The following is a 72089-nucleotide window of genomic DNA, read 5'->3' on the forward strand; positions in this document are numbered from 1 at the left end:
ATTTACAGCATTCATGATCTCTGGGGCATGATTAAGGGACCAAATCTGTGAATCTATGGTAGAGATGAAGGAATACAGACTAAAGGTGTGAAAGCTAATTCAACAAACTTTAGCAGAAAATTCTTTATATCTAAAGAAGGAAATGGACCACCATGAACAGGGGGAACTTAAAACTCCATGTGATCTTGAGCAGGAAAGAATGTCTCCAGGGGCCCATGGTATGGAACAAAGAAAGAGCAATGAAAGTTGTAAGGAAGAATTCCAAGTTGGTTACATAATAGCAGCAGTCTTGACAGAGGCAGCAAAGAACAGGAATATGTGATCTGATACATTTGAAGGGGGGGGGACTACCAATCAAAGTTACTATATCCAGCAAGATTATCCTTTAAAAATCAAAGAAGAAATGGAGACCTTAACTAGCTGTCATAAACCAAAGGAATTTATGGTCAAGAACCAGCACTGCAAAGGATACTTAAAGGTATACTATCCCTGAAAGAAGAAAGATACAAATGAGTACCAGTGCTCAGGAAAGAAAAGCTCTCACTAGAAAATTAGACAAATGATAAGAAAGTCAAATGTTACTAACTTGGTAAACTCAGTAATCAAAAAAAGTAATGAAAAAAGGCTTGGCACACCATTTACAAAACATGGACTAGTTGAATGGACTATGAAATGGTGCTCAATTTTTGCTGTCTGCAAGAAACTCATACCCCTGCCTGGAAAAAAACACCAACAGGCTAAGATGAAAGACATAAAAAGATTAAGTCCAAACCGAATCTAAAACCAGGAACACCTGACAGAGTAGACTTCAGAAAAATATTAGCCATAAGGGATAAGGAGAACCATTACAGTTAATAATTTAGAATTCTTCTCTCAAAACATGCTAAGAAAAAGCTATCAAGAAAATAAAATGATTGTGAATTTACATTTATTGAATGTAAGTGCACCCAGTTTCATAAAACAAACCCTAGAGGACATAAAGGAAATGGGGTCCATAACGAGGGCAACCTTAATATTCTGCTCTAATCAACAGACTGCTCATTAAAACAAACGAACAAACTAAAGGTCAACGATAGAACCTCAGCATATGATCTAACCCATCTCAAAACCACTAAAATAACTATAATTAATAAACTAAGTAAAGCATAAATAAAAATGTATATATAGTAGATAAGCCATTTAAGCAAAATACACAGTACTCTTTATAATAATAAGACAAATTAATACAAAATAAACCAAAGATGTATTTTCAGAAATAAGTTTTTATGAGTGGCTGCTCTGTACCATCCAGTATCCCTATGAGAATTTCTATGCTAGCCTGTTTTTATGTATTTTTAATACAGTTTATCCATTCATCTTGTGTGCATGCATGGGTGCATGTGTTTGTGTGCACACGCACAAGCCATAGTGGTACTCAGAGGATAACTTAAGGTAGTCAGTTTTCTCTTTCCACCACGTGGGTTCTGAGCATTGAACTCAGGTCATCAGACATTGCAGTAAGTGCCTTTGTCTACTGAACCCAATGCTGAGCCCCTTCCTTGTGTTTTTTAAATGATGAATCCCTTGGTTAATATAACTGCATCAATATCATGCTTATATGGATATTGGCTAAACATCCTTGAGCGGTTCCCATGTGAAGATGCTTGTTCAAATGTAAAACAATAAAGTTTGATGAAATAATATCACATGGAGACTCACCTCAGCTTTGGTAAAGAGTCCCTCAGAGACAACAATCTGAACGGAATGCAGGATTTGACAGTAGGTCATGGCTGGAGATGCCGTGTATTATGAGTCTTCAGACTACACCAGAAAAGCAACAAAAGAAATGTGTAAGTTACTATTTGAGTGAGTCACTGTGACCAAACAGCCAATAAGAAGTAACTCTAGGGAAGAAAGGTCTACTGAGCTTGTGGCTTGAAGATATTTGGTCCGGCATGATGGGAAAAATGCTTTGTGGCATGAGCAGAGGCTGTCTGCTCCCATTTGGGTGGTTCAGCAAGCAGAAAAGGGAGTTCCAATACTCAACTGGCCTTTTCCCTTTTCTGTTTTAATTCAGCCTTGGACCTAGCGGGTAAGGTAGATCTTCTCCCCCCTCAGTTAAAACTCTCTGGAACACAACCCCACAGACAAACCTTAGATGTTCCACACTGATACACTAGGTGGTTTTTGTTGTTGTTGTTGTTGTTTTTAACCAAAGTGAGAAATCAAAATTAATCATCACAATCAAGAAAAACCTTGTCTTTAAGCATATGAGAATGAATCAGAGCACAGTATAATGGCATAAATGCACAGAAACACCATGATGGGTAAAGTCTATTTCTTTATATACTGAAAAAGAATCGGAGTGGTCATAGAAAATGCAAGGACTTTTGCACTGAAATTCCAGAGCACACAACTGGCTGCCCCATTTCCCCCTTGAACTCTTGACAATTTTTAATACAAGATGATAAATCAGCTTGGGACATGTATGAGGCCAATGATATTTATATCCAACAAATCTTTTAAGGTTAAATATTTCTGAAGATTCAAATATTTGGCCTACCAGAGGTTATGAGCAGGTTGAAAAAAGTAACAAACAGGGTCAAGAGAGATGTCTCAGTGGTTAAGAGCAAACACCAGGCAAGTACAATCACTTGTTCCCAGTTCCCACAAACAAAGCCAGGCATTACCACATACACACCTGTAAGCCCAGCAGACCACTGGCCTAGACACGGGGTCCATGGAAGGCCTTTCTCTAATTACTAAGCTGAAAAATGAGAGCACCATGCTTAGTGTCCTCCTATGCCTAAGCACATGTAACCCTCCCACATATACACATACATCCATGTACATACACATGCAGCTCTGCATACAAATCCATGCATACAACACACACTCATTATATACCATAAACCACATACACACCCACCACCACGACCACCACCACTGCCATCACCGCTGCCACTGCAGCCACCACTGCCACCACAACATATACCACGAACCACACACACAACATCACCACCACTACACCATAAACCACACATACACACACATACATATGCACACATATGTATACCACACCATATACCACAATCCCCCCACATATACCATACCATACACCACAACATCCCCACACGTACACACACATATACACACACATACACACACATATACACACCACACACCACACACACATACACACACATGCACACACCATACCATACACTACAACCCACACACATACTCACACACATACATCATATACTATAAACCACACACACACACACACACACACCACCACAACCACCACCACCACCCTATACACTACAAACCATACGCACACCCACATACCACACACCTACTAATCAGACAACAAAAAAGATCTGACAGGCAGAACAACATTCCTCGAAGTGCCTAAGAAACAGCTGAAAAAGTCAGAAGAAGAAAATCATAGTTATTCATGTATTTTGAAGAATAAGAATGAAAACCAGTTCTTGTGTTTTGTGGAAGAGAAATGAACACAAGGGAAGACATGGATCCCAGGAGAAAACGGAGACTGGCAAAGAGACGAGCGAGTATTTACTACAGTAAGTATCACTGTGTACTTGAGATATACACAGAGCTCAGAATACATGCAAGTAATAAGAAGAGCAGCAGACAGAAGGCTTTATGGCCAAGTCAGCACGAAGCCCAGCAGTGAGGTGCTGGCAGAGCTGAAGGCCCTTTCCTGCAAACCAGCTCCGTGCAAGATAAATAGACAGTTAGACTAGAGAAGCAGCTGCGGGAGGCCTTCTTCATAGTGGGGCTCTACCCAGAGCAATTCTATCTCCGTAGGAAATAGTCCAGCATTTGGGAGAAGAGGCAGTAAGGACAATTTATGTTGGCCTTAAGGAAATGTCCAATGATGCTCCTTGCAGACAGAAACAAGCCAGGAACCCAAGGAGTAGGTACATGGTTATATGGCTGGCAGAGAACTATACCATTTTAAAAAAATTTGTTGTTGTTGTTAGTGAGACAAGAGTTTCTCTGCATAGCCCTGGCTGTCCCTTTACACACTTGGTTGGCCTCAAACTCACAGAGATCCTCCTGCCTCTGCCTCCCGAGTGCTAGCACTAAAGGTGTGTGCCACCAGACCCAGCCGAACCACACTTTTTATACATGCTAATGACGAGCTCCCACTCTGGAGTCATTATGCCTACAGAGTGAGATTCAGCCAGAAATACAAGAACTCCCTCCCTGCCCTGTTTGCTGCCTTCCTCTCACAGAGAAGAGGAAGCCATGGGTTACTCAGGGAGAGCTGAGACAGAGCCTCAGCCCTAGTGTGAAGACAGTGGGTGGCTGTTACCAAACAGATACAAGTTACCACAGGGGAAGTGAAGCCTGGCTCATGCTGGGTGCAAGAAAAGCGCTAGTAAGACCAGTTCATCAATTAATGTTGAACACTACTTCACAGGTCAAATAGAGAGATGCACCTACTCCCAAGTTAGCTTTGGCTCTATGTCTTATACAAAGCATCGAGCTTAAAAACAAACAAATGAAACACACACACACACACACACACACACACACACACACACACACACACGCATGCATGAGGAAAACAACCAGATGTGACCAGGATCAGGTGCTGGAACCACCTCACAGAGAATTCTAAACAACCACGATCGGTGCGGTAAAGACTCAACGGTAAAGCCAGCAAATGGTAAAAAGATGAGAAGATTATTCTAAGCGATGGATGAAGACAAGAGCCTCAACATGGAAACAGCAGAAATGGAAATAGGACATACAGGAACGTGCCCTCCAGGGTTTCTAAGCACTAAGGGGAGACTAGTGAGTGATAAAGGAGAAAGGAAGACGATGCTTCAAGAAGTAGCAGCTTTTTCCAAAATGAATCAAAGACAGAAGCTCAGAGGATGCTAAATAGGTGTTCAAAGATATGCATACACTTGTCACTGTCATAGCAACAGCACACACCTGGAGCTCTTAGGGAGATTTCTGTGAAAAACACCAGGACAAAAAAAAAAGCATGGGAGGAAAGGATGGGTTTTATCTCACACTTTCAAGTAAGAGTCCTTGAAAGGAGTCTGGGCAGGAACGCCAACAGTTACTCAAGAGAATGGTCTCAGCCTTGCTCACAGGCCAATCTGATGGAGCCAATCTCTAAACGGAGCTTTTCTCTTCCCAGGTACGACTAGGTTTGTATCAGACTGACAAAAATCCAACCAGCAAACACACTGTAGTCAGTTAGATATAAACAAGACATATTGATTGTATCTACCTATATCTCTACGGCAAAATAACAGTAGCAAGTATTGTCAAACCAATCAACCAATCCAATAAAGGAAACCAGGGAAGCCACCTCAAATCCCTGTTTTAACATTTTTAAATTTTCTATGTCTGTGTGTTATGTCTAGGTGGCATTGTGTGCACTTGTGCATATGGGTGTCTATGAAGGACAGAGGGGGATATCAGATCCTCTTAAACTGTAGTTACAGGAGGTTTGTGAGCAGCCCTGTGGGTGCTGACAAACCAATCTTGGATCCTCTGTGAGAGCAACAAACACTCTTAACCACCGAGCCAACCATCCAACCACCTCTCTCTTGGGGTTATTATTGATGAGATGAAACTCCAGGACCAAAAGTAACTTGGGAAGGAAAGGGTGTGTATTGCTCACAGCCTCTCATAATAGCTCATGATCAAAAGCTGGAGGGCAGGAAGTCAGGCAGGGCAGGAACCTGGAGGGAGGAGCCAGAGAGGGGTGCTGCTTACTGGTTACTCCCTGTGGCTTGCTCTGCCTGCTTTCTTGTATTTCCCAGGACCACCAGCCCAGGGGTAGCACCACCCACAATGGGCTGGGCCCTCCCCCATCAATCACTAATTGAGAAAATGCCCTACAGGCTTGCCTACGACTGGATCCTAAGAGCTAAAGAGGCATTTTCTCTGTTGAGGCTCCCCTTCTCTGATTAATGGTAACTTGCATCAAGCTGACATAAAACTAGCCGGCACAACTGACCCCTTGAGAAACTGACACATAAACATCACTTTTCAGTTACAACTGCTTTTTTTCCTCCTCATTTATCCCCAGGATGCCACCAATATTAATAAAACAAATATAAAACATAAACAAAAGGCCCACGGATTTTTACAAATCCTCTTTCATTAAATTAACAAGTTAAAGGTTCATTCTCATTGAAATATCAACCCTTTAAAAATCCAAATTTTCTTCTAAAGGTTCAAAATCTCTCAATTGTAGAGAGGCCCATAAAGTCAAAAGGAAGTTAAATAGCTTCTAAGTTCAGGAGGAAAGAATCAGGGAACACCCACAGTCTGAGCAAAGCAGAACCAAGGTCCAGTAGAGTACGTAACTCAATGCCTGATGCTGAGATTCACTCATAATCCGAACTCCATTAAAGGGCTCTTCTGGCTCTGCCATTCGCAGCACACACAGCTCTGACAGCCTCCACCCCCCACCCCCCACTGCTGTTCTTGCTGGTCATCCCCAGGGAATTAGTATCTCCAAAATGGCGAGGTGAGGTCTTTGGTGCAAGTGGGCTGCACTTTCACCAACAGCTTCCCCTGGGCTCCCTGTTGCCAAGCCTTAGCTTCTTTCCATGACCCCTTCAATCCTAGAGCTTCAACTGCTAGAGTCTGTACCTCCTACAGAGGTGTATGCGGCCGGCCAGCACCCCACAGTGTCAGCCCTCAGTGGCTTTTAATGACACTGTCTTGCCTTCAAAACCAACACCGCCTGGGTGACTTACACATGAACAAGTTCGGGTGCAAGCACAAAGTACGACCTTGGCCATCTCTGAACACAGCTTGAGTGTGCTAACCCTGAGGAAACACTTCCCAGAAGCTTTCACCTCAGTGATGCGGGCTCCTCTTAATCACAGCTGATTCTTCAGCCCCATCAGCCCCAGCTGACCAGCATCCATTGTCCCAGCAGCAGCAACAACAACAAAATTACTTTAGTGATTCTGGTTTCTTGTTAATCACAGCTGATTCTTCAGGCCCACTAACCAGAACCACAGATGCTTCACATAAAAAGGCCTGAGAGGGTTTTGGCTTCCTTCTGAAACTTCACAAGCCAGGCCTCCGTTGTCTGCACTGATTTCAACATTCTTGTCTTCCAAGATCCTATAGAACAGCTCACTAGGCTCTCAACACGTAATGGCTTTTCTAGCCCAAAGATCCAAAGTCCTTCTACATTCCTTTTCAAAACAATATGGTCAGGTCTGTCACAGCAATGAATTTTCACATATCATAGCAAATGTATCCTACGTGCAACCAACAGTGACGGTTGGATAGTATCCAATGTGGAAACTCTGGATTTGAGTGCATGAGAAGATAGTCAGTCACCAGATTGGAAAAAAAAAAAATTTTTTTTGCAGATCATTTTTGACAAAGATCTGATATAAACAATTTTCAAAACTAAAAAAAAAAAAAGAGACAATTGATAACAAATTCTTTAAAAATGGTCAAAAGATTTAAAGACGTATTTTATAAACAAAGACAAAATAAACAAATACAAGACTGCCCACACCAGAGCTGGTGGCACAAATTTGTAACCCCAGCTACTCAGGAGACTGAGGCAGGAGGAGAGCAAATTCAAGGCTTGTTCAGGGTACAGGGTACAGGCACAGGCCGGTCAAAGCAACTGTCCTAATATAAAACCAAAGCGGAAGCCCGGGTTTATACACCAGTATAAAGCGTTTGTTCAGCACGTGCAAAGTCCCAGGTTCCATGCCTGTAACACAAAGTAAATACGTGAATAAATAAATTTTTTTAGCCACAGAGGGGAAAACTTTAACTTCATAATAGAGAAACTAAGAAAATGTCACTTTAATGAAGCAATCGAGGTCACTTTATCACTAGGAACAGAACATAAGCACCATGGATTCTGACCCGGTGCATTAAGCCGGTGGAACACTCATCTGGTCTCTATGTCAGCTCACCTGTTAGAAAGCATCTCGGGAACTCAAACGGGCAAGTGGCAGCTGGTTTAATTAGCAACTGGGAAGTGAATCTCAGTGAGGGACCATCTACGTCTGGTTGGCCCGTGAGTTGATGGGGTTGAGGTTGGAAGGCTCATCCTGCAAGCGGGCTGCACCGTGTTGTCATGGGCTGGATTCCGGACTGAATGATGCGGGGTGTAAGAGCTAAATACTATCGCCCGCGTGTTACTGCTCTGGGTCCTTGTTATGGACTTGACACGAGCAACTCCCCCCAAGCTCCTGCTGCTCTGATGTTCCTGCTACAATGGACTGCAGCCTGGAACTGAGAGCTAATAGAAACCGTCTCGTCCCTACGTTGCTTTTGTCAGACTCTTACAGCAGCAACAGGAAGCACAAATAAGGGGAGGAGCCTCCTACAAGATGATTGGCAGGTGTTCTCTTCGCCAAGCTCTCGGTGGCAAAGACTGAGTGTTTCTCCTAGGCAGAACAGACTTAGGAGCCTTGACGATGATGCTTGGTGACAAAGGCAGTGTGATGCCAGGCTTTGGATACTGGAGTTTGGTTGTGCCATCTTTGGCAAACTGTGCTATAGCAACTGCAAAGTGTGGTGGACCTGTAAGACTCCTAAAGTCTTAGCCTAGGTGCACCGCCCCACAGAACACAATTTGACGATAGATCGCTGCAACCGCAAGAGGTTTATTTTTGATCCGACGCATGTGGGGTTGCTCAGCCTCACTGGGAGAGTCAACCCCGAGCTCAAAAAGCTTACATCTTTTATACCTTTTTGTGAGTGGGGTGAACTACTATGTTGTGTTGACAATTTGTAGTTCTCCTTGGAATTCAATACAGGGAGGGGCAGGGGAACTATTCCTAAAGCAGGTTTTTTTTGTTTGTCTGTTTTGTTTTGTCTTGACTCAGCTTGGTCAGCATAGCCTAGTCATTCTGACCTGTCCACTAAAACTTTGTTTTTACATTTTTAAAATCTTGTTTATACATTCTCAAAAACTTTGAGGGGTTTAGGTTGATGATGATGTCTATTTGAACTTTTCTTATGAGACCTTGTGGCTGTCAGCCAGTAAATTCTGTCCTTATTTGCTTTCTCAAAAATGGGTGTTTTGGAAAAGTCTCAGAGGCTCTAAAAACTTCGTTTTCTACAGACCAGGTGCCTTTCTGCATCTTTTCTGTAAGGCTAAAATCATTTGAGATGAGAAGCCAGAGACCTTGATTCCTGGTACAATTAGCACTGGAAAGGAATCTTTAACAGCACGAGAGACAGATGTAAAAGAACAGCTAAATAATAATGATAATAATAATAATAGTAATAATCTGGAAGGATTTCTTGAGGCAAAGATTTTTTTTCCTTCCCTAATTCAGAGAAGTCAACTCTACAGGAATGTATCCAGATTTCAAATCTATAGGTACTCAATAACATGTGAAATATGAATAAATCTATCTATATGTTGAGAGCCGTTTGTGCTGCACCCAAAGATGGCGCTGGCTTCCCGCCGATGACGCAGCAAACAGAGCTGTTGCCCAGCCCGAGAGACGTAGTGCACATGTACCACGCACGTCACAGCCCGCTCTCGGGGCATGATAATGAAATACTGGAGGGCGCACCAATCAGGTAGCAACACGAGTCTCCTGGGCATATAAGCAGTGCATTTTTCTTCCACGTGGTCCCCTGATCAGAGGGCTGTACAATAAAGGTTATTCGCAGAAGAATCCTGTTGTCGCATGTCGTTCCTGCTGGTGGGACATGGGGCGCGCGTCATCTATATACCAGTATATGAATGCACACCAATATTTGTATATATAAATGTATACACCTATAGATATGTGTTGTCTATATGTGCATATATGCATCCTGTAGCTATTGAACAGCTAATAGCACAATGCCATGGATTTAGAATTGACAACTTACAGCACTTTTACCATGAAAAAAAAAAAAAGAAAGCTAAAGAAAAAAAAACATTAAATAATAAAACTCTGTATGCCTTTTGCTTATAAAGGCAATACCTTAAATCAGCAATATAAGGTATGCATTTCAAATCGTATTGCAAGTAATTATCATTGGTGTGTGGTGAGCTATTTTCCTTTGTTTTGGTTTTATTCAAGGCAGTGTCTCATTATGTAGCCCTGGCTAGCCTAGGATTCTTTTATGTGGCTAGGGTGGCCTCAGATTCATGGTAATCCCTTTGCTTTGGACTCTCAAGTGCCATTTTCATGAATTGCTACATTTGAGAATCATATAAGCATTTTCAGAGACTTTTTCAAATTTTTATATTCATATATACATACATGTACTGGCTGGGTTTGTGTCAACTTGACACAAGCTGGAGTGATCACAGAGAAAGGAGTCTCAGTTGAGGAAATGCCTCCATGAAATCCAGCTGTGAGGCATTTTCTCAACTAGTGATCAAGAGGGGAGGGCCCAGCCCATTGTGGGTGGAGCCATCCCTAAGCTGGGAGACCTGGTTCTATAAGAAAGAAGGCTGAGCAAGCCAGGGGAACAAGTCAGTAAGTAACATTCCTCCATGGCCTCTGCATCGCTCCTTCCTGACCTGCTTGAGTTCCAGTCCTGACTTCCTTTGGTGATGAACAGCAATGTGGAAGTGTAAGCTGAATAAACCCTTTCCTCCCCAACTTGCTTCTTGGTCATGATGTTTGTACAGGAATAGAGACCCTGGCTAAGACAATACATAATTCATACATAAACACATGTGTGTGTGTGTGTGTGTGTGTGTCTATGTGTAGGGCTATGTGCTTGAGAGCAGAAATACAGAGCCCAGAAGGAGATGTTAGATCCCTTGGACCTAGAGTTATAGGAACTTGTGAACTCCCTGACATAGCTGATAAGGACTGAAGCTGAGTCTCTTAACCACTAAACCATCTCTCCAGTGCCTACACAAGCATCTTTAGAGCCCAGCTCTCTGGACTATTACTGTAACACTGAATTCAGGCTAGAAATGTTAAGAGCTTTCTGAGTAACAACCACATTTGGGGACATCCTGTCTATGTCACCTCCCATTTGGGGAAACCAGCTCTATTGCTGACATGACGGTTGGCTATGGCTCACTTCTGTCCTTCTGCATTTCTTAGGCTAGACTTCCTGGTTGCCCATAGTCCCCCTCAGTGCACCAGGATTGAAGATGTGGAGAAATGGGGAATCTAGGGTGGTGGGTTCTCTGGAGCTTCCACTTCCCCCCTGCTGCCTAGGCTATGCTGCCTTCGCTTATACTGATTTAATGTGGCTTGGACTTCAGGCAGGCATGCTTCTTGGAAGGCTAAATATAGAATGTAAAGTATCCTATGTTTAATTTAGAAGATCATTAAACAGAACTTCATTTGAATATGTCCCCATGACTTCTAAGTTAATGAGGTCAAGTTCTCCTTCGAGCACCTTTCTGGAAGGCTGTGGGCAGACTTCTCTCCAGTAAGGGAGATTTTATTGACCCAACCTTCTGATGGTGGTGAGGCAGTTCTTCCAGTAGTGAGTTTTGTAATTTGTTCACTAGCTGGTTCATAAGGAAAAATTTTTTTCTTTGAAAAATTAGAGCAGTAAGAGCCATATGTTGGTAGGCACAGAAACCACCCAACTGTAAAGAAATAAAAATAAAGATTCACAACTTCTTAGCCTCAGAGACTGTATAAAATTGACTTTAGGTGACTCTGTACAAATCTATTTATCCATCTGTCTATCTATGTATCTATCTATGTATCTATGTATCTATCTATCTATCTATCTATCTATCTATGTGTATGCTTATATAAAATATTGTGATATATATCCCAAATATATATATCATGAATATATATCACAAGTGCATGTGTGTGTGTAAGCTGGTCTCACTACAGGAGATGATCATGAACCTGCAATGTCTCTCTTGCCTCTGTCTTGGGCGTGTACAACCTCACTCAGGTCAAAAATAAGTATTTTTCTTTTACCCTAATTCAAGTAGGGCATTAGAACATCCCTTAAAAACTTAGTTAGGAAGATTATGTATGGGGATTTTATATGTTCTAGAGTGCCCTGTAGCTGATAATTAGTAAGAACATTGAACTTCACAGTAGACATTCTGACAGAAAATAGAGCTTGCTAAGAAACGTAAGAGAAGAGAAATTATCTAACTCCGAAACGAGGCTTCTTTTCATTGCCTGTCTAAAGGACAAGTTCTGTGGAATGACTCGCTGGAGAATTATCAGGGGCTGAGTGTGATAGCATCATTAATATTCTGGCCACAAATGCAATTCATTTCGTAAACACCAGGCTCTGTGAGTCGTGAAGTGCCTGATGTAATTGCATTCTGTAGTGTGCTTGTGTGATGGACCCCTGGGTGGCCATGTGGCGGTCTCCTGCCAAGTGCTGAAGAGAAACTGTAATGTCTGTCAGAGAGAGACAGAGACAGACAGAAAAAGACAGAGACACACAGAGAGACAGAGAAACAGAGTGGCAGAGAGAAGAGAGACAGAAATAGAGACAGGAAGTAGAGATCCTACCATGTCCCTCTTCCTTTTGTCCTATTTTATCAGACCCAGTTCCATCCAAGATCAAAGAGGAAGGATCATCCGGGTGGATTCCTTCTTGTTTCCTGTTTCACTTACCATCCTAATATTCTGAGCAATTCGGTGTGACAACACACTCTCTCTCTCTCTCTCTCTCTCTCTCTCTCTCTCTCTCTCTCTCTCTCTCACACACATATGAGGAAAAGGGGAAAGTGACTGGATAAACTGTGGGTGGGTACCTGTGGTGGGCTGTGCCAAGGTGTGCTGCTAAGAAATCAGGCAAGCGATCTAGTGTAAAAGGCTCTCAGGGTGGGGAAGAGAGAGAAACAGAGACAGAGAGACAGAGAACAAACAAGAGAGAGGGGGCGGGAACTAGACAGATCTGGTGTGGTGGCTGAGGCCTTTTATGTGCTGAACTTGGTGCACCTCGTTGTGACAGTGATGACTAGCACTCGTGGCTAGCAGGTGGAAATGCAAGACTGCTAACAGAAGGCTTGTGAGCAACCTGCACCTGACTATCGCCTCTTTGTTGCCTTTTGCATGTTCAGCAAACTTTACCCTTTGCTTTGATGGAAGACCTGATACATTGACCATTGTACCCGCCAAAGGAAGGCTCATTCCGCCAAGCGCACTTTCTGTTTTAATTTCATTCACTGCTTAGCTTTTGCTAAACACAAATGGGAGTAGCTATGGTCCTGGGTAATAGAATACAAACGGAAAAGCTGCCTTGCCTGCCTTCCTAGCAGGGCATGGACTGCTTGTCATGTATGAGCCTGACTTGGACACAGGGGTGACTCCAAGGCCCTATCGTGGGTTTGGGAGCCCTGGCAAGCCGCTCAACTGCTATTTCCTAGGCATCCTGCTCTTTGCATGTGTTAAAGTGTATTGCTCATTAGAGACTTGCTGATAGCACTTGCAACAAGCCAGAGGGAAGTAGGCCTTGTTGCTGCTTAATTTTGAGAAATTGGTTAAGATGAATCCAAGATTATGCCCATCCTAGAGAAAAATGAAATAGCTCATTATGAAGAGAATGGACTGTTTACTGTCACTCAGATGTGGAGCAATTGAACGAGCCAACCTATGTGCTCATTACATTTTTGATGTATGTGTCTCCAGGTGGTTCTCTCTCCCTCCCTCCCTCCTCCCCTCTCCCTTCTTCCCTCCCTCTTTCCCTACCTCCCTCCCCCCCCCGAGTGTGTGTGTGTGTGTGTGTGTGTGTGTGTGTGTGTGTGTGCGTGTGAGATGTTTTTGGTGGTATATTTTGTTGGTATAATGCTCTGAGTACATCCTCTTTTTCATTACAAGGAAAACATATATACATATAAGTTGAATGTTTGCATAATGCAACTTGCATGCACTGTACTTGAACCTGTCTTTTGTAGTTGGATAATGAGTTTATTTATAATGCCCTAATAATTTTTGTCTACCACTGAAGGTTATTAATATATTTGTGGAAAATTCTGCATCTCCATAGTTAAATGAAAACACTAACTTACTTCTTCCCAAGAGTTGGCTGTTGGGCAAGAGCACAGGCCAAGGAGCTGTTTGTCTGGGAAGGCTTCTTGGCTACGTTGGGGATGACCAATTCTTTCCAAAGTTGCTTCCACATTTTAGGTCAGGGGATGAGAGCCCGAGCCTCAGTGTTTTCTTCAGGGAGTGTAGAAGAAATGTAGGGTGGGATTGGCCTGAAGCTCCAAATCTGGCACTCTGTGTGGATGCACACTGTTGGGACTCAGCTGGGTGTAGGACTATTATTATCACCGTTACTCATAGCTATGCCTAAGTAATGACACAAGGAAAGAAAGAACCCATGGGAAACACATAGGGCTATGAAACAATGGTTTGACCTAAAAATGCTTTGGAGAAAGAAGCAGCACTGTCAGCCTCTTATCCGGTTAGACATCTTCTGATTACAGAGTTTGGTTGGGAGAGTGAGACGTGAATTTTGGGTAGAGGGAAGGCCAGAGAATCCAAATGAAAGTCTACTGTGAATAAATGAATGAATGTTTCATTTTGATTCTTCAACTCTCTGAACTCTCTGGCCCAACTGTTGTCTATCAGTTCTACTCAACCGGAGGTTCAGTCTCACAAGATGGTGGTGACTTTAGAAGTGGGCACCAGGGAACTGCCATGGCTGCTCATGCTCTGTCCAGCTTGGCCGTAAGCCTGGGAGTCTCGCCAACACTGGCCCTTTCACAATAAATAGACGTACTGGAACAAGAGTCAAGAAGTGCAGTATATTCAAACCGATAGAAGCAATGAAAAGGGGGGGGGGACTATTTAAGATTTCCATATCAAAGACACTCTCCTTCGAAGCCAAGATCTGCAGCTGCCTTTTCAACCAAAATGACAAATGCTGAAATTTAAAAGGACGATTAATATCTCTAAAGTGCTGGAAGGCTATGACTATAGAGATATACAGAAAGACAAAGAGGTGGTTTGGTAGGCAAGCAAACAAGCGTGACGGCCTGGGTTTGAAACCCAGCACTCTCGGAGAAGCTGTGAGAGGCAGCATGTGTCTGTAGCCCCAGTGCTGTGGGGACAGAGCAGGCGGTCCATTTGAGCTTACTAACTAACCAGTCTAGACAAATTGGTGAACGAGCTCGAAGTTCAATCAGAGGCTCAATCTCAAAAAATTGGGTGGAGAGCAACTGAGAAAGACATCTGACCCTTACGTCTGGACTCCACAGGGATATACACACATGTACATACACACCCCTAAACAAAGGCACATACAGACACATAAATAGACACACAGACATGCAGATAGACAGACAGACAGACAGGCACACACACACACACACACACACACACACACACACAGACAAATACCAGAGACACAGACAAACACACACAGGAAATAGATACAGCTTTGCTCTTCTTTATGTAGTGGAAATACCCCCCATGAAGCAACATAATGGTAGGAGAGACAACGCAAGTGGGAGAACTCATTTGCTGAGCTCTCTGCCAAAAGGAAGCCTTGAAATAATATTTCATGAAGAAAGGTATCAGTAAATGACCCCCCCCCCCAGATGAAAACAAAACAATGAAGACAAAAGAAAGAAGAGAAGGAAAGAAAAGAAAATCACTTCCAGTGGACATAGTGGGAGAATCCCACTAAGTCACATGATAAAACCTTGTGTTGTTTGCAAACATGGAGGAAGCCATGATCCATGGTTGCAGAACGGGGAAGGCAGCACTGTTTGAGAAATTGTGAAAGAGTGATTCATCTCAAAAACACCTGAGATGAGAATACACCCTTATTAAGGGAGAAAGCATACAGGCAACTTAAAATATAGAACTGCCCGCCCCTGGGGGTGTGGCTCAGTTGGTAGAGGGATGCCTGCCTAGCATTAATTGAGCGCTGGGTCTGGGTTGAGTCCCCATCTAGGAATTAGGTGGATGTGATGCCTGTAAACCCAGCACGGGAGATACACAAAGGATGGTCAGGAGGAGTTCATGGTCATCTGAAGCAACATAGCAATTCAAAAGTCAGCCTGGGCTCTGTGAGATCCTGTCTTGTTGTGGTAAATATTAAAAAGAATCTGTTACTACCGGTCCTGCACAGTAGAGTATCACTCCGCGTGGAGTTCTCACTCCGCAGGAGCCGCTCCAGTGTGGAACCAGGCGCCCCGTCTCTTTCTTTACCACTAGGTCCCCACCCCGCCCTCTCCCAGCTGTCTCTCTTTTAGTCTGGAACTTTGGCTACTGGTTCTCATGCGGAGCCTCAGGCCACTGCGCTCACCCGGGTGCTTCTCTACCAGCCAAGAACTTAGCTTACATTCTCCACAGCCTTGTAAAATCGTTACTCAATAATCAATAATTTAGCAATCAGATTTATATGTTAAATTCTCAATCCATAATACCTCCACACAATAAGCTTACAACCACTTGACAAAGATGTAAACCACCTCCCTTCATAAAACAAACTGGCCCACAGAAACCCTTAGAAATAATCATGTCTACCTATCTCCAATTAAAACCACCTGGATCTAAAACCTTCTCCTTTGACTCCATCTTGAACCTCCTCCTTTCCTTCTCTCTCACCTTTCCAAAACTTTGTCCCACCCCACTCTCTATGGTCTAATCATGTATCACCCTGACCTAACTAGTGCCAGCCCTCACCTGCGTATAGACATCAACCTATACTGTCTCAAGAACAAGAGAAACATAAATAGAAGGAAACAGAGTCAGAATTAATTAAAAGAAGGCAAAAATACAACATGAAGGTTATCTGAAGTTATATTTAATACAAAATGTTTCAGTAATGACAGGAGGCATAAATGAACTCAGTGGTCCAATTAAAATAACAAATTATTACTGTATATATAGATAAAAATCAGGATCCTGTGATATGCTTCTTATAAAACCCAAACAGCCAGGAAAAGTATGGAAAAAGATGCATCGAAGCAAGTATAATCCAAAGATAGCTGATCTAACTATTGGAAGGCACAAGTAAAGAGGTACTTCATCCTGAGGTAAATACAATATGTAAAGCACGCACTAACACAGACATAGACACACACACACACACACACACAAAGCATTGCCTGATTTCTATTACAACCTTTGTGATAAAAACAGGCTAAAAAACGAACACAAATGTAGACAACTTGAGAAACATACTAAGAAAATTAGCCCTATTGCCTCCCGTAGACCCATCCCATCAGTAAAATAAACAAAAGCACTCCTTTCAAACACTTGCCAGGTGTGATGGATAACTGTGTCCAGTTGATGTAATCTAGAATCACTTCGGGGATGGACCTCCATCTGTAACAGTGCCTAGACTGGGTTAATTGAGGTGGGAAGACCCACTCTGAGTAAGGGCAGCATTTCATGGGCTGGGGTTTGAGCTGAAAGAAAAGGAGGGGTGGGCCAATCATCAGAGCCAGGCTCCCAGCATTTGCATCTGAGCTCTGCTGTCCAGCCCACCTGTCTCTTTCCTGTGAGGCCTCACCCCTGATGTGTGCTCTACATGTCTTCTGTTCTTCTCATGTTCACTCTCCTGAAAACAAAACAAAACAAAACAAAAAAAAAAGCCTTCTTCTTGGGTCAGGGCTATAACTGAAATGTTATTGCACAAATTGTTAGGATGACAACAAACTGTTTACCCTGAAGGCTCTGTCTGACAGTAAACTTGCTAGAGAGACCAGGGTATTCATGATGAAAAGACAAAAAGCGGTAGCCTGCAATTATGCTATTATATGGTGACCACTTGTCTTAGGTTCTTTTGCCACTGCTGGGATAAGACATTCTGAGAAAAGGAACATCATGGTCAAAGCATTTATTCATGCTCACAACTCAGGGGACATTCCACCATGATGGAGAAGTCACAGTGGGGGGAATCTTGAAGCATAATACAGTGCATCTGCATGCCAAAAGGCAAAGGTAACAAATGCCAACTGGTCAACCCATTTTCTCTATTTTATACAGCATGGGATTTACCCATCCCCTAAGGTCCCCCCCTACCCACAATAGAGATAGTTCTGTCTACATCAATCCATATAGTCGAGGTAATTCCCTGAAAGCCAGCCCAGAAGCCCCTCACTCAGGTGGTTCTGTATTCTGTCCAGCTGACAATATCTTTCACATCAGCAGGAACACAGAACACAAAGATTTGAAAGATTTGGTGAAAGATTTCAAGTGGTCACTTTGCAAAGGGTAGCTCTTATTAAAGAAATACACTCAGAAAATGGGAGAAATGCTGAGGGAAGAAACTACGTGTATCTTTTAAGTTGTGTTTAAAAGAAGATGAAGGGCTGAAGAGATGGCTCAGCAGTTAAGAGCACTTAATGCTTTTCCAGAAAATCGAGTTTGGTTCTTAGTACTCACACTGGCGGGGCTCACAACTACCTGTAACTCCATTTCCAGGGAATCCAGCACATCCACTTCTGGTCACTGCTGATATTTGAACTTGTATAGCATGCATACAGATGCACACAAGTGCGTGTGCGTGAGTGCGCTCGTGTGTGCACACACACACACACAAATGCACATACAAACAAATAAAAACAAAACATGAAACAAAACAAGGCACACTGTCCAGTTGATGCAGAAAAAGAGGCAGTCACGATGAAAGATGGTGTTAGATAGTTGTCACTTCACAGATTTCACTGATATTCTACTTTTGAAAAAATTGAATTAGTCCAATAGTTATTCAACATGGACTAGGCTCAAATAAATAGTTTTAAAATCCCAGAAGTAAGGAGAGGAGAGCCAAAGAACTTGGATGCTCTTTAGAGCTCCCTGTGGTCAGCTGACTTCAGTCAGCCTTCTCTTATGTTCTGTCTAGGGTTCTTGTGGAAGACAATTGCTCTTAGCCAATGGCAAACCTGGCTCTTTTGAATGGCTGTGGGGTTTCTAACTAGAATCTCCTCAAATTCCTTCTGTTTAAAATGTTCTTTCTCTTCGAGAAGAAAATAGCCAGCCAGTTAGAAATGTCAAAAGTGTTGAATAAATTATGCATGAGGAAGTGCTCGGCCTCTCTTCAGATGGCTGGCACTGAGCTCTGGGTGGAAGACGCTGGTCCACCACCTGCAAATGTTTTTTTGCTGACCTGAGGAGTTTGCTGACTCAGGAAGATCATGGTTAATAGAGTCCATTTGCTTTTCCTGATGGAGAAACTTGGTAGACTTGAGTCAGTCATCATGAAAATTCCACTGCTCACTAAGGAGTCAAATGTCTATCCAAAATCTATTATACTTCAGGTATGATGTGATTTGTGGCAATGGTTAGAGAAATTTCCAGCCTGAATAGCAAGATCTTATAAGATTAACTCCTACCTCTGAATCATAGGGCATGGGAGAAAACCCAAACACATAGATCTTATAACAAATAAATCTGTTTGATTTTGCTTTGCTTGGCCCAATATGTCCTTTTTTCCCCCCCTGACAGTAAAACCTATTATTCTGGAATATTAATTGTAACACATGGGCCAGTAGAAAGAATGTTCTCCATGTGTGTGTTTGTGTGTGTGTGTGTGTGTGTGTGTGTGTATGTTCTAGTCTTTGGGGGTCCATGTTACCCACATTCCTTGACTAACAGAACCCCCTACCTGTTTCAAAGCCAGCACTATAGTATCTCTGTAACCCACTTCTACTGCACATCTTTGTCTGACCAAAGCCAGAAAAGGTTCATAGCTGGAGCCTACCTGGATAATTCGAGATACCCAAAGCACCCCTACTTACATTTGGTAAATCTCGTTGCCCTCAAAGATGCTGCACGGTAGTTCCAGTTGTCTTTATGGAGTCATTTGTAGCTGCTTGTATTCTAATACTATTTATAACTCTGCTTTTTAAAAAGGGTCTGAGAGTAGCTTCTGGGAACCTGCCCCAGTTGGTTCTGATTAGGAAATAAAGATGACAACAGCCAATAGTTAGAGAGGACAGACAGAGGTGGGAGTTAAGGTTTCCCCCTCTCACCCTACCCTTCTGCTTGGGATTGGGAGGAGAGAGGAGAGGAAGATCCACCATGCTTGGAGGAAAGTGTAGAGAGAAGAAAGACACAGAGTCTGGTTCAGTAGATAAGCAAAGAGGGTACCCTGGGTTCTGGGCTAAGAAAACATGACCCAGAGGGCTGTGCAAATGGGTCCAGGATGGCCAAGATGGAACACAGAATTAGTAAGTTATAACTCAGGATTAACATCATGGACGCTAGGCAGTGGACCAGCTACTGTGCTGAATAAGGTGTATTAAAATATAAAACCTGTGTGTGTGTGTGTGTGTGTGTCTTTCATTCGGGAACATAAACCATTGAGGTGGGTAACAAACCACTCCGATGAGATTTATTAATTAAACATTTATTTCTACACTCATTGTCTTTCCTATCACCTTCAGTGAAGACTCTGAGGAGGACTCCTACCCTTCAAGGCTTGGAAGCAAGGTCCAGACTTCTCCACCATTCATTGCTTCCTAGGCTAGCTACTGATGGGATGAAGCTAGTTTTCTCCTCTGCAGCTCCTGGTCAAGATGCTGATTGAGGACTGGCTGCTTTCGGCACTTACCCCTAGGTGATTCAACCTTTTCCACAGCTATTAAAAAGCCACTTTCCTCCTCTTTACTATTTATCTGAAGATGTGTGTTGACATAAAGGAGCAAACTTCCTAGAGCATCCTCCAAGAATGGAGCTATTACCATCCTTTGCTTAACACTTGATTTTAAGTTAAGTGCACATAAAACTATATGCTACAATTTTGAATCAAATACTAAACCTTATCCTTTATGCCCACAGTTAAGCATAGCCACCATCCTTGACCAAAGGAGTGTCTCTCTACTGAATGAAGTTGGAGATGATCACACACACACACACACACACACACACACAACCACAACTAGACACAATGCAGAGATCAACAGATTGTGGGGCACCTAGCCCTGACAGACACATCTACATCACAACTCCTGCACTTATGGTTCAGAGACCATTGCAGGAGAGGAGTCAGAAAGACTGGAAGAGCTAGAACACCAGGAAGTGTGCCGTGAGGCAGCTTCTCCTAGAAATGACTGTGAAACAAACAGAGGGAGAATGATAACATCAACAGACATACTTGTGGGGTCCTATCCAAAGACAAAGACCTGTAGACAGCTATTAGTCCTGGGAGAGGGAGAATTAGGCTCCTCAGGGATGAAGCCCTTTATTGGTTGTCCAACACAAAGTGGTTATCCCTGAACTGATGCATATGTGAACAACAAAAAGGGACTCAGCAGATTGTATTTATATATTTATGCTCATATGCATATATGTCTATAACAATAATAAGCAAATAAAAAGCTTATCATTTGAGGAGGCAGGCATGGGAGAGCTAGAAGGGGAAAAGGATTGGAGAGATATGTAATTCTATTTTAGCAAGACTTTATGATTTTAAAAATTTGCCATATTCCTCACCTCTTCTCTCAACTTCCCTGATTCTGTAATATAAATGGCTCCCAACTACATTCTTTTGTCAACTTACTCTGTGTTTTTTAGAAGTCATTGAGAAGGCTCATCACTTCTCAGAACATCTCTGTCCTCTTTCAAAGCTATTCCTGTGTGTCAGCCCATCTCCCAGGGAACCTCTCCCATTGAAGTAACAGTTTCCTAATGAAATATAACCCAAAGTTTGAGAATAAATATCCAATATCCATAATTCCATGAATAAGGAAACCGATGCCTTCACAAAGCACGAACCACTTCTGTAACCTTGCTAGCCATACCACTTCTGTAACCTTGCTAGCTGCACCACTTCTGTAACCTTGCTAGCTGCACCACTTCTGTAACCTTGCTAGCTGCACCACTTCTGTAACCTTGCTAGCTGCACCACTTCTGTAACCTTGCTAGCTGCACCACTTCTCTAACTTTGCTAGCCTCACCACTTCTGTAACCTTGCTAGCTGATTCACCCCACATCCAAAAGTTGATGAGTTGAGTTTCAAATTGAATTTTGTCTCAATATTTTCAATTACTTCTTTGTTTAAAATGTAACAAAAGCAAAATAACTTTTGAATGTCTGTCTTTTGGGTGTTTTGTTTCTATTTACCTTAACTCTGTGTTGCTATTTTTGGGGGTGGGGGAAGGGTCAGGACTAAGCACTGATGTAATGTATCCACATCACTCTTTTTTTGACAAGCAGAGAACAGCTTCTCTTTGTCTTTCTTATAAGGCTGCCTCTCCTCTCACTTCCTCTCCTTCTCCAGTTCTCTTTCCTGTCACAACATCTAATACCTGGTGCTTTCCTGTGTGGGACTCCTTAGTTTCATCGCTGAAGTTTGGTATGGCTGGGTCAGTGGAGAGGTAGAATCCAGGGATGTTGGTGTTTGTGATGTAGGGAGTTAATACAGATGGAGAAGTCACCCAGGACCAGGGAATGCCAACCAAGGCTTGATATAAAGTGATAGATAACAAAGGAAGTCAAGAAAGGTAGAGCCAAGCAGTGGTGGCACTCCGCTTTGATCCTGACCAAAGGCCTTTGGGTCTTTGAGTGGGAAGCCAGCCTGGTCTACAGAAGGAGTTCCAGGATAGCGAGGGGTACACAGACAAACCCTGTGTTGAAAAACCAAAACACAAAAAATGAAACAAAGAAAGGCAGAATCAGAAGCTTGAGCCTCAGTGGAGGTTTGGGTTTTTGTTTGTTTATTTGTTTGTTTGTTTGTTTGGTTGGTTTTGCTTTGTTTTATTTTGTTTTAATGAGAGTATCAGGAGCTGAGTTATGGCAAGGAAGGCAAAACATTTCCTCTGCTTCCAGACCTTGGGAGGTGTCTTCAGGTGTCTCTCTTCAAAATGGGGATAGTCCTACCTACGCTTTACAGTAATCATGACTTAGCAAGCTAGTATGTGTGGAATTGCCTGCCAGGCATATAAAAAAATGACTGTATATTTGGGGAACAATATAATTGAGCATGCACCAGACACTGGTAAATGAGCTTTGTGTATTGCCTTCTTCCTTCCCACTGTGGGGTGTGAGTTGAACCCAGGCTGTGTGTAATACAGACAACAGCTAACCGCCACCCCTGAGTTAGCGCAATCTGATAGGCAGGTCTGTTACTTACCATCTGTGTTGGTCTTCCCGCCTGAAAGTCACAGAGGCAAACACAGTTAGTCTGAAGTCAGAGCCCTCACATTTAAGTCTTCCTGGGAACTAGGTTTATATGGCCTTATTTTGAATCTGTTATAGATAATCATTGTGAATGAATACGAGGAGAGACGAGGAGAGACTTTTTTTTTTTAAATCATTTGAACTGAGGATAAATTAAGTCTGGATTAAGCAAAACAATTCGGGGTGCATGCATAGATCTGTAAATATGTAGTATTTACGTGTTTCCCAGCATGGTAATTTCACCCCCATGCACAGCTCACCTGTAGGACCAGGGATGGATGACAGTAATCAATAACTTCTTGGAGTCGGCTGTCTCGGGTAAAATCCACGTGTTTAGTTTGATGTTTTATTCTGACGGATGGATAGCAAGATAACACCATGAGCCACAGAATGATAAAAATGAATCTGGGGTCAACTCATCTTGCAGCGGGCCTAAGTGGAAATGAAAGAGAACTATGCTGGCAGATGTAGAAATAGGAGAAGGCTTGTGGGAGATGAAACCAGATCCTCCAATCCTGCTTAGTGTAGACAGGAGGGCAAGGAGCAGAAAGGCTGAATGCTCTTATGTCCTTCTTTCAGCATTTAGCATTGTCTCTGGCCTATCCAAGACATCCAAGGTTAATTTAATTTACAGTCTCAAATTTCTGAGAACTCCGAGCTCTTCTCTAATAGGGGAAGAGGAAGAGAAGTAATGTCCATAAAAGATCTGTTTATTCTTATTTTCTGTGCATTCATGGTTTTGCCTGCATTCATGCCAGGAACAGTAGTTACAGACAGTTGTGAGCCACCATGTGGGTGCTGGGAATTGAACTCAGGACCTCTGGGAAAGCAGCCATAGCTCCCAGCCACCGAGCCATCTCTCCAGCCCTTGTGATGGCCAAATCTTAAAAATCTCCCTCTGCTGAGGAATGATTCACCCAGATGTCTGGGCTCTCATTTAAAGGAGGCACAGAAGTTCGGAGTAAAAGGTCTCTGTCTCTCTGTCTCTGTCTCAGTCTCTCTGGTATCTAATAATCGGTCTTCTAGAGTTCTGATATCTAGAAACAGCCATTTTTCATGACCACAGGGATTCAGGCTCAACAGGGACCTCTCTGGGGATGGAGGTGCAGATGGGGTGCACAATCATCATGAGGAGAGATTATTGAATGAATATTCAAATCTCTCCAATCTGCTCCCCCAACACATTCACATACACAGAGAACTTTCCCTTGTTCTAACCTTTTAGGACCGGATAGCATTTATCTGCCTCAGGTTTCTCAGGACAACAATTGCCTCAGGGATAAGCCTTAGGGAAAGTTGCTTCTTTTCCAAGTTTCAGACCCAAATGTCTATCTTGAATGTCCTTGTTAGTCATTCCACAGGTTCAAAGCCCTTGGTTCAGAGAATTGTTTCTGGAGGATTCTATGGGCAGATCCATCTCCCTTTCTTTATTTTCGAAAACATTGTACTTTTGAGAATCACAGGCCAAGACTCTTGCCAGCAGGTATCGAGATGTTTGATTTGATTTGACTCTGCAATGCTCCCGGGAATGTTAAATGGCATTTTCCAGACAACCCACACAATAAAAGGATGACTGGCTTAAACCAGTCTCAAGAGGTAGCTATAAAATTAAAACGTGTGCCTGTTGCAAAACTTGACATTCCCACAGTCGATTCTGCCAGGCTCACTTCTGAGATCTTCCTGGAATGCGTTTCCCAGGCCTGGCTATTCCGACGAGCATTCTGGCTCCTGGCTCTTTCAAATATGGCTCGTCAGTTTTTCCGTGTGAGACCATAGCATTTTGAAATAGGAACGGCTGTTATGTTTGATGATGCTTTGAGCGCTCATGGCACACGGCACACATTCCACACATCTTAGCCAAAATTTTTGGTGCAAATTCCAATTCTTGTCTCCTCTTGGGATCTTTTGACAGCTGTTTTCTGATCCAGAAAAATCCTTGGACAAAATAACAGATCCGCTTTCTGGGATACGAGGCGCTTTATGGAGGAGTAAGAGATTCCTGGCGTGTAACCGGGAACAAGGCTCAGTCTCACCATTCCCCTCGGAACTGTTGACGTCGGCACCATTCTCCAGATGTGCGTCCATTGGCATCGGAGTTATTGAGACCAGAAACACAGCCTGCTCCGTCAGTTAGAAACACAAACTTTTACAATCATTGGCACTCCACAGGAAATGGCTTGAAAATGAAATGGTTGGGCCTGTTGGAATCTAAGCGCCTCTTGGCTTCAACAACTCAGAAAATTCCGGAGAAAATGGACATGCAGATAAAAGGAGAAGGAGATCTTGCAGTCCTATCATTACAACCAGTAGATGGCAGACATGGATTAGAGTCGGAACCGGATACTGTATGGTGATACTGTAGCCTCCAGTGGTTAATGAGCTTTTCAAGGTTTGCCCGCAAAACTATGCTTTAAGGGGAAATGTATCCACTGAGGCAAACCATACTTGCTCAGTCAGCCAACCAATGATTTATTCGGCAGCTATTTGTTTTGTTTTGTTTTTTTTTTTTGTTTTTGTTTTTGTTTTTGCCCCCCCCCCACAGTATTCCAGGTACTGGGCTCAATCCTCAGCCTACTGACTGAAATGGAAAAAAAAAACAAAAAAAAAAAAAAAAAACAAAACAAAAACCAAAAAAATGTGTACCTGAAGACAGTGCCAGGACTCGGGGAAGCTGTCCCAAAGCAAGAAGAAGGTTTGAAGGAGTGGCTGTCATGTGGTAGGAAAGTACTGAAATTCCCATGTAACCTCACTGCTGGCTGCCAAAGTGGCAGGTTAGGTTAACTGAATGTGTAAGAATTAACCAGGACTTTCTTAGCAAATCTGCAATGAGTCCAGCTGATCTGATAGTAAAAATGAGAGTTGGGGCTGGAGAGATGGCTCAGTGGTTAAGAGCACTGACTGCTCTTCCAGAGGTCCTGAGTTCAATTCCCAGCAACCACATGGTGGCTCACAAACACGTGTCATGGGATCTGAGGCCCTCTTCTGGCCTGCAGATGTATGCACAAATCAAGCACTCATAAACACAAAATAAATAAATAAATCTTTAAAAGAAGAGAGACTAGGCCCAGGCCATTTTCGACTAGGAACCTATGAGTATTAGTGAACCTAAAATGGGATACCTTCTTTTACATATCAAGAAAAGCCACAGCCAACTCCTGCAAGGAAAAATTAATAAGACAAAAAAAAAAAAAAAAAAAAAAAAAAAAACCAAAATAAATGAACTTAAAGCTTTGTGCATTTTAGAGATGAAAACCCAAGTGCCTGGTGAAAATTGTCTCTTTGCTTAACTTCCACGAAGAACAGCTGTGCGGGAATGACAGGATGAAGGAATGGATGTAGTGGTGGAGTCAGAGGGTGAGCCTAACAAGCCCTGTGTGTACAGCATCCCCGAATTCTTGCCTGGGGAAAAAGAAAGGGATGAGCTGTTGGGGTCTTTTGGCTTATTCTCTGGAAGATGAAGTCTTTATTTATTTTTTTAAAGATTTATTTATTTAATATATAGGAGTACAATGTTGCTGTCTTCAGACACACCAGAAGAGGGCATCAGATCCCATTACAGGTGGTTGTGAGCCACCATATGGGTGTTGGGAATTGAACTCAGGACCTCCAGAACAGCAGTCAGTGCTCTTAGCCACTGAGCCATCTCTCTAGCCCAGAAAATGTCTTGTTTCTATCATTTAGGAAAGAAGGATTCTGATCTCTGTGCCTGCCCTAGTTGCCATGGATTGTCAACTTGACACAGCCTGAAAAAGCTAAAAAAAAGGGGGGTGGGGTCTCCACTGAGTACTTGTTCTTATAAGGTGGATCTGTGGACATTTCTGTGAGAGGTTGTCTTGGTGGCTGTGGTTGATGATTTAGGTTCCTGTTGAGTACGGATGGGAATGATGTCATTTCCCAGGGAGATGGCCTGAATGTAAGGTCTGGAGATCTGGCTAGCAACCAGCATCCTCCCTAGCTCCTGCTGTCCTTCCTCAGCTGTGCATGTATTCTCCGACCAGAAGTCATTGTAGGCATATATATTTTTTCTCAACTTACTTTACTAAGGGTTCAACCTCCCCTCTAGACTACCACCTACAGAAAATAGTGGAAAAGAAAGATTATCAGGATATGGGGTGGGGTGAGTGGACCTGTTTAGAAAGAGTTCTTTGTGGGTGATTCTGATCTTTGTTGTTCTCAGTCCAGTTCACTAGCAAACACCAAACATGAGCCAGCAGCTGTAGTCCAGTGCACACTGCAGGCACCACACATGAATCAGCAAGGGCAGTTCAATCCAGACGAAACCGTGAGGCTCTCCAACTGGCCCGAGTCAGCAGAAGAGGCAAGAAGCTGTAGGAACCTCATGAGAAGTTCTTTGGTGAGCTTCTCTCTAGCATCACCACCAGCGAAGCTCAGCAACGCGATGTAAAGTGAACCAATACATGCATGTCATCAGTAAAGACTAGCAAGGCGGAGCAAAAAAAAAAACCCAATGCTCTAGCTCAAACTCTATGGTATCATATTTATATTCCTTCTAAACATCACACATCCTTTCACATGCCTGCTTTAGCAAAACATCCTTTCACTTGTGGGTTCTAGCAAAGCATCTTTGACATAACTGACTTTTCAGAGGAGCCAGAGGCTTCCGTTTTGGATAATGGTGCACAGTATCCCAGGCAGGTCCCCCCTTCAGGTTTCTGCTTTGAGTTCCTGCCCTGACTTCCCTCAGTGATGGCATGTGACCTAGAAGCACAAGGTGACCTGAAAAATTTCCCTCCAAAGTTGCTTTTGGTCAGCATTTTCTCACAATGAGTATAGGCCAATGAGAATGTAGGAGAAAGAGGGGCAGGCTCTTGACAACCTATCTGTCAGCTCAAAGAAATAAGTACACCGGACGCTGGAGATATGGCTTAGTGGTTAAGAGCACTGACTACTCTTCCAGAGGTCCTGAGTTCAAATCTCAGCAACCACATGGTGGCTTACAACCACCTGTAATAGGATCTGATGTCCTCTTCTGGTATATCTAAAGACAGCTACACTGTACTTGTATAAATAAAATAAATGAATAATTTTAGAAAATCAGTACACCCAAGGTATCCTGGGTACTATGTTCTGTATCTCCGTAAAAACAGAAGCACAAAATGCTAAAGTCAGTGTTAATCTGGATTATTATAGATGCAAATTATGGGTAATTGGATATGTAGTGTATTAAGTATATTTCTGAGACCATTAATCTAGCTATTGTTGCCTATTGCTCAGGTTAGCAACAGGTACTGAAGATAGCTTGCGAACATGAGGGGGGGCCATGCTGTGCTCAGATGTTCAGAGACACCATTGGCAACAATACTGGTTAAGCTCTGAGGATCTGCCCATGCCTGGAGCCTGGCAAATGCCAAAGATGTGAGCTGATTTTCTCGAGCAGATGACTCCATAAATGTTACACCCCCAGGACTCTTCTAGCTTCTTCTCTTCAGTTGCCAGCACCTCTCTGTCTGGAGAGAGATTTGCTTTATTCCCCCATGACCTGCCAGGCCCATGCCATTTTGTTTATTCTTCACACGGATTACATTCCTGACTTTCACTGTAGGTGTTTTTAACTTGACTCACTGGGACAGCCATAGAATGAGGCAATAAGTTCTGGTCTCTCCCTCCTTTTCCTACTAACCCCTCCCTCATCATGACTTCACATCAATTAAGCATTTGGATTTCTCCATAAGACCTCAGCTCCTAAATAACATGACCGCTTAGCAAATGACCCTGCAAATGAGCTCCCTGGGTGTTTCTGCATAGTAGAGAAGATAAATAGCACTCCAGTATGGATTTTTCTGACTATAAAGATGAGGCAAGTGTTAAAATTTAAAGAATCACAGGCTGAAGTCAAGTGGTCCTTTAATTTTAAAAGCAAGCTTAGGCCTGTGATCCCCATGTCTCTTGGAGTTGAAGTTAGACAGATTTATGCTAGTGAACTCAGAAATACTCTATGCATTGTTCCCCCCACACACCCCAATTTTGTTTCACCTCCCTACAAATTTTGTGCTCCTAGATATTGGCTGTGCAGCAAAATCTAAGTAAGTGACTCTCGCTGCCTTAATGTGGAGCTCAAAATATTTATTATTCAGTTTTGTGTGTGAGAAATTAGAGGTTTCTTGAGAGCTCCTGGAACTTCTCATTCAATGGGTAACAGGATACCAGTACCACCCCAATTCCAATGAAATGAATAGATAGATGGATAAATAGATCGATCGATCGATAGATAGATATCCAGAATTATATTGGGCTAGGTTGCAGAGTAACAGAATACAGTGGGTAGCCATTCGTTTCCCTACATCTCTTTGCTTGATCTAACCATACATCTAACTGTAGGTTATTGTAAATATAAGGAGAATCTATGAGGCAAACACAAGCTCAGAGTTCCTAGACAGTTTTATTAAGGTTCGTAATTATTTATGTTCCAGATACAATCAGATTATTACAGCCCCGTACACACTCACACATAAAATTCACAAGACTATTTATTTCCATCCACAGTGCTATGCCCCTACCCTGTGGCAGTAAAACAAATTAGAGTCGATAAAAATAAGGACCTGCCAGTCAGCCGGGCACTTGCTTCAAAGTGAATCTGAGAGTCAGGGTCAGTCTGACTCAGGAATAGCTCACTACATTCTGCTTTTTAACACTTTCCACTTTCTGTCTTAAAGTGGCCATTGATAGATAAAAATGGGTGGTATCTCAGTTAAGGAATTAGTTTTTCAGAGGGTACTTTAACCGAAGATGGGTAAGATAAGGCAATGCTGAGGAACGGGGATAAAGAAAGGATAAAAAACAGTAAGAATGATAGAAAAAGCCTTCTGGACATGTATTATATATATAAGATGTATGTATAAGTATCTATCTATCTATCTATCTATCTATCTATCTATCTATCTATCTATCCATATATAAATGCTTTAAATGAAGCTATGCTACTTGAGTATAACTTCTCCAAGAACTCCAGACTACCTAATAAGTGCACAGCTTGGGAAACCTTTTGAGTTGTTGGTCAGGGGGCATCCCAAGACATTCTCAAAGCAATATAGGCACCTGCTATTGCTCTTGGGTGTATCCCAGAACTTGAAGGTAAGAGCCACCACATACTTCAGGCACAAGGCTTGGAGGAGTTGACCTGGAACTGACCTCAAAGCCTCCCCTCTGGTGACTATCTCTCATAGAATCCAAATATGCCATGTAAGCCCATAGAGGATCAGTGTAACTGATAGTCTTGTCCAGCTGTAAACCCTGTGAACTGTAGCAATGACCTCATAGCAGGATTTCCTCAAGGGTACAGTGGTGGTGGCACTTATATTTTGTGGTTAATCAAATCATTTAATTGGGCTTAAGGACCATTAAATAGAAAAAAAAAATCCATGCCTGGTACTGTAAACGTGCCAACTACCAGTTAGCTGGGAAGATCATGGGCCTGAGAAGACAGCCAACTACTGCTGGGTTTCTAATCCACCATAAGTTCTAACCACATTCTAAATATTGATCTCCATGCCCACAGATACCTCTGCCTCTCAAAGAATCTTCTCTTTGCAGTTGCAGGAGAGCATCACAGTAAGCCACAATTGACCATAACCACAGAGGATAATGGTGCCCAACACACCCTCTACATCTAAGGCTCCAGGAGTATTATGAAAGAACAGGAGGGGGAGTTTGTAAGAGCCAGAGGCCAAGAACATTTACTCCCAGGGGACTGTGTCTTCTATCCATCACAAGAACGTTACATCCATGAATTATCAACAATGTGATTGCCTGAACAAGGTCTGCACACTTACAACATCAGTTACCATGCCAACATGGATGGGTAGATCTCACATGTCCCTTCCCTTAGAGGAAGAGCCACAGGCAGTGGATGGCTACTGAGAGAGGGGAAATCTGTTTTCTCCAAGCCCTGATTGGGTGGTAAGTCTTAAAAACATACACATACAAGCAACAGTAAATGGACAGAGTAGGTTTTCTCTCTCCTCATATATGTTATATATGTATATGTGTTACATGTGTCTATATATGGTACATGTATATAACATGTTATATAACATGTGGGTAGTCTAGAGCTCTTGGGGAGATCATATTCAAGTAGTATAACTTCATTTGAATCATTTATATATGTATCATATGTTATACATGTTTCCTATAATATACATAAAATATGTATTATATTTAGTATATACTTATAATATATGATATATACATATATATCTCAAATTCCTGACTACACACACACACACACACATACATACATACATACATACATACATACATACACACACACATATAGATAGATAGATAGATAGATAGATAGATAGATAGATAGATAGATAAATAGACAAAACAAAAAGAAGAGGTCAAGAATTTGAGAAGGTACTAGACTGAGGAAGAAATGATGTTAATTCAGGATTCATATGTGAAATCATCAAAAGAATAAAGGAAGGAACAAGAGAGGGGACCTTCTCGACCCCACCACACAATCATGGCCTCTCCAGGTAGCATCTCCACTCCGCTTTGATATCAGACCAATACACACAGAAGTTGTGGGAAAAAGAACTACAGGTGAGCCCACCAAGAGAGCACACATATTCAGTTCATGTCACAGGGCCTTGTGAATTCTGTGGGAAATTTCTAGAAGGGAAGGCTAGAATTCTTCCCTGCCACGGCGAAGATGAGCTGATGTCAAAGTAACAGTCATGTCACTGGGATGCTAACTGTGTATCCAAAAACCTCTTAAAATGCAAACACAAAGAATCATAAAACAGTGACAGCAAAGTCCCTTCTGTCGGCATATGCCCAGGTGACCTTGGGGAACGCACACAGGGAATAGGCATCAATTGGCAGGTTTGAAGGAGGAATTTGGAAAGCCAGGAGGGTAGCTTTCTGAACTTTGCCCTACCATGGCTGACAGAATGACGCTGAAACTGACTTTTTCCCTCAGTTTCCAGGTAAGTGAGCCAAACCCTGAGAGGTTTGTTCCTTGAGAATCAGTTCTACCAAGGCAATGGCTTAAACCTTCCAAATTACCGCCAGGGTCCAATTTCCTCTACACTGCATTTTAAAACAGACAGGAGTAAGGGAATCAAAAACTTAGCTGTGTGCCCAGGAACTCCTGAGCTTGCCGAAATGGATACTTTCAGGAGAGTCAACTCTCCTGAGAATTTACTGGGAACAGTAAAACGCTAGCCTCAGCCACCCTCCGCTGGAAGATGAAGGCAACGCCTGATATTTGGTGTGACGGGCATAGTCCCTTTTCTAGTGTAGCTCACGGACAGATGTCTGTTCCATCCATCCCTTAACTTCAGATACACACAGTCCACACTGGAATCCCCTGAGGCTGAAATGTATTTCTCGAATTGTTTGAGAAATTCATAAATGCGTACCAATGTGCCCCTCTCCTCCCCTCCAATGCTACCCACAACTTTCTCTCCCATTTTCATGTGACCTATTTGTATTTAGACCTCAAGTCCACTTCGTACGGCCTGTTTGTGCGTGGCTTTACGGCCACCTACCACAACATGGGTAGCCTCGTGTTTAGGATCCCTGAAGCGAATTGACTCCTTTCTCCAGCAGTCAACGAGTATCAATAATTCCTCAGCTAATAGTGGCAGTTCATGCCCACATCCCACCTCCAAGCTGGGGCTTTTTTCTGGCATGATCTTGTGTGGGTATTGTGCATGCTGTCACAACAGCTATGAGCACTGTGATGGTTTGTATATGCTTGGGCCAGGGAGTGACGCTGTTGGGAAGTGTGGCCTTGTTGGAGTAGGTGTGTCACTGTGGGTGTGGGCTTAAGACCCTCACCCTAGCTACCTGGAAGTCAGTCTCCCACTTGCAGCCTTTGGTTGAAGATGTATGCTGTCAGCTCCTCCTGTGGCATGCCTGTCTGGACAATTCCATGTTCCTGCCTTGATGATAATGGACTAAACCTCTGAACCTGTGAGCCAGCCCCAATTAAATGTTATCCTTATAAGAGTTGCCTTGGTCATGGTGTCTGTTCACAGCAGGGAAACACTAAGACAAGTACACGTGTGCAGGTGCTCTATTCTTCACAGGAAATGCTGCAACACACACACACACACACACACACACACACACACACACTGGGATGCATAGTCATATGCCGTCTCTGGTGCTGCTCCTAAACCAGAAGCAGTGTACAGCTTAACAGAGATCCAGTATTTTCTCAGCATTAGGCAGCCATGCAGGATTGTTTGTTCTCTCTTTTCCCCTCCCACTTCCTCCCCTCCTCCCCCTCCTCCCCTCCTCCCTTCCCTTTTTGAGACAAGGTCTCACCATGTAGCCTGAGAGGTCTGAAACTTTCTACATACACTAGGTTGGCCCCCAATTTATAGAGACACCCCAACTGCTGAGATTAAGGGCATGCACCACTCCCTACAGCAGGATTGTTCTTACAATTATTTTCCAGAAGCTATTGGACTAGGGTCTCCGAACTTTGCTGCAACCTCTTTGACTGTCCTGCTGATTCATTGAAACTTCATCTTGCTTCGTGATGATTTAAGTTTCTTTAATCTGCCAGGTGCACTGATGTTTTCTGCTGTCTTTTGAGCTGAGATCCTGTGTGCCTGATACTCCAAATGCCTTTTCTCATTTCTCCTGCCATAGTCTTTCCCTAGGAATTTCACATCTTGCTTTCTCCTGACATTCTGGCAGATGGCAAAATTCATATACTTTCTCTGACACACACACACACACACACACACACACACACACACACACACACTGGGATGCTAACCAGACACAGACTAGCCCTGTCTCACCTGTGACATTTACAGCAAGAGCCTCTTCAGCTTTTCCTGTTTGTCACCTTCCAAGCCCGGTGTTCATGGGGCAGTTGTCACAAGCAAATTGGATCCAGTGCTTAGCATATGCCAAATCATCTGAGCTTCTAGTTCAGTGTTTTTAGGCAATTGTAAAAACTGAAAAAGAAATAAAAAATTTAGGCAAGTGGGGGCATCATATGTGCCCACTAATGTCAGATGAGTTGGCTGACATCAACTAGTGGCCTAACAAGCTGCTGCCTCATTGGCTCACTTGACACTGATGGAAAGGTTTCCTCTATCAAAAGCAAGAGTTGAGGAGCTAACTGTGCATTGATGTTAAGGTGATACATGATTGGACAGTGGAGAGGTAGGTAGAGAAAAGGTAGGAAAATGGAAGAGGAACAGATGGAACTCGAGAAGGATGAACTGGATCCCGGTGGACTTAATTGGTGTTAGGTAGCTATGGATATTTTAAGGATTCTATAGGTATTTTATCTCTTATAGAAGGGCAGTTTGTATCTTTGTCTCTCGGATGTAATCTTATTGTGCAGAGGGTTTGTGAATTGAGAATCTATCATATATACCCGTTTGAAAAGTTACCGGGCTTTGAAGTCATGTTTGTGACAGGTAATGAAGGAAAGATGACGCTGGGGCAGTAATTCCACCCGGGACAGGGGCAATAGGCCAGGCGAAGTGAACCGCCAGGGAAGGAAATCATGCGGAGACTGCAGCTTTCGGACCGAGTGACCGAGTCTGTGTGCTTGGCTCCACACTAAAGTGGTGCCCTCGGAGTGAGACCATGGGGTCCGATAAAGAGATAAGTAGCTTAGCTCTGTACCCTCTACTTTCTGTTGTAAGCATTTTACACATACAAAGCCATTTCTAAAAACACAAGAGGCACGCATTGGTAAGTGTCTATTGCTTTGTGTCTCTCGGTTTCCCTTCATGCTATTGTTGAGGTCCATTGTGTTAGGACGTTCACCAGAATTTTCTTCCTTGGTTGTCTACCCTCCCATGCTGCCTTACATAAGCACAGCACAGACTGTTCCTCAAGCCCACCACCTTGAACCCGGCTTTATTTTAAGCATCCCTGCACATATTTCTTTCTGTCACATTGATGCAATCATCTTGCCTGATGTACTGTTCATATCCAAGTTGTCCCTCACAGCTTTCTCTAAAATAAAATAAAATAAAATAAAATAAATCCTAAGATTAAATCAAAGATTGGTTATTACGGTTTGCTATCTGTCTTGTTTCAGCTGAGAAAAATACTGTTTAAAACTACCTTCTGAGGCTAGAGAGATGACTCAGGCTAGGCACAAGACTTAAGAGCTAAAGAGCAGCACTTGTTGAGGGACAGAGAACCTGGGTTCTGTTTCCAGCACCAAGCGGGCAGTCATGGCCAGCCATGACTCCAGTTCCAGCACATCTAGAACCTTTTTGACCTCAGCAGGTGTCACACACAGGCTGTGCTCATGCACACACACACACACACACACACACACACACACACACACACACAAATTAAATCCGAAAGGAAAGAAATGCCTCGAACAAGTTGGCACATGCATCTTCAGCAAGTTCATTCACTTGGTGTCGTAGGTGGAAGTCAGACCGATAGTCACCGAACGTGGCTATCCTGTCAGAGAGTGCTTGCAAGAATGCTACAGCAGGTTGCCAGTCTTCCAGGTTTTATGCAGAATCTAGTTAAGGATTTTTCTATAGAAACTGGCTTTCCTCTGTGCCGATGGTCCTCATGTGAAGATAATTCTAACTGCGGGGAATGCGTGGCCATGCCTGGAGGTATCTTCAGCTCCTCATTTCGGAGCATGGCTTCTGGCACCTTCTAGGCAGAGGCCAGATATGGTCTATACTATAATGCAGAGGACTGCTCCCCATCACGAAATGAGTGGCCCAAAATGTCAACCGTGCTGAGGCTGAATAATTCTCTTCTGTCGCAGACTAGATCACTCTGTTTATATCTGGAGTGCGGAGCAAGGTGGGTGAGGGATGGTGAGCATTCTAAGTAGACATGATGTCACCTGCCGTAGCACGCAGCGTATTCCAGGGTCAAGAGCAAATTACAGCCATCAGAATTACTGAAGAGCTAGAAAGGCTTTGATAATTTTCTACTTAAGACAATACAATACTAACCTTGGCCCGTGGTCTTTTGTCAAGACCTCCCTTTAGGGTATAGATGAAAAGGAATAAGTCTTGTCCTTCTCTTGCCTTGCAAAGTCTTTGTTTCCTTGACCTGACAGAGGATCTGTCCTCACCTGTGGTTTACAGGCCTCTAACTCCATTCCTTCAGAGCTGCCACCCCAGGCTCGGGACCCTGCTTCTGCTGCCAAGCTGTCCCCTAAAGAGCAAGTGAGGTCATACAGGCTGGTGGCAGTGACTACACCAGCCTTTTGACCTTGGCCTGGCTCCCTTGGTGTATTCAGTCCCCTGTCCTGTGGTGTCATTGTGGACCTCCCCTAACAAATGCCTGCTTGTTCTTTCTCAAAGCTTTACAGGCTGTCAGAGACCCAGACTGAGCCCTGTTTGCATTCCTGGGGCTCCTGGCATGGCCTCGGGAATCCTGCAGCTGCAGGATGAATGAAGCCATTTTGATGCTGAGCTGTGGCCTCAAGTGGAGTCTGGATGGCACAGGGTCCTCTCAGTTAGCAACACTGTCAAATCTTCAAGCACACTGACGTCCCTGCTCTTGGGGGGTTAAGAAAAAATCATTTGCTTGTGTGAGCGCCCACTTTCAGTTGTTTTGTTAACAGAGTTGTGGGGATCTGGGTTCTGCTCCCAAAGCGGGGGCTTAGCATTCTGTGTTCAGTAAACATTATTAAACACAACACAATAGACGTCAGAATGCTAAAACTGAGGCTGATAGATTGGTTGAGTACTGTAGAAAAAGAAAACATGTCTTTCCTTTAGACCTCTTGGGGTACCCTGCAGAGGCCCCGGGGATTAGACAAATGATGAATTAACAAGAAAAGCAAACAAACAAACACATAAACTGAAGGTTAATAAAATGAGCTCCGCAGACACCCATGGGAGCTCTAGTAATCCATTTATCAAAGGACGGCTAGAATAGGGGCTTACATGTACCTTAAGGTCAGAACACTATGTATAAGGGACTAGGCGAAGGAAAGGGCTCTCGGTTTCCAGAGATGGCAACTTATCAGGTGGCAAATGAGTCAGGAATGTAACGGTGGGGGGGGGGTGTTTGTTTGGGTGAGGGTTGAGTAAGGATTGGTATGCAAATTCCTGTAAGCCCATCACTGTATGAGCTGGAAAGGGTCTAAAATTGTCTTCATGATTAACTCAGCTGATTTCAGCTCAAGGTAATCATCATGCCAAAGGGGCACCTTTGGGTATTAGCATCTTTTGTTCCCGTTACCAGCATGCTTCCGTGTTGTCTGCATTGAACCCTCTGCAGTTCAAAAAGCAGTATTCCCTGAAACGGGTGATTTTCCATTAAATCAGTAACATATGTTCTTTCACAAGCAAACCCCAGGCATACTGTTTCCATATCCCTGAGCATGTAGCTGTGTGGTCAAAAATGTTTTTCTAAATGCAAAATAGCACACTCATCTATAAGGGAAGACCCAAAGTTCCAAGACACTACACTCTTCCACAAGTAGCTTTTAAAATTTCCCACTCACCAAACAACTTTATCCTCCCTCCCTGCAACCCTGCACTGGGTGCTAACCCAATCCAGTTTCATTTTGTCCAATGAACTCACTTTTCTCTTCTCACCACTGTGCCTTAACACATCCTACTTCTTGTGACTCGGACCCTGCCTTTCTCCGTGGTGCCAACACCCTTGCAGGGTGCATATCAAACCACTCCCACAATGCACCACACGAGGAACTACCTTGAGTTGCTTTTCACACCCTGTCCCAATTCAACAAGAATCCCTGGGAGCAGAATCCAGACACATGAGTTTCTGTGACTAAGTGGGACTCATTGTGGCCACCAGAACACATCTGGATGTGCAGTGTCCGAGGACCCGTCGAGTAGGCTGCTTGTAGGTAGCCATTATATTGGAAGGAGGCAGCTAGGCAAGGCAGGAATTGGCATCAGCCACACCGTTGAAGGGGAGGAGATACAGACTAGGAAACTGTGTTTACTGTGAGCGAGCTTGCTTCCAGAATGGGAGAGTCCAGCAGAGACAACACCTGATTCTAATTCACTACGATCTGAGACCAAGGCTACATCCATCTCTTCCTCTAACCTCTGTTCTGCAGAGCCTCAGACGTCTCCCCTGCAGAAGAGCATCTGCCTGCTTATGGGCCTACATACCTCACCCCAGAGGGGGAGGTACCCGATCACTGCGCCTGTGGGATCCACACCGCCTAGCCTAGCAGCTGACACCTGCAAACACATGTAAACTCTGCAAACGTTTGTTGAACGTATTGAAGAATGGCAAAGGGCTTGACTCTACCTTCTTGGATCAGTCTGGATCATTTCCCCGACTAGCAGAAAGAGATAGAGAAGAGAGATAGAACACTCCTTGAACCTGTCCTTGGGAGTGCCGGCACGCTCCTTTTGTAATACAGTAAGATAAAGGAAGGTCTGTTCCCACTATTCTCAACACCCAGCTAGAAGCAGATTCCAGCGAGTCATCCAGCAGATTCACCAGCTGGTGCCTGTAAAGTCTGTTTTTCCCCCTCACAACAACTTAATTCCCAGCAATAACAACCCTGAGACTAATTAATAAATTAATAAATGCTTAGGCCATAAGCTTCAGCTTTATTCTCCCACTTACAATTAACCTATTTTCCCTTTTATTGCAACCTGGGTTCAGCTATGTGGCTGGTTTCCTCTCTTTGTCCTCTTACTTTGTTTTGGTTCTTCAGTGTTCTGGGACGAAACTCCCACATTACCCACTATTTCCCAGAATCCTCTCTGTCCCTGTCAGATACCCTGCCCCCCTCTCATTGGCCATAGGTTCTTTATTGACAGCTGATGCTTATCAGAGATCCCACATGGGGATTCTTCATCTCATTTTAATACTGGTGGCATTAATGACATCTCCAACAAGGGATGCTCAGCTTGAGCACCTTAGCTGCCTTTTCTGTTGCTGTGATAAAAGCAATTTAAGGAGGAAGAAGTCTGACTCATGGTTCTAGAGTGGGGTCCAATATCATAAGGAAGTCAAGGGAAGCAGCCTTTGAGGCAGGTGGCCATATTGCATTCCCAGTGGTAAAATACATTTATGGGGATGAATGTTTACATTCAACTGGTTTTCTCTTTTTATCCAGTTTAGAGCCCTAACCTATGGAACAGTACTAACCAATGGATTCAGAGTGGGGTCTCCCTACTTTAACTAGCCTAATATAGGCGGACCAGATGATCTATCAGAGACATGCCCAGAAGCTTGTCATCTAGGTGATTCTAGACTCTGTAAGTTGACAGTATTGCTTGTCATACCAGCCTTAGACCCAAAAGAGGAGGCTGAGGGAGGACAGGGGGAGTCTAGATAATGTATTTCAACAATGTCTCAGGGAAGGTAAGGGCAGTTTTCTGAATCAAGACAAGGTGTGGGCTTAGAAGGCCCACCGTAGCTGATTTGAAGATGAGTGAACCAGCTCTGTAGAGATTCATGTAGAATCAAAACAAACAGCAAGAACAACAAAGCCAAAACACGCACTATGAGAAGGAAACATTATGCAGAAGCGAAGATTGATAGCTATCATAAAGGCGTCAGCTCTAAGTAGGTAATAATCTCTCTATACCGCCTACTTACAGTCAAACACTACTTACAGTCAAACAAAAGGGTGAGCTGGATTGCTACAGGCTGCAGAGGTGAGGAAGAGATACTGGGAGACTAGGAAGTAGATAAAGGGCCAGAGGTGACTCTGTCATCTTTTGTTGTATTCTCCTCAGGCTGAGATGACATTACAGTCTCTTCTGGATGCATGAATGAACCACCTATATTTTTGCATGTCTCCCCATTTTAAAGCGTGTTCTCAAACAGTCATAATTTAAATAAATAATTTAAATTAAAAACCAAAAACCTACACATTAGTTTGTCTAAATGAGAATTATGAGGCTCTTAAGATGTAGGTGACACAGTGGGGGCAGGGTCACAGATCCCTTTTCCGTCTCTGGGCTTCTTCAACTTAATCTCCCCTGCCTGGGGTTAAAAGCTCTGCTACTCCGGGGCTTCGGTTCAGAGGATTCAGGCTGCTTTCTGCCTTGGCTCTACCAGGGCCGCAGCGCAGGCAGTAAGAAAGCTTCAGCACATTTCTGCAGGCAGCTCAGGCTCCTGTGCATGTGGTGCGACCGCTGCAGGACCGCGCACTTGGGGCTGTAGGAGGAAACACTCAGGTGGGCCTGCCAGCACGGGAAGGCAATCTGTCGGCTTGTCTATGCCTAAAAGCCCCGTCTTAAGGCAGCCACTCGGACACAACACAGGACGACTGTGCTTCAGTACTGAGCCGGCAGCTGGGTTAGTGATTGGGCTGAGAACCGCACTGGAGGGATGGAGATGCTGAACAGGTCTGCCCTTTTGACTCCACCTCTCCCAGGACTCTGCAGGCTCCTGGATGGCTGGGAGCCAAAGCCATCACTCTCCCCGAGTCCTAGCTAAGATGTTTGGGAACCAGCCGCAAGCCGCACAGATCATTTTCTTTGAATAGAGAGCAATTGCACAGCGCCTGGAGTTGCTCTCTTCCCCTCCCATGTCAGCCAGGCTTGTCTGTCACAGAGCTGTTTGAGCGCAGTGTTCACTCCTCACTAGCGGCACTGATATAAGGAGGGAGGAGCAGAGAAGCCATGTTTGTGGAGCAGGACTGTAGCCCCCCAATTAGGCCAGGCAATCAGAAGCCCTAATGGAGGAGCGCCTGTCAAAACACAGCAGGGTGTCTGCTAACCTCTGAGGCTGCTTGCTTGCTGTAAGCAGGAACCATAAAGTGATAGAGAGACAGGAATGGATGAGTCTGTTTCTTACGCCTCCCTGCCTCTGAAGAGTTTGACAATACTGTCAAGCCTTCTCTGGAAAGGGAGCTCTGGATGATATAGATGCATTCTTTCTTGAGGAAATCTCCAGAGCTACAGAGTCAAAGAGTGACGAGGATGAGGATGATGATGAAGGCAACGGAGACAATAGTGATAATAATGATGTAAAGAAAGGGGGGGTGGCTGTGTGTTTAATGCAGGATTTCAAAGCACAGAGGTTTCCCAGAGGAGCAGGGGGAAAAAAAAAACACAAACCCCTTACTCAGGGAGGAGCCAAAGGCATCAAATGACAGCTTCCCAACCCCATCTTCCAATGGATAAGAGGGAGGAGGAGAACTCCGTTTCTCGGAGCCTTCTTCCAGATGCAGAAACTGCAGTCTCATGCTCTTTCTGCTGGACTGATGTGCCTGCCTGCAGGGATCTAGGGAGCCAGTGACTGACTGTCTTGTGGGAACTCAAAGCACAGCATCATTTTGTCGCCGCTAGCAGAGTGGTAGTGTCTGGCAAGAATCCTCACCGAAGCCCTTAAGCCATGGCGGGAGCGGCGCTTCACTGAATAGTGATGCCTGTCTTGGCTGTGGAAGGGGAAAGACAAGCGTCCACACATCCCGGGTTTTGTTTCTCTTTGTCTTTTCTATTTAGTTACATGGTTGCCTTTTCCACCGGCCCCTATTGGATTCTGATCCGGTTAACCTGAGCTTCCAGGAACGTTTTTAGCTTATAGGTATGGCAAAGCAGGCAGCAATTAGACATTTTCTAGATCCGGTGGAATCGGACAGGCTCACCGTTCAAGGGGCACGGAAATCAATCAAAACTTTGTAATCCTATGGGCCCAAATAAAGATCTCAGTGACTAAGTCTTGTCTGGAGAGCCCAACGCAAGCAGCTCTGAGCAGGGACCCAGCTTCCCAGTGGGCTCCAGGCAGCTGTACCAGCTGCAGCCGGATGAATAAGGGAGAGTCTCTGGAAGCAGAGCCCAGCTATTAAAGTCTTAGTGCCCGTGGGAGGAAAGAGGAGCCCAGAAAAGATGACTCAGGCTTAGAATCCAGATAAAGAACCGAGTGGAAGCGGGGAGAGGGGAGAGGCAGTTTATAAGAGAGGGAGAGGGGAAACCTTCGCTGCAAACACTCAACTCTACTGAGAATGAAATACCGTTGTCTTCAGAGCCTATGGTGGAGTGCATAACATCACCCCAAACGCGTCCACAGTCTCATCTCTGATCCCCACACCTGAAAGGAAAGTGACTTGAGAACGTGGTAAAGTCTTTAGATGGTGGAAATGTACTGTATTAGCTGGCTGAGCTGAGAGTCATCACAAGAGGGGCAGAAAGGTCGCAGTTAATGAAAGCAGTAGGGTTTCTGAAGGCAGATGTCCCAGGGCTACTAACACTTGTAAGGCAGCATCTAGAAGCTGGGAAAATAAGAACAAGGTCTCCCTTAGAGCCTCCAGCAAAAAGAAAAAAAAAAATCTTAGGGACCCGTTTTAGACTTCTGACCACCAGAATGGTACAAAAATGAAAGTCTGAAGCTTTCTGTCATGAAGTCTGTGTAAACTGAGGAACACTCCTCCTCCCTTGGCTTACTTCCGGAGTACTGGCTGCCTATATAGCTTCCTTCCCACGAATTCCTGGTTTTGAGAAATGGGTGTCACATGGAACTTAGAATGGGTCTTAGTTACACATTTCTCAGCAGGGTTTTCCTGGGAGCAAATTTTATTAAGGTTAAAGCAATTCCAGGTACAAGGAAGTCAAATGCAAATTTCTACACAGGAGACTGCAAGCTCAGCACCCACCCAAGGACTCCTGTTGTCCTGGGCTAAAAGTATCTTTAAGACAGGGGCTTCCTGAATTTTGTCCTTGTGAGATGGACTTGCCACAATAGGGCAACCCAAGTTCTACAGCTATATTTATCGATTCTTTTGAAAACATTCAACTAAACTTCATTCATTCCTTTATTTATGGGAGAAGCACACTTGGCAATCAGAGGACAGCCTGTGGGAGTTGATTCTCTCCTTCGAACCCTGGAATCAAACTCAGATCCTCTGGTTTGGCATCAAACGTCTTTACCCTCTGACCCATCTTGGCTGCTTGGATTTATTTATCCTTACGTCTACTTTTTAAATTTTGTAGTGTTGAGATCACATCCAAGACCTCAAGCGTGAATGGATTAAGTGCTTTGCCACTGAGATCCACCTTCAGCACCAAAATGATTTTTAAATTCTCCCAGTTGACTTTCCTATGTATTGGTGGAGTTACCATGAACGCTGTTTCATGTTCAACCCTGCCATCGGTGACAATAAGAGAAAGAAATGACTTCAGCTGGGCATATGGACTAAAAGCATCTGTATCTCTGAAAGCTAAAGGCAAGGGTACTGAAAGGGAACTTGTCTAAGGGTTCTATGAAGCCAGGCCAGGACCTCCACAGAGAAGCTTGCAAGAGAGCTAAGACACAGAACTGAGAAGATGTATAAGTAACATAGAGAGAAAAATTTTGGTGGGAGTTTTTTTTTTTTTTTTTTTTTTTTTTTTTTTTTAAATGATGTGAATCTCCCCCACCGAAAACGAGAAGCGTAGAAAAATGCCAAAGGGTAGCACTGCTCTTTATAAGAAATACCGTCTTTGCGATGGAAGACAGTTTTTTTTTCTTGGATGTAGATCCTTGATATAATTAGTATAGAATAATTTAATTCTGTTTTTGCCTTTGCTTTGAGTTTTCAAATCGCTTGTAAAGGGTATGTTTTACATTTATGATGAGAGAAAGGTCATTTGTTTTTCATGTGTGAATTCTTAAGGGATATTGTTAGATGGCTGGATCAGGTAACTTTCTTTGGTTCCAGCCTTACCTTGTCACGATGAGCTTTTGAGTACAAGTGCCCTTGAGCTCTGGTTTTCTAATAGAAAAACCCAGACGTAGATGGAGCCAGGAGAGATAGTTTTCATGTCGTGGGGAGAAGTAAAGACTGGGGCAGACCTTAAGTCTGCTTCTTGCTTGTTTGGCCGTAAGTTACTGAGCTTTTCCCAATGTCCACATTCTGTCTGTACATTGGTCCCCAGATAGGTACCTTATAGGATTGTTGGGGAATTACGTGAGATTTAGGTACCTTTGTCCTATGACTCTAAGGACTCACCACATGTCAGCTTTTACTTTTCTGACAAACACAGTGACCGTCACTAGTGTCCATGTTTGTTCCTGTTACTAAACCAGTTTTCCAGTGGTCACAAATGGGAAGCACTTGGAATCCTTAGGTTCTGCCACAGCCATAATTAGAAATGACAGGTTAGGGGACATGATTAACCTCTCTGGCTTTTGGTATGCTTCTTCTATAAAAAGAGGGTGTGGAACTGAACAAGGTTTAAGGTCTCTTCCTGGTCGGTTACAATTCTAAGATGATGTTGCTTTTATTATCGTTGTCTGCATTGAAAGCCTTCTTTGGAAGGACGACTTCCTGAAATTTTCATCTTCTGTGTGGGAACTGCAATCTCCTCCCTTCTACAACCCATTGTCCCAGAAGAGTATCTGGGAACACAGTAAGAAAGATGTTGGTATTAGGCCAGTTGTCTCTGTGTTCTGAAGCCAAGGCTGTGGGGGTGGGGGGTAGAGTCTAGTGGCTTTGTTTACACTCTGGAAAGCTACGTTTGTCTTGGAGATAGACCACAGGGATGGTCTAGATGTTTAAAAGTTACACCCATTGTTAAGGAGAAGAGAGGCAAGCAATTCATAAGGAGAGCAGTGGCTAACTTTATGACAGAGAAATTGAGTACTGTGCCTGACTGAAAAGAGAGGTAACTTCCTGTCTTATGGGTGACTGTTCAGCGGCTGCCCAGGGCTCCCAATTATGGTTCCACCTTGTCTAACCTCTTACCCTGTCTCTTTTCCTCCTGCTACAAATTTGCCTGTGGAATGTTTCATCCCCCCAGGGCCTTGCTTCCGGTTGCTATGGCAACGGCTAGCTACTCCCTGCTAAAAGTGCCCTCCTGCCTTCTTAAACTAGGAAGACTTCAGGAGATGATCTCTTCCTAGATGTGAGATGACAGTGACGGGAGAAACTCCAACTAAGACTTAAGACAGACATTTTGAAGTATGATGTCTATACCCCTCAAATTAGAATAGGGAAGCAATCTTCCTCCCTGCCTATGCAAACGGCCAATCAATATGCTCCATGTTACTCGTGTTCAGTCCTTTATGGAACATCCTTGCCTATCTGCTGTGATCAGAGTGATGTGCCAACTGTGGTCTGTCCTGTGGAGAAACGCTGAGTGCTGACTCTGTAATAAGATTCAGATTCAACCCACCAGTGTTCTTCCTTAGCCTCTAACTAGTGCCAACTGCAGGCAGAGATGACCCCATGTAAACAGGATCAATAGGAAATCTATAGCAATTCCTTAACTTATATCTCACAACAGGAACAATAGGAAATCTGTAACAATTTCTTACCCAGTAGCTCGTTAACATCTTTCTTGTCGACAGCAGAGACTGTCAAAATGCCACTCCTGCAAGCTATGTGATTTTTGGGAGATGCTAAATTTGAAAAGGGAAACCATTTCAGCATTACAGAAGTGGGGGGGGGGGGCTCTGAGATGGAATCATCATAAGGTGGGATAGCCTTGGGCAAAATTCCACCATATCTCATCAGTTTTATGAGCTGCTTAACCTTTTTACAAAATTTCTCATCTTAGGCATTTTTTTTTTTCTTTTCAGACTTACAAAGTCTGTCCTTCCTCAACCCTACTTACAAGTTGGCATTCAGTGGAAAGGGTAAAAGATCAATGGTAGTCTAAAACACTACCCACAAACACTGGAGATATACAATTGTGATTCCAGCTTTTTGGAAGCAGAGCAGGAGGATGGAAAGTTGGAAGCCAGCCTGGGCTACATGGTAAGATCTACCTTGTCTCAAAAAACCCAAATAAATAAAACAAAAAACCGACTGTAGTCTAGCCCTAGAATTGCATAAACTTTGGACAAACAATAACTACAAATAATTATAGCTACTGAGGTTTACTAAGAGTTTATTTTCTGTAACCTCACCTCACAAACAGATATGTAGAGATCGATGGGCTGACTACTTGACCTAAGTCCTAAGATGTCTATTGTGGGACAGTGGACCTTGCCAGGAAACTTGGTAAGGTAGAGCCTTTTGATAGTTCAGACGTGCAGTTAAATGGGAGGTTGCGAATAAATAGGTATTTAACCACCTGTAGAACATGTATTGTAAAGAAATATGATGTTTTTAGAACTTCTTGGATGAAGTCACTATGGTGGGGTCCTTAAGAATGTCTCCTATAGATTTATATATGTACATGTTAATACCCTGGTTAGTGAACATTTTGGGAAGAATTAAGAAGCTTGGCCTGGGTGGAGGAGGTGTGGCCTGGGAGGAGGAGGTGTGGTCTGGGTAGAGGAGGTGTGGCCTAGGTGGAGGAGGTGTGGTCTGGGTAGAGGAGGTGTGGCCTAGGTGGAGGAGGTGTGGCCTGGGTAGAGGTGTAGCCTGGGTGGAGGAGGTGAGGCTTTGTTGGAGAAAGTGTGTTACTGGGAGTGGGCTTTGCAGTTCCAGAAGCTCATGCCAGGTCCAATGTCTATTTCTTTGTCTGCTGCATGCAGATCAGGATGTAAAGCTCTCAGCTACAGCTCAATCACCTGCCTGCATGCCTTCATGCTCCCTGCCGTGATGATCATAGACTAAGCCTCTGAAACTGTAAGCAAGCATCCACATAAATGCTTTCTTGGTCATGGAGTCTCTTCACAGCAACAGAACAGAGACTAAGACACCCACAAAGACACAACTGTGAAGAAGATAGTTCATACTTGGTGCACTTCCTGCTTCTTTAAGATGCTTTCTTGCTTAAAATATTTCGGAAAGAAGAAAGATGCTTCCAGATGTCTTTGATCTTGTATAGTTAGCCACTAGTTAGGCGATTTTCTTTCACTTTGTGAAAATGAGGATTCTGGGACCTAGAGATGTTTTCTGAGCCACTACATACTAGCTATTTAGCAAAATTGGAGTTTTTTCCACTTCTAAGATTCCAAAATTAATTTGGAATTGCTTTCAGAATTATCTGCACGCTTCTCCCAAGATCCTGCTGGTCGATAGCCATTTTCCTTCCAGGGTAGGCATGCTTTAGATACAGGTGAAGTCAAGAGGGAGGAGATAAACACATTTTATGATGTCACTTATGATGTCACTTCTGTTCTTTGTCGTCATTACAGCATTGACTCCTGTGGCATGGAGGTGTGCTCCGAAGACTTGGGATTCAAGAAGCTCCCAAAGTCACAAGGCTGACGAGGTTCCTGCCGAAGGTCATACAGGCGGAAGACAGGTACTAGGAATAGGAGGCTCTTCCGTGGCGCTGCCTGCAAGATGAGCAGAGCTCCAAGGATACAGCTTTCATGGGTCACGATGATGTGGGCTTGAAGGATGCAGGTACCTTTAAGTCATCCATCCTCCTAGCACAGCGGTTCTTAATCCTCCTAAAGCCGCGACCCTTTAACACAGTCTCACAACTGTGATTTTGCTGCCGTTATGAATCATAACCTAAATATCTAAAATGCAATCCTGGGGGGTCGCGACCCACAGGTTGAGAACCATTGCCCTTGCAAGTTATCCCCCTCATTCTTTGTAAGTTATTATTCATTATTAGGATCGATTCCCAATAAAATAATCTCTTAGCTAAGCTAGACTAGCATGGAGTCGTCGTTTCCGTTTGTCATTAGTGCCCCCTCTACAATGAATCGAAACTTGTCTGTATGTTGTGACAAGTGACACAGCTTTCAGACGCACAGAGAGAAGGACAGACAAGCTTTTCTTCATGCTTCCTTTTCTTTATCCACAAGTGACTGGGTTACTACATGCTTTTAAGTACTCTTCTTTCTGAAGGGGGTCATGGGTGAGAGGTGGGTTACATGCTATGACCCTCATTGGACATAAGAGGAAGCCCACAGAGCCAATGAGCTCACCTAAGATGATAGAGCCAGTTAGCAACACATCTGGGATGCTAATGGTAAGATACTGCTTACTATTGAAAACAAACATTATAAGTCAGGGAGAAGGTTGGACGGTGATGGAATACCGATGCTGTATTGAAGAGACTCAGGTCTTCAAAGGGGAAAGGCGTGACTTGGAATCAACCAATAGTAGGACTTTGTTCTAGGTGAGGCTCTGCGGGCTGTGGAATGGGAGCTTGGCTTTGTGGGCGTGGCAAGCAATGGAAGAAGATAGTAGAAACAGAGTTCCCATTAGGCTGGGGTTTCGGGATATCCAAACCTCAGAGTGAGAAGGAAGATGAGAGGGTGAGGGTGGACATGGGAGGGGTGCGGAGGTAGAGCTGTGGAGGCTTGAGACAGAGATTCTGAAATGGGCTGGAAGGAAGAGACAATGCAGTAGGGGATATGCTTCCGCAGTCTTAAGAGAGAAAAGCACTCTGGGTTCATAATAAAACGGAGAGTTAATGTTACCCTCCCAGGAGTCACTTAGAGCCTCAGAAGAGGTCATGGTGACCTCAGCTACCTCAGGGGAAGCCAGAGTATTCTTCTCCCTTGCTTCATTGTAGAACAGTCTGTAGCTAAACTATAATTTTTTTTTTTGAGAGCCATAATAACGCCCTTGGATGTGCTTGTGGCCATTGTGGGGTGAATGGACCTGCCTTTAACCCCATCCATCACCAATAACTAGCGGAGAGAAAGTCATTCGCAAATGTCTGTGTGTTTAATTTCATCTAGGCTGCCGGCATAGCTTCACCAGGCAGAGCACACGTAGGGTTCTTCCCCTAGCGAAAGAGCAAATGCACGCGTGCTAAATCAAGAACTCCTACAAACACATATATGAAAGTCTGTGTATTGTACCCCCAGTGGGGGAATGATTCTCAGGAAGGGAACTTCAAGAACACCGCCAACCTCATTTGTGCTGCTATAAAAAGTAGCGACACTTTCATCGAGGCGCTGAATATGTTATAAAATGTCGGGGCGTAATTAATTCAAAATGTTCTCGTCGTTAAATCATGTAATGATGCTTTGTGAGCATACATAAGCCTAACTGGGACTAACGTAACTAAGGAGATTGAGATCTGGAGGCTGTAAATAAAACAACTCCTTTGGTGAGAGTTTAAGGCAGCAGGCAATTTTGTGAAGGTCCCAAGGCTTGCTGGGTGCGGGGGTGGGCGGTAGGCTCTCTGTCCTAAGTGAAGAAGAGAGAAAGACTATGGGGTTTTGTCCCAGGAGAGCTACGGGAGTTCTCTAGTATAAGAGGAGAGCTTGGATACTGGTGAACCCCACAGCCAGTCAGTGCCTCTCATTGTGAGGCAGAGATGTGTAGCCACAGGACCTTCCATTGCACTATGGTGAGCCCTGCGCTTTTAAGTGTAACATTTGCATTCTGAGATGCTTTCCTGTCGGTAAAAGGGACAGGATACCTGTCTGGTTTGTCTGTTTTAATTTTGAATAGAAGAGAAAAAAATCAATGCAACAACAACAGACAATTTTTGAAGTACTTGGTACAGGTCTAGCGTGGGCCTGGTGAGCATTCAATTAATGCTATTGGTTTTCCCGTGCTCCTGGCACAGGGTGTCCTGCATTTTAACAATGGTGGCTGTTGAAGTAACTAAAATGCTCCACTGAGGTGGATCTTCTGAAGGGACGGTCCATATTCCTAGACAGACACAGGAGTGACAAGCAGGGCTGAAATCACTCTGAGACCCAGTGGAGATCATGGTGACCCAGAAAACTGTAGAAGATTCCACTGTGCCAGTTGTGTTGGCCTTCCCTCAGTGGGATCCCACAGTGGAATGTGGAAAACCAGCTTGGCATTTGGTCTGCCATTTCTCAGCCATGAGTATCTGGTGGCAGCCTCTTTCTCCTGCCCAGCTGGGTCAGACTCAGGTGCACAATGAATATTAGGCAGCCATTTGTCACCCCTTAGCTGTGGCACTTGAGATAGAACCTAGTTGCTGTTGTTGGCAGAGGAATGCAGCCCCTTGCCTGTTTGAACCATCCTTTGATCAACAGAAAGGGGACCATATTCTTCTTCACTTTTGTCTATTCCCTGAGTGGTCTCTGAGCGCTTGAGGGAGAGGGTTCTGCTCCTTCCTCTCTAGTGTGACTCTTGGCTCTGAGATGACGGTTTACAGTTTACATGTGGGGGACTCTGTATAGTGCTTCTCTTCTTTTGGTTCTGTGAAACAAGGTCTCATGATGTAACCCAGGCAAACCTTGAACTCTGGATCTTCCTGCTTCAGCCTCCTGAGTGCTGAGGTTACAGCTGTGAACCAGCGAGATCTGCTTACTACATGCTTTTTAGTACACCTCTTTCTGAAGGTGGTTGTCTTAGTTAGGGTTGAACTGCTGTGAAGAAATACCATGACCAAGGCAACTCTTATAAGGAAAACATTTAATTGGAGCTGGCTTATAGGTTCAGAGGTTCAGGAGGGAACGTGGCAGCAGCGTCTAGATTGGCATGGTGCAGGAGTTGCTGAGAGTTTTACATTTTCATCTGAATGTTGATAGTAGAAGACTGGCTTCCAGGCAGCTAGGACTAGGGTCTTAAAGCCACAGTGACCCACTTCCCTCAACAAGGCCAATCCTACTCCAGCAAGGCCACACCTCCTAACAGTGCTACTCCCTGGGCCAAGCATATACAAATCACTACAGTGGCCACAGGTGAGAGGTGGGTTACATGCTATGACCTTCACTAGATGTAAGAGGAAGCCCACAGAGCCAAAGAGCTCACCTAAGATGATAGAGCCAGTTAGCAATACATATGGGATGTGAATCGTAAGATACTGGCTATTATTAGAGACAAATGCCATAATTACTGCCTTAGTCAGAGTTTCTATTCCTGCACAAACATCATGACCAAGAATCAAGTTGTGGAAGAAAGGGTTTATTCGGCTTACACTTCCACATTGCTGTTCAGCACCAAAGGAAGTCAGGACAGGAACTCAAGCAGGTCAGGAAGCAGGAGCTGATTCAGAGGCCATGGAGGGATGTTACTTACTAGCTTCCTTCCCCTGGCTTGCTCAGCTTGCTTTCTCATAACCCAGGTCTACCAGCCCAGGGATGACACCACCCACAATGGGTTGGGCCCTCTACCCTTGATCACCAGTTGAGATAACTGTGTGATAACTCCAGCTTGTGTCAAGTTGACACAAAACCAGCCAATACAGTTACTTAAGTCAGGGAGAAGATTGGACAGTGATGGAATACCGATGCTGTATTGAAGAGACTCTGGCCTTCAAAGGGGAAAGGTGTGACTTGGAATCAACCAATAGTAGGACTGTGTTCTCGCTGTGGTCTGTGGAGTGGGAGCTTGGCTTTGTGGGCGTGGCAAGCAGTGGGGGGTAGACATCAGAAGGAGACACAGTGGAAAACACCAGATGTGGACAGATCACTGTACCACCCTGTAGAGTGCACACAATGACTAGAATGGGATGCTGTGTCCTCCTAAGGAAGGGTCCTAGTACTAGGGCAAGCACAGTGTATTATTGTTTTGATAACTGAGCTCTAATTTACAATGGCATATCTATAATTTTATCCAAGAGAATTTTAGAATATATTTATATTTTTAGATTGTCAAATATATTCAGTATGTGAACCTTCTCATCTGATGGGGGGAGGGGAAGCAAAGCATAGCAAATAAAACCTCTTAATTAATATATATATACATATATATGTATGTATGTATATGTGTGTGTGTGTGTTCTTAAATTGGAATACACCAATAACCTCCTTTCCTCTTATGCTGCTGTGTAGAGAGCAGGAGGCAGGGCTATTAGTCTTTTGTAGAAAGTAAAAATAAAGAACAGACACTTAATATGAACATCTGCATGCACACAAATATGTACATACTTAATATGCAGTATGTTTAACATATCTAAATCTCAATGAAGTTAAATTTCATAGGGGAAGAAAAGATCTTTTCAAATGACACAAAAAAAAAAACCCCTCAAAACAATGTCATAACTACGAATCCAGGCTTCAACCATACATACGTGAGGCTTGCATGCAGACTCCGTGAGAGATCAGTGAGGGGTGCTCCCACTCAGACAGTGCATGCCGTGCTTCTGGATCAATCATCATGAGCACAACATCTTTCTCAAGCTGACGTGAATAATTACCACAGTTTACAATCAAAATAGCCCCAGGATGGTTTTTAGAATTAGACATGCTGATGCTAGTTCATATGGAAACCCTGGAAAGCAATGACAGCCAGGGGAAAGTCTAATATGGAAGAAGGCTAGTTACGGAAGAATAAGAGGGTAGAAATAAAAATGATGGGGTCGTTGGTTGTTGGTCTACAGACAAATCAGTCGGCTGACATATAGTCTAGAAACGAATACACATGCATACAAGTGCAACATATATGTATATATGTACTTTGGTATATGTATATATATGTATATATGTATGTACTTATGCATTTCTCTATACGTATATGTGTCTATGTATGTGTCTATGTATATATATTTATATATTTAGTGTCAAAAGAAATTTTCCTTATCAATATGGTAAATTGGTCAGTAAGCTTTTTAAAAGGTATATATGTGTACATATCTATAGACATAAAAAAAGAGAAGATGCATTGGAAGAAACCATTGTGTATATGTGTCTGTGTGTGTTTGATGTGTGTATAGTGTGTATGCATTCATGTGATGTGTGTGTGGTTGTATATGTGTGCACATATAGAGAAATAAAGGCTTTGTTAGATGTCACACAAAATCTAAAAATATCACAAAAAGCTAGGGCAAAAGTACACTTATTAAAATAAATGTTTTCAGGCAAGAAAAGTCACAAATAGTTTAATGGGCATCTAAGAAAAAGTCATTGCTTTCTATATCGTAGAAAGACTTTTCTAACTTACAAAATTTTTCACTTAGAAGTTGGAAAGCTTATGAAGAAATAGTTGCTAGCCAGACTTAGATTTTTTTTTTAATGTCTGCCTATAGTAAATAATATGCTACTGTCTGGATGTAGCACAGTTGACAGTCCATCCATCACACTGAAGGGCATCTGCTAACTCCCGACTTTGGGGAATTTCTTTCTTCACAGTCTCTGCGGACCTCCTTGGGTAGGTTTGACTGTGGACATGCATTTTCCCACCCCAGAATCCCTAAGGTGAATAATACACAATGGAGATGATAAGAAGACGAATTCTCCACTACAATCATGGGGTCATGAAGAACATTCCATTTCAGAAACCAGGGGTGGGATGAGGGGCAGTAAAACTCTTGGAAAGAGAATTTTCAAAATTATGAGGACATATGCCTTTTATTTCAGAAATCCAACTTCTACGATACTGACCTATGGTGACGTTAGCACATCCCCATACAAGGTCAGGAAGTGTGAGCTCATATGGCTGCAGCGTGGCTGTTGCCATGGTGGATGATAGTCAATATGGAGTATCTAATTAAGCTGGATGCATGGGCCAAGTGAGAGCTGTGCAGCTACTAAAGTTCAAAAGAACTGGTTATAAATATTAGCCTTGGCCACGGTATAGCCCCAAGGTCTCTTTTGGCAAAGTCCCAGAAAGTTGTCCGGAGGATGAGAGGGATGGTGAGTCACCATTGACTTCTCTTCCTCTGGTTAAATTCACTGTGACACAGACTAATTCATTAAAAATATTAATCACTGATTCTATGTGGCAGAGTGAATAGAGACTATGACCACCCTTTCCTGATATCCTCAAGAAGGAACAGGAAAGGGCCCCCGAAGGGCGTTGGTCAAAAAGGTATATGGTAGCCAGCCAGAGCCCTGGAATACTTTCAAGAGGCAAATGCAAAGCCCCTGGTTGATACAGTTTGTGCACATGGCTTTGCATCTCTGTATCTGTATCTCTGTATCTGTATACTATGATGGGAACCAGAATGAGAGACATGAACAAGACCCCAGAAGTCAGGTTTGGCTCCATAGACTTCTGGGTAACTTTGGCTGCCTCTAGATGTCACTGCAGGGGGCAAACAGAGAGGGAGTCAAGACCAGGAGTCCTTTCCAGAGCTTCTTGATGTCATTGGAGAACCTACTGTCCCCCAGCTGGTAGCATTCCTGTGCAGAAGATGGGTGGAGCGCTGTGAACACACAGCTGTGCAGATGTATCTTTGGATTTTACTGAGGGATAGCTATGGATTCAGCCTGATACAAAAATTACAATTTTTTGGTTAAAAATAATTAGCAGGTGTGTGTGTCTGTCTGTGTGCGTGTGCACACAGACATGCACGAGGGTAACATATGTGTACTTTTGCTTGTACAATTCTTTCTTCTAACTCAGTAGTATAGATCTCAAGTATACACCTTGTAGGTGACAATATGACAAATGTGTCCCAATTTAAATGGCTTGATATACCTGGGTTGTACCAAGGATTGTCAGCCCTCATCTGGGCAGATGTCTGGGTTCCTAATAAACATGATAGCTGGTATTCTTGTCTTTATAGGATGGCTCCACCCTAAGTGATCTGGGACAGAACATGCATTGTTTTGGCTAGCTACTCTTTGCCCTTTCCAAGGTCTAAAAATAAAGGGTTATGTTTCTCACATCTCCTCCTTTCCATCCTCAGGAAAAACTCGTGTTTGAGACAGACTCTGTCTAGGTAGCCCAGAGAAGTTGGCCTGGAAGTCCTATGCAGCCCAGGCTGGCCTTGAACTCTCGGTCCTCCTGCCTTACCTGCCCTAATGGTCAGTATTCCACATCTATTACACATATGAGTCACTAGTCCCATCTCAGGAGCTAGAGTCTAATTTGAATTTGAATCCTAGGTCTGCCTTGGCTCACCTAAACTCTCTCTTTGTCTCTGTCTCTCTCTGTGTGTTCTTGTGTAAATCTATTTCTATCATCTATCTACCTATCTACTTATTTATGTATCTATGCATATATGGATGTGTGTATGTATGTATCTATATATCTCTATCATCTATCTATGTATCTATCATCTATCGATCATCTATCTACCTATGTATGTATCTATGTACCTATCTAAGTATCTATCTATATATCTATCTATCTATCTATCTATCTATCTATCTATCTATCTATCTATCTATTTCTATCATCTATCTATGTATCTATCATCTCTCGATCATCTACCTACCTATCTATCTATCATCTATCTATCTATGTATCTATGTATCTATCTATCTATCTATCTATCTATCTATCTATCTCTATCATCGATCTATGTATCTATCATCTATTTAACATCTATCTACCTATGTATGTATGTATGTTTGTATGTATGTATCTATCTATCTATCTCTATCATCTATCTATGTATCTATCATCTATCGATCATCTATCTACCTATGTATGTATGTATGTATGTATGTATCTATCTATCTCTATCATCGATCTATGTATCTATCATCTGTCTATCTACCTGTCTATCTGACAGTGTGTCTCAGTACACAGCTCAGGTTGGCCTTGAGTCTCATTCTCCATGGTGCTGGGACTACAGGCATGTGCTACACACCCGGCTTTCTTACTGATGCAGTCTGTCTCCTTTCCAAATGCGCACAGGAATGTAAGTGGAACTTCTTGTGTTTTCCCTGCTCACCCTCAAATTTGCTCAAGTATCCCACTTGGTGGAGAAGAAGAGAGACATCAACACAAAAAAAAAAGCACAGATATCTCAGAGCTAGGAAAGATGTCAACGGGAAAGTTAAAAGAAAGGAAAGGGCTGAGTTATTCACTCCAAATTCACTCCAGAATCTTAAGCCTAGCCTCTGCAGTTTACACACTTCTGGGTTGATTTTTTTCCTTCACACTGAAGTTGGGAAGCCCTGCTCTATTGGTAATACGATTAGAGTAGAATCAATAATGAAGCAGAGGAGGATTTGTAGCAAACAGTGAAGGGTCAGAGGGCTCATTGTCAAGGAGACTTGGCTCAAAACATGGGATCTGTACAGGTTTTTTGGGCCTTGAAACAACCACACAAAATAGAAGACTTTAGATTAAAAAAAAAAAAAAGCCCTAATCACCTGGACTTTTTAATGGCAACTCTAGCTGGTTTGGACACTCAGAGTGAAGGTCCTTAATGACACCGGCCAATGGATTTAGGGTCTGACTTAATCCCAAATGACCTTATGCCAACTTGGTAACATCTGAAAAGGTCCTTATTCTAAATAAGGCCATGGGTATCAAGGAGTTAGACTTAACAGACATTTTCACAGGTCATAAGTCAAGCAACCACAGACGGATGGTACAAAGCAACTTTCTTTTATTTGTGGCTACTGTGCCTATGAGACCTGAATGGCCACACTTTTCAGATGTATGTTTTTTCCAGACTTTTATTTGCAAAACTATAAATTATTCTTTCTAGGGTCAGACTTGCAGCTCATAAAAACATAGCTGGAAAGGAAGGGATAGGGACATCCCAACACCTTCTCCCTCTGTCCACAGTGCTAGGCAGTAATTTACACTGACCATACAGAAAGAACGAAAGGAAGGAAGAACGAGAGAGGGGGGGGGGAAGGAAGGAAGGAAGGAAGGAAGAAGGAAACAAAGAAAAAAGTAATGGTCAAACAAACAAACAAACAAACAAAAAACATGTGAAGACAGTCCCTCGCTTTAGAATTCACTGTCACACCTATGTGTTCGAACACTCAATTGGCTATGGGACATTAAATGACTCCAAATGGCCCCTCCTTATGTTTGCTTTCCTTGTTAAAATGCCAGTGTGAAGAAAAACACATGATGGAGAAGTAGCTAAGCAGCTTCTTGTGAATGCCATGAAGACTTTTGGGGTCTGTTTTGTTTTTAATTGAGAAGAGATTCTTTAAATACATATTTTTAAAGATCTAGTTATTTTAGTTATATGAGTACACTGTAGCTATCTTCAGACACACCAGAAGAGGGCATCAGATCCCATTACAGATGTTTGTGAGCCACCATGTGTTTGCTGGGAATTGTACTTAGGGAATTGAAAAAACAATCAATGCTCTTAACCACTGAGCCATCTTTCCAGCCCCAAGAAAAGATTCTCTCTCCCTCTCCCTCTCCCTCTCCTTCTCCCTCTTTCCCTCTCCCTCTCTCCCTCCTTTCTCCCTCCCTTTCTCTCTCTCTCTCTCTCTCTCTCTCTTTCTCTCTCTCTCTCTCTCTCTTACACACACACACACACACACACACACACACACACACAAAGTTCTAAGTCAACCCCGTTGGAAACATATGAAGCAAAGAAGCATCTTTTCTCTCTGGCCAGTGCTGATTCAGAGCTCCTGGCGCCTGTGTCCCTCTCCCTTGGGGACTGTAGGCTTTATGCATCCTAAGTGGACAAGTCTCCTTCCAGGCTGCCAAAGAGAAATGCATCCAAAGGCAGGGCCTGCCGAGAATCTAGGATCAGAATCAGAGTTAAGGAGGTTGAGAACAGGAGAATATATATGAAAGAGAGAGGGTGCGGGGGGAGACAAAGACAGAGAGAGAGAGAGACAGACAGAGAGATACAGAGAGAGAGAGATAGACAGAGGCAGAGAGAGAGGAAAAAGGAGCGGGGAGAGAGACAAGAAGGAGATAGAGGGAAGACAGACATAGGGACAGAGAGAGTCAGAGATAGAAACAGAGACAGGAAGGAGAGATACAGAGAGAGATAGACAGAGAGAGAAAAAGGAGAGAGGCGAGAGAGAGAGAGACAAGGAGGAAAGAGAGGGGAAAGAGAGACAGAAACAGAGACAGGGAGGAGAGAGAGATGGGACAGAGAGAGACAGACAGACATACAGACAGACAGACTGGGGGTAGAAGTTGGGAGCTATAGTAGTTATTCAGAAGGGAGGCTGACATTCCCAAATTAGATCACGGGAGGTTTGCAGGGTCAGACATGGTTGTGTAAGGAGCGGTGTGACACAGTTCCTGTCCCTGGAGCATCACCAGGCTGTTCCCTGCATTGCTGATGGTTGCTGTTGGCCTGAAGCTGACCTGCTGTCTCTTCTATTTTACTTTCATTCTGTCTTTCTGAGGAGTATACCTCCCCCATTACTCAGAGCTAACCACTCTATCATCAATAAAACAGATACGGTATTCAGGAATGAGGAATGGAGATGGTCATGAGGCTATGGAGGACGAGGAACAGGCCTTCTGCTTGGCCTTTAGGGCCATGGGAAAGGATCTAGACAAGTTGACCACAGAAACCTTCATGGCTCTTTGTAGAAATAGTTCACTGCCAGATTTGGCCTTGATTTTGGAATTATGAGGAGACACACGCACCCTGTGGTCCAATGTCTGCTGCATTAATTAGCCAGGGTGAACTCGGGGACATCAAGGAGAGAGAGTTAAAGTGGCCTCAAGAAGAAAAGGCATGGCTAGGAAAAGAATGAATCTATAAGATACAAGCAAACAATAGATGGGTTATCTTACAGGAGAGAGGCTTGTATGTAATCTAGAAATAAAAAATATTAGGAGAGTGCATGAGGCCCTGGAATTGGTAGGATGGGGAAACAAAGAGTAGAGAATTAAAAAATGAGGTTAGTATATAAAAAGTTAGTACTCCATTCTCCTGGCTACTTGAAGGATGGGAGTTGGCAATGCCTGGACAGATATTAGAGAGAGCTAGCTGCTTTACTCGCGTAAATTTTAAAACTTTCCGAGGAGTCATTTTAACCCCAGTAGTCTGCCACCTTTCTGTTCTTACATGAAAACTAAAGACTTCTGTCTGCTCTACCAGGAAACTGCAAGAGCTGTACCCAGATGCCCGCGAAGAACAGGCTGTGGAAACCTATAAGGGAACGTGCTTTTGAGTTGACTTTGGCTTTTGTTTTAAGGAAGCAGGGTTGGGACTTGTGATCCAGGATTCGTAAACTGTATGTAAATTAAAGAATTTCTAAGAAATGATTAATGGTGATCAAAACCTTGATGATAACAGCTCTAATCAATAAAAGATTGGGTTCGGGCTTCCTGCTGGGAGAAGGCAAAAGAAGAAGGAAGGAGAGAAAGGCAGAAAGATGAGACTCCTCAGCTTGCATCCATTACTGACTGAGTCATTACTGAACCAACATCACTCCATCCCCGCCTTTCTCAGGACCCTCTTCACACAGAGGCTGGACCTTGGTTCCGGTTCTCACTCCTGATAATGCCCCTGTCTCCAGAACCTGGTTGCTCCGAGGTCTCCTTATCCCTCCCAGTGTTCACGCTGTCTCCTGAAACACAGCTGAGGTCTCCTGCAGCCACTCATGCTGGGAGCTCTCACACTTTGGACTTTGCTTTCCTATTCCTTAAAGGGAGAATGCAGGAGGCATGGGGAACAGAGAAAGGGGACCCAGGGCTTTAGTTTCTTTGCTATTCCCAACCCAAACACAAAAATTCAGTTTCTAAACTAGTTGATCTTACTTTATTGTCTTCCAGCTTCTCTCTTTAGCTAGGAGTCTAGAGTTCTCATGGATAAGTATGAAAGGTTTCTAGGAGGTGGGAAACTATGAAAGAATGTTTCACAGACTTCCTGAGGAGCAAGGCAACACAAAAGGATTCTGAGGAGTTATTGACAGCAGGTTTTCTCTTCAGGACTTGCCCAACCAACTGCTGAGAGGTTGGGCTATTGGGGGGAGGGTGTAGGAGGGGGTAGGGGTAGAAGGTTGGGGGGGTTCGGTGCATGCTGTTGGGTAGCTAGTAACTTTAGATACCAGTTCTGAAGCGGCAGCAGCATCTCACAAGTGAAAGCTGAGTCTTGATAAAGAAGAAGATCTTGGAGACATGGTACAGCCGCTCCTACTCTCCTACATTGATTCTGAGCTTGACTTAGTTGATTTACCAGCTGTAACAAGTACAACTCTGAAAGACTAGAGGGAAAGCTGTAGAGCAGGCATTTACTGTTTGCTCTCTCTGTCTCTGTCTTTATCTTGACTGTGTCTCTCTATTTGTGTCTCTCTTTGTCTCTGTGTTTTTGTCTGTCTCTGTATGTATGGCATGTATGTCTGTATTTTTCTCCCTCTCTCCCTCCCCTCTCTCTCACTCTCCCCCCCCCCCCTGCTTCCTGAGATTGAACCATGCTACTACACTGAAATATTTGGACTCTACTACTCCATGACCTTGTGTATGGATCTAGAATATTGTTGTCCACTGGAATAAGCAGGAAGGCCTATAAGAGGCATAAGAAAGGGGAAGCTAAGTCTGAATTGTACCTCTGCGGGTATTTCAGAATTCAACCACATTCTCTTTACTTAAGAATTAGACGTTTCCTATGCCCACCTCTCTAGAAATACTGGGCCTTATGCCCAATGAGACTTTTTAATATTTTGTTTTGGTTTGTTTTTCAAGATAGGATTTCCCTGAGTCGCCCTGGCTGTCCTGGAACTCACTCTGTGCACCATGCTGCCTTGAACTCAGAGTGATCCACCTGCCTCTGCCTCCCAGGTGCTGGGATTAAAGGCGTGCACCACCACTGCCTGGCAACCTTCATACAGTTATACAACCTTCACTTTCTTGTAAAGAATCAAGGCTTAGGACGCTTGCAGGTGACGTGACGAAGCATCTTGTGGCACATATGGCGGCTGTCCTAAGTCCAATGTCTCTGCTGCAGTAGTCCCCCCTGTAGTGTCTCCTCGGTCGTACAGGGGTGGGACAGTCCTCCTCTTGTTCTGCTGACCAGCTTCATATTAGCAGGGTTCCTCCAGGCTTCAAGAAATCAAGAGAACTTTCTTTTAAAGGCTGAGACATGCTGTGTGAAGAAGGCATTTGGCTATCTGCCAGCTTGGCATTGTATGTTGGTTTGGCTTGGGTGCCCTCTAAAATATCAGTGGGCAAATGGCTTGCCACGGAAGCCTGCGGTCTCAATCTGTACAGAGAAGGCTTGAATCTGAGTCTCTCTGCTTTCCATGGCCTATCTGGACATTCTGAAGAAAGTTACGTAATGCCGATGCTCATTTTCTTCATCTCATTACACTGTGGTCACGTGTTTGACACACAGCACGATTCTAACTGTTAGATGGTAGATATGTCTGGGCTCGGTGCATGGGAGCAAGTTACATATTATGTTTATCTAAGAGGTAGGTCATTGCTTGAAAATGTTCACACTGTTCCTTTATGTTATCCACTCTCTGCTTTAATACCCAGTGAAGTAGTTAACAATAATGGATAACGATAACAAGACTAATATTAGAACCCAGGCCTTCTGACTTCCCAGCAGTGCACCTGGGGTTTTTCTACATCAATCCAGTGGAACAAGAGAACAACACAGAACACTCATCTGCTTAATGGTTTTGGACTTCAACATATTAGGTGGAAATTCGCAGAGGGCATGAAAGAACTCACCATTTGAATAAAACATTCAACTGTCCTCTCTCATTTGGTAAATAAATTCCTCTGCTCCAGGTATCTGCTTGTGCAATTCTAGAAGCTCATCTTGGAAGTCGAACCACAGAGTGGTTTCCTGATGTAAATATCCGGAGCTCAGCCGAAGGATCTATGTAGCATCCCTTGAAATGCCTGCTGTCAGGCCCCTGGGGCGGCCGGCACAGTGACTGACTCACTGCCAGCTCATCTGTGTCAACACACGGGCTTTGCTGACGCCTGTGACAGACTTGTTTTCTGCAGAAACAAGCATTTGGAGAAATGCCTTGGAGGAGAGTCAGTCTCTTGCTTTTACCCGAGAGGTTCAGTGATGTGGTCCCCAGGCACTGACTGCTGACCTGAACAGTTGTCCTTACAGGAAGTGACTGTTCTCTCCACTGCCAGACAAAGCATCCAAGAATCAAACTCTTGGGTTGGGGGATCTCTGGATGAGTATAAGTATTCCGGAGAAAGAGCTCACCGGTGTCTGAGTTACAATGACTTATATGAATTTGTCTGAGTACATGTAGACTAATTGATGTGTCTGTGGAATGCAGATTTCTGGATATTCAATTAAATAAAACTGGAGGTTTATTTTTTTCATTAATTAACTTATTTATTCAGTTTACATCCTGGCCACAGCCCCCTTCCTCTTCAGATAGCCTTGCCCTCTGAGAAGGGCGAGGTCCCTGCTAGGTCCCAACTCACCTTGGCACATCAAGTCACTGCAGGACTAGGATCACTTTCTTCCCCTGAGGCCACACAAGGTGACTGAGTTAGAGGAATGGGATCCACAGCAGGCAACAGAGTCAGAGACAGGAGATTTATTAAGTTGTCCCACCATGATGTTTGAAAACAAGCAAACAAAGAGAAAAGCAAAACCCCCAACAAACGACAAACAAGCCATACAAACCCAGCAGAGCTTAGTTTTCTGAAGAGATTTTGATTTTCAAGGCCATTCAGCCAAAGGTCTCCACATCAGCTTTTGTTGTCCTCCTTCAGATGCCTCTAGATCTGTGCAGAAAGAGCTGAACTTATTTCAAAGATGCTAATTCGAGCCCCAGACAGCTGTGGCAGTTATAAATATGAACACAATGGCCCACGACTTGACAACAGCCTCTAGTTTCCATTAGTGCCTTCTCACTAAATGTCCCTTTTGTGCACAGGGCATACAAACCACAGTCAGATGGCTGACTTGGGAGAGGAGCCTGCAAACTGACCAGCATCTGGGCACTGAGCACTTTTGTTTAAAAGGGAGAGTCATGTGTTTTAATAGGGGGAAAAATCCCATACTAGACTATAAATCTTTATATCTTATTAATCTTTCCACAGTACAGTGGAAACGCCAGAGGAAGAAACCTACTCATAGACAATTAGGGAGGCATAATGTGTTCCTAATGTCTATTTACTCTAGATAAATGGATGCATGAAGGTATCATGGGATATTGAGAATCAATAAGTAACTTCATGAGTTAACTGAAGTGTAATTTATGAGGTGAACACATTGAGTCAAGTTTTTTAACTCACTTATCTCTGTAAATTTTTTTTTGAAATGCTATATGAATGATAAAACTAACCAAAACAACCTTAGAAATCAAGTAGGAAGTTTCTGGTTACATTCTCTTTGCTGAGCCTTTGCTGAACTTGCTGTGTCTGGTTTGTGGTTTCTTCTCTTCCTTTTCCTCTTCCTCTTCTTCCTTTCTCCCTCTTCCCCTTCCTCTCTCTTTCCCTCCCCCTCTCCCCTCTTTAAACAGAGTACCGTTTTGAACTTTGTTGTATAAAAACTCAGAAGGTAAAGACATTCTGGGGACATCTCTGAATGTGATCAGGCTGTTGTTTATAAATAAAATTGAGTAATCAAAAACTAAAATATATGCAACTTAATGATTCTGACCTGGGCATTTTCGTGACCTGTCTACTTCCATAACTAAAGTTGACCATGTGATTGATAAGCTAACAAACTTTTCCTTACTTATGCTCAGATCAAAGCTCCAAGTGCCTACCACAGGAAAAGCTCCAAAAGACCAGAGACTAGGCCTGGGGTTTTTACTCTGAATCTTGTGCCTGGCCTGGGATTAGTTACATGGATGGATAAATGGTCGCTTACAGCACATGCTAATATATAGTGCAGACATACTCTTGTACCCTCAAGATTTACAGATAGAAGGATTTTAAGCAATGCCCAGCTAGGGAGGAACATTTAATAGTCTTGCCTGTGTAGTCAAAAAGCTTGACTCTTTGTAAATCCAATTGCCATCACATGTCTGTCTTTAAATCTCACGAGATGAAAGACGAACAACCACAGTGAGGGTCCTCCTTCCCAAACCCATGTTCTTAGATCCTGCAGATCTGTTGGCTGATTTTTATGAAAGCGGGAACTTTCTGTCATGGTCCCACATGAAGTCTTAAGGGGAAGATGAAGTAGATATGTCTGGGTTTGAACTTGATTCAAAACTTAGCTCAGTGACCTGGTCTGAGGTGTATGACTTTATGTGCTCGAGAGGTTTTTTTTTCCCCCAGTTGGATAAAGCAGATGTAATTCTCCAATAACTCCATACATATTTGCTACTGGTGATTGATTATATGATCTTCATAGTCCCCCTTTTAATACTACAGTACAGACAAGAGCTGAGGATCTTTCATCTCACTAGAGAACCACGAATCATAGTTCATTTGTCAAATCTAACCCACTGCCCACTTCTAAATGATGCTTATTTGAGGACATCTGCACTTGCTTATGTATCTATCATTTTGCAGTTCCTGGGAACACTACAGATCTATGGTTGCTAGTTCAGTCCATCATCCTGAGCTCATGAAATACAGGAAGAAATGACTTATGTCCTCTTAGGCTGGAGTAATGGGATCTTAGCTGCCTAACATGAACTCATTACGTCATGATGTGTCTACGCATACAACACAGAATTCTGTGGGGTATATGCTTTTTCTCCTACCATTTAAATGTTTACCCCTGGCCCTGACTGCCTTTAATCCTTCAACTGGACTGTTTTTAAACCTTTGAATAGCTTATAAAAGTAATTTAAATAAAATTATGCAGAGACTGGTCAAGACAATGTAGCAACACCTGTTCAAAGCCGTGCTAACCTGCACCCCAGAGTCTGGTATTTATCTTTTCTTTGTCTCACCTTCAGGGATGCATCTGAGACCACAGGCAAACAATCTCACCAAGTAGGCAGGGCTGCAGACCGTTTTGCTAGATTGGCATGTGGGCGCACTCCCATGGTGCTTTGGATGGACAGATCCATCACTGGACTGCTGTGGTAGAATGCTGGCCAAGTGTGGCTGGTGACAAAGTAGAGGCCATAGACAGGCTACCTGTTTTTGTTTGTTTGTTTTTCAGAGTGATACAACAGTACATATCCAGTGCTTCTCCGACACAGTGAGATGGGTCAATTAACTTCTAACACCACAATTAATACTCACTTAATATGTATGTGAATAGTTTTATTATTCTCATCGGGATCTGTTTCTCTCCTCTAATATCTCCTTTGTGCATTATTCTAATAGCTGAACACATCTTCCTATTAAATACTCCACAGGGAGGTAAAGATACAACCTGCTTCTTTCCATTGCTTCTCCTGGCCCTTGTGAGTGAGTGGGCAGGAATATATGAAGCAGGGTATTCAATGCAGTGAACGAGTGACCAACAGTCATCCTGATTCCACACTGGTGAGTGACACCAGTAAGTCACAAGCTGCTAACAACTAGGATGTGGTAGGAAATGAGACAGGCCAGCCTCTCCCAAGACAATCAAAGGAATAGTGCGAGTTTTTTGAGAACAGTAATCTCAATGTCTAGACGTTTAAGATGGGGGGAGGGGAGCTTAAACAAATGTCAATCAGTGAGTCCGATCTTTAGGAAGTATCAGATGTTCCTTCAAGGACAGCAGTGTGAGTTGACCAACTTGGGGAGAGCTATGCCTATGTTTAAGAGAATCTTCTACTTGGATCCTAGTAGAGGCATGGTAATTCATCTTCTTCTTTTCCCTCAGTAGCTTTGGGTTTGTTTAAACGCTGACTGTTCTATTGCAGAGACATTGCATAAAACAGTTTTAAAGAATCTGCTTTACTTTAGCATCCCCTTGACTTTTGCATAAATTTATGCAAGCACCTGCCCTGAGTACATGCAGGTGCCTGGTGCCGAGAACAGCGAAGGGATTGTTTATGTCCCTGCATGGGCTTCTAGGAGAGGAGGCAAGAACCAGACTGTGGGAACACACACACACACACACACACACACACACACACACACACTCACTGCATGTATCAGTTAAACCCAGAGACAGGCAGACACATTAATAATTGCCAAACGCAAAGCTGTAGACAATCAATCCTCCAGATATTTATAGCAGCAAAAGGTCATGGGAGCAGAGTCACTACTTCTCAAACTAATGTGCAACTGGAGATCTCTGTGGAACACAGACACGAGGTGAGATCTAGGAGCCTGCATTTGTGCACTTGAGCCACTTATGAACTTGTGCATTTGTTCACAACCAAGTCTTTTTTTTTTCTACTCACCATGCATGATACTATAAACTGGGGATAAAAGTTTAAAGTCCAGGCTTGCCTTTGAGAAAAGAATGGCTGGGAAAGCGAGAGACTCTAACATAGGCTAATAATTCATAGATATAATCTCAGGGTTCTATCTAAATGTAGATCTAAAATACAATGTGAATCATGATGCAGTCACATATCTGTGATAGGAAAGTGGGTGAACAGATGATCAGGAAGGATTGGAAGTCCTGGTGTGCTCTCTATAAGAACAGTGTTTTCACAATCCTATAATATTAATAAAGTGGACCCTGGGGTGTGGGGATGAGAGGGGAGGAAAAGGAAATGTGTGGTGGTCAGGGTCCAGGTTACAAAGGGTCTGGTATATCAACCCAAGACCTTGGTATGATCCTAAAAGCTAATGACTTGTAGAAGGAAATCTAGACATAGCTCCAATGGCCCCATATCCTCGGTCTTGACTTTTCAGACTATAAATTACCACATTGACCCATCTATGGGATATAAGCTCTAGATTATATCTTACATGATTGATATTTGCCCCCTTCCTTTACCTAGAACACGTGATCCACACCAAAGCGCCTCCAGTTCCATTTGTATTATGTGAAAGAGGTTCGCAATGTTTCAATGACACAAGGCAGGTTTGTTCAAGGCAGAGCACTCGGCAGGTTATGAGATGCTATTCCAGTGCTTGAATCTGTTTGTTTTCTTAGAAACAAATGTAAATCAAGGTTTGTTGAGGTTTCTCTTGCTGCAGTGAAACCCCATGACCAAAGCAACTTGGAGAGGAAAGGGTTTATTTTGGGTTAAATGTCCCAAGTCACAGTCCATTGACAGAAGCCAAGGCAGGAACTCAAATTGGGCAGGAACCTAAAAACAGGAGTGGAATCAGAGGCCATGGGGGAGTAGGAGTAATGTTTACTGGCTTGCTCCCCATGGTTTATTTATTCTGCTTTCTTATAGAACCCAGAACCACCAGCCCAAGAGTGGTACCATTCATCATGGACCAGACCATCTCCTCTCAATTATTAATAAAACACCCTACAGGCTTGCCTGCTGCTCAACCTTATGGAAGTATTTTCTCAGTTAAGTCATCTCCTCTCAGATGACTCTAGCTATTGTCAAGTTGACATAAAACACAGATGTGGTAATGATTTAAATATTCTTATTGACTAAATACAAAGTTTTCCACAATAGCTATATTGTGTGTGCATGCCTGTGGGCGTGCTTTTTAAAGTCAGCTACGTTCCCTAAGCATTAAGGCACATTAAAAGACAGGGCATATGATTAGCAGCTACAACTCTTAGTTTATAGGCTGTATGGGGAAACATGAAAACTTTCGCCAACCTGGGCCTGGGCCACACTGGTATCTCCACCTCCCAGCCCCCTCAGATGCCCATCCTAACACGTGATAGTTATGGGTGCTTTGGGGGTTCTCTTTTCTTGAGTATTTAAGGAGAAACATCCCCAGAGTTCTGGATGCACAGAACACTGGACTTCGAGCATAGGATGAAGGAGTCCAAACGTCAATAACCTCACAAGGTCACTATGAGGACCAAGAAACTCACTGGGCTCACCTAAGAATACCGGCGGGAACATGCAGCCTGTTAAGTTGCCTTTCGTACTTCTGTGACCAAATACCTGACAAGAAGCAATCTCAGAGAATTTCATTTTGGCTTACGGTTTGAACGGGTAACATTCATCATGGTCGGGAAGACACGGCAGCATATGGCTCCTTAAGCCTTCACATCCCAGCTGAACAGAAAAGAGATGGGACCGGAAGTAGGGGCGGAGCCTGAGCTGTAAAGCTCTTTAAGTCCCCCCCCCCCCAAGAGATCCACTTTCACCACCTAGGCCTGCCTCACAAAATTCTCCAACCTCCAGCTGAGGACCACTAGCTGGGGTTCAAACATGTGAGCAAGTGGGGGAGGGAGGCTTTTATATGTAGAGTTTTTTTTTTTTGTTGTTGTTGTTGTTTGTTTTTGTTTTTGTTTGTTTGTTTGGCTTTGGCTTTGGCTTAGCGGAAAATTTCCTGATTTGAAGAGACAGGTTTATTTTGGAGATAGCAAGGCACAAATGAGCGAGCAAACAGAAGACACATCTGGTAGCCCAGGGAGCACTGTAAAGAACAAGGACACACACTAAATGTAGGCCTGGTTCAGTCCAAGAAATGGCTACTGTGTGTCTGGCTAGCCATGTTTAACAGGTCTATGCATCTCTGGGGCACACTGTGGTCTAATACATTGCAGGTCTTTGTGGGAAATGTTCTTACACTTGAATGACTGTTTTTTTAGGAGGGGGAGAGTCAAACTCCACAAGACATGATCTGGGTCTACATCAAGTTGCTATCAAAGAGCTGACCAGGAGGAAGATGAACCAAGGGTTATGAAGCTCAGAGGGCCATCCAACAAGGGAAGAATAAATAAATGACTGTCTAGTTAGATTGAGATGGTCCAGCCTGGCAAAGACTTCATAAACTAGATTGAATTTTGGCATGAAATTTTATGGTGATATCTTTTAAAGCAGTGCAAATTGGCAGGCATAAAGCTGACAGGACCTTGTAGCTTTCAGCAGAACTGCACCATCCTTCCCATTTCTTGAAGGGAACTCCACCCTTGCTCAAAGACCTGCAGGGAACTGTCCCAGTGTACACGGGTTGAATAGGGCTGGACAATGGACCCAGTGGGAGGTGGGGGCAGCTCAGGCTACATTTAAATGAAACTATAGTCTCTAAAAGTAAAGTACCACAAACAGCAGACAAGGACCCAGGGAGGCAGTATCTGCTGCCCTTTTGAAGGTAGCAAGGGATCTCTGGCATGGCTGAACAAGACTTCCAATTTCTTCTCCCTGTGATCCCAAACTCTTGGTTTTGGAGTCACATTTTCAGGGCCCGACAAAGCCACCAAAAGATCAAAGTAAATCAATGGTTTAACCACTCTGGGTTTCACGATGTGTGTGATGTAGAATCAGGTTAGCCCTGGCAAGAAGGAGATTCAAACTGCTTGGAGTGCAAAAGAGACCACAGGCTATGAGATCTCCACTATCAGTGTGGTGAGATGCTCTCATTCCTAGAGATGGGCCATAGGCAGAGTCCCCCGCCTATCAGTGACCGGCTGATAGCCAACAAGAATGTGTTGTTGGGATAGCATATACACAATAAAGAGAATTCCTGACTGATGTGTGTGAGCTGGCTTGCCAAAGGGGTTCCAAATCTCTCTCTCTCTCTCTCTCTCTCTCTCTCTCTCTCTCTCTCTCTCTCTCTCTCTCTCTCATTCTTCCTATTCAGTTAGGATGTCAGGGTTTGCAGATCCTCCCATGCAGTCTTCCACCTGGAGTTCACCACCAAGCTTTATTGCCTGCATTCCTATCAAGCCAGCTTTGGGACTTTTGGGGAGGGGTAGCAGAATGTGGCAGAAATGAGACTGTTCAAGCCCTGAGCTCAGACATCTTTCTTTCTTCCACTCAATAAGCTAGGACCAGCCTAATAGAGGTGTAGTCTACACCAGCAGACCTCAGGTGCCAGACCTGTGAGCAGTGATAAAGATGCAGCGCTGAGCCCTCCATTTATTTACAACATTTGTGTGGCAACAGCTGGGTTATGAGAAGCTGGCCATGAGGAGAGACAGAGAAAGCCAGATAACTCCCACAGTTAGGCCCTACATTGTCTTCAGAGACAATGGACAGTTTGAGAATGGAATTTTTTATTGAATATTCTCTGTATTTACATTTCAAATGTTATCCCCTCCCCTCTTCATCCACCCTCCCCATCCCATTGCCTCCATGAAGGTGCTCCCTTTCCCAACCATCCTTTTCCACCTCGGCATCTTGGCATTCCCCTATACTGGGAAAAAAACATGCCTTCACTGGACCAAAGACCTCTTTCTTCTCCCATTGATGCCAGACAATGCTATCCTCTGCTGTATATGTAAATGAAGACTTGCGTCTCTCCATGTGTGCTCACTGGTTTGTGTTTTAGTTCATGGGAGCTCTGGGGGTTCTGGTTGGTTAATTATGTTGTTCTTCACATGGGGTTGCAAACCCTTTCAGCTCCTTCAATCCTTTCTCTAGCTCCTTCGTTGGGGTCCCCATGTTCAGTTTGACGGTTAGCTGCAAGCATCTTCATCTGAATCTGTATGACTCTGGCAGAGCCTCTGAGTAGGTACCTATATCTGGTTCCTGCCAGTAAGCACTTCTTCGAATCAGCAATAGTGCTTGAGTTTGGTGGCTGCATATGGGGTGGGTTCCTAGTTTAGGCAGTCTTTGAATGATCTTTTCTTCAATTCCTGCTTCTCTATTTGTCCCTGTATTTCCTCCCATACATGTTTTGTTCTTCTTTTTAATAAGGACTAAGGCATCCACATTCTCGCCTTTCTCTTTTTGAGCTTCATAAGGTCTGTGATTTTTTTTTCTTGGGTATTCTGAGCTTTTTATGCTAGTATCCACTTATCAGTGAGTGTATATCATGTATGTTCTTTTGTGACTGGATTATCTCACTCAGGATGATAGCTTCTAGTTCCATCCATTTGACTAGGAATTTCATGAAGTCATAGTTTCTAATAGCTGAGTAGTACTCCATTGTGTAAATGTACCAAACTTTCTGTATCCATTCCTCTGTTGAGGACATCTGGGTTCTTTCCAGCTTCTATTATAAATAAGGCTGCTATGAACATGGGAATTCTTAAGGAGATAGACTTCTGGGAAACTCCTCAAAGCATTGCCCTAAAGCACTGTGCTACCCAAACGAAGTCAGTTCTTAAGCATTTCTCACCACACTACTTCCAGATGCTGCAGAAAATCCAACCCTGATTCCAGAGGCTCGGGAATGTTCAAACATCAGCAGATTATATGTTCCAGGGCTTGTATGAATATTAGTTCATATGTGGCCCCCTTGTTTTTTTACCTTCAGGAAGGTAAAAACTATATAGTAAAGCATAAACAGGGTCATACTATATGTGGGTCCTTTGTGACACCCTAGGCACGTGCTTATACAACTGGCTCAAGCATGGACTTAAAGATAGATACAGCCATCTGGTCTACCTTCAGTTAAAAACAATGCAACTAAGTGTATTTGTTAATGTTTGAGAAGCAGGACATGAATGCATGACTTCTCCTTGACCTAAGAGATCTGTGTTTTTCATTTTGACAGACACACGGCTAAGAAAGTTGAGCTTGAGTCCGAATAGGAAGAACTTACAGGTCTCCATAAGGTATGCAGAACAAGATATTGGATGCAAGCAAGTGAATGCTGAAATTATAATTCTTACATAAAGTATTTGCTGTATCTTATTATAACTTTATATTTTCTTTGTGCAAGTTGATTGCTGTTCATAAAAATACCAAATTGTTTGATTTGTCTTTATTTAGCTATTCATTTGCTTTTTGTTTTGTTTTCTTTCCAAGTGAAAAAGTCTCAGGTAGTAAATCACAAAGATTCAGTTTTTGTTCTTTCTAGGTTTTGCTTTGCTTATAATCATTAATAATTTCCAAATAGCTTCACAATTTTTCCCCTCAGAGATTTGGAAAAAACGATTCCTCCATCTGCACACAACCTCAACCATAGCCAAGTCTGGCACTTACTTTGAATACCTTTCTCTGGCTCACACAAGACCCTGCAGTTAAATATTATTGGTATTGGAAGCCTTGTTTCTATAGTAAACTGATTTCTAGTATTTTATGGGTAGTTAACTTGTAAAATGTAAGCTATTAGCGTCTTCTGGTTTTCTATAGCTTTCATCATTGGCTTATCACAGGAAAATTTAAAGGGTCCCTTATGCAATATGGATGAATTCATGAATACTTCTATATTCATAAATATAGAAAAAATAAAGAGCAAAGTTTTGGTGACACAGTAAAAGTACCAAAGTAAGATCTCAGATGAAAGAAGAAAGATCACTAACACTAAAAGTCAGCTACAAGAAACAACAATGTGAACACATTTAAAGGGTAGAAGGGACCACAGCAGCAGAGATGAATACTATACCGGGGGCAAGAGATCAGCTAAGCACCACTGTTTCATACAAGATGGAGTCTGGCTGACTAGAGACCAGTTGCTTCCTAAATTTACATGAGGTTTTATTCAATAGATCTCGTGTGAAGAACACTGGACACACGAACCAGCCAGGTTTGCAATTCTCTTCCTGGGTCAAGGCTGTCATGCATGTGGCCCTGCCTCCTTTGTAGCTGCAGTTAAAGTGTGGTTCTTCCTTGATTATTTTGAAAGATGTATTTATAATTGTGTGTGTGCGTGTGTGTGTGTGTGTGTGTGTGTGTGTGTGTATGTGTGTATACATGATTACAAATGTCCCCAGAAGCCAGCAAAGGGCATCGTATCTCCTGGAGCTAGAGTTACAGATAAGTGTGAGTTTCCTGATATGGATCTCCTACAAGATTAGTGCATATTCTGAGCCATTTATTCAGCACTGAATTTCAGGTCATTAAGCCATGCTTTGCCTCCTATGTTTCTTTCATTGTTTTTTTTTTTTTTTTTTTTAAATCATCATTCTGAGTTAGACCTGCCCAGTGACATCAAAATGATTATCATACACGCCTGGTAGACTTCAGAATACTGAACCTTCATGTCAC

Source organism: Micromys minutus (genome assembly GCF_963924665.1).
Source record: "Micromys minutus genome assembly, chromosome: 25".
NCBI classification, from domain to species: Eukaryota; Metazoa; Chordata; class Mammalia; order Rodentia; family Muridae; genus Micromys; species Micromys minutus.